Below are 72,089 nucleotides of genomic sequence, written 5' to 3'. Positions count from 1 at the left end.
GTGAGAGCACTCCGGTTCTACGTGTCTCGCACGGCGCCCCTGCGCCGTTCAGACGCGCTTTTTGTCCTTGTCGCTGGCCAGCGTAAGGGCTCTCAGGCCTCCAAGTCAACCTTGGCTCGGTGGATCAAGGAACCGATTCTCGAGGCCTACCGTTCTTCTGGGCTTCCACTTCCTTCAGGGTTGAAAGCCCATTCTACCAGAGCCGTAGGTGCGTCCTGGGCTTTGCGGCACCGGACGACGGCTCAGCAGGTGTGTCAGGCAGCTACGTGGTCTAGTCTGCACACTTTCACGAAGCACTATCAAGTGCATGCCTATGCTTCGGCAGACGCCAGTCTAGGTAGGAGAGTCCTCCAGGCGGCAGTTGCCCACTTGTAAGAGGGGGCCGTTTTCGGCTCCTTTTTATTGAGGTATTCTTTTACCCACCCAGGGACTGCTCTTGGACGTCCCAATTGTCTGGGTCTCCCAATGGAGCGACAAAGAAAAAGGGAATTTTGTTTACTTACCGTAAATTCCTTTTCTTCTAGCTCCTATTGGGAGACCCAGCACCCACCCCTGTGCCCTTCGGGCTGGTTGTTCTTTTGTGTACACATGTTGTTGATGTTGATTTGTTCTTATGGTTCATGGTCTTCAGTTCTCCGAACATCCTTCGGATTGAATTTACCCTAGACCAATTTATAAGTTTTCTCCTTCCTGCTTTTGCACCAAAACTGAGGAGCCTGTGATCCACGGGAGGGTGTATAGGCAGAGGGGAGGGGTTACACTTTTTTAAAAGTGTAATACTTTGTGTGGCCTCCGGAGGCAGAAGCTATACACCCAATTGTCTGGGTCTCCCAATAGGAGCTAGAAGAAAAGGAATTTACGGTAAGTAAACAAAATTCCCTTTTTTATTGCTATTAAAAGCTTGATTATTCTGTCCCCCAATAATGGACTCCATATACATTAGGTGGTCAGTTCGATGAATTAAAGTCATCGGGATTAGTCGACTTCAATCAAATGTATATGGAGGCATTAGGCTCCATTGACACGTTGAGTATTTGGTCATTTTTTTTTACCTCCGTATCTGTAAGGGAAAACCAGGAGTGGTACAATCAGAGGGAAAGTATAATAGAAACACGGGCACCACTTCTGTATTTATTACCCACTCCTGGTTTTGTGAGTTTTTACCTCAGCATTTGTAAGCTAAAACCAGGAGTGGGACAATCAGAGGAAAAGTATAATAGAGACACGGGCACCACTCCTGTATTTATCACCCACTCCTGGTTTTGGCTTACAGATACTGAGGTAAAAAACTGACCAAATACTCAATGTGCCCGTGGTCTTGGGGTATGTGTACATGAAGATTTTTAAGAATTTTTGCTTTTTTTGGGAGCATTACCACTTAAAAAAACACAAAGGACTTTTCTTATTTGATTTTATTATAAAATCACTTTGTTATTCTTGTGTGATATATTCAGTCAAAATATATCAAAACTGCCTCAGGAAACGAAAAACTCCCCAAAAAAGAAAAGTTCTTTCAAGTGTTTTCCACTCAATACTTGTCATTTTTGACTATTTGGTGAAAAATAACTTCCATGTAAACCTACTAAAGCCACATTTACACATCTGTGTGAATTTTTATATTTGTGTGAAACGGATGTTTTTTTTCCTCCAAAGTTTCATCTGTTTTTTTTCCCCCACCCATTGAACTAAAAACAATCTTTCACACTTACGTTGAACGGCATCCGTTGCATTGCGTTGTGTGATGCATGTGACCGATGCCTTGCAAATAGTATGATATAACGGCAACGGATTCCTGGGAAATAACGCATTGCGTTAAGTTTGCTAGCTGCGAGAGAGAGAGAGCCCATCATCACCGCACACGTAGGCACTACCGCACTCATCATCATCATCACACACACCCCGGCACTACCGCCCCCATCATCATCACCGCACACGCAGGCACTACCGAACTCATCATCATCACCGCACACACCTCAGCACTACCACACTCATAATCATCCGCACTCGCAGGCACTACCGCACCCATCATCACCGCACTCGCAGGCACTACCGCACCCATCATCCCCGCACACACGCAGGCACTACTGCACCCATCATCCCCGCACACGCAGGCATTACCTCAGTGACGTTCCCGCTGACAGCGCGACTCCCTTCAGTTTCTGAGCGGAGCTCACAGGAGCGGCGGTGTTCTACTGCCGCTCCTGTCAGCTTCATGTAGCAGAGCTGGATGCATCGAGGGACGTCATGTGGATTACGCCGGACCTGGAGGGGTATTTGGGGATTTTAATAAAGTGGTGAAAGAGGGTGTTTTTTTGTCTTTTATTCCAAATAAAGTATTTTTTGTGGTGTATGTGTTTACTTTCACCTTACTTCACACAGGTTAATCATGGCATGTGTCTCATAGACGCCTGCCATGATTATCCTAGGACTTAGTGGCAGCTAGCTGCCATTAACTCCTTATTACCTCGATTGCCACCGCACCAGGGCAATTTGGGATGAGCCGGGTAGAGTCCCGGGACTGTCGCATCTAATGGATGTGGCAATTCCGGGCGGCTGCTGACTGATATTTGTAGGCTGGGGGGCTCCCCATAAGGTGGGGCTCCCCATCCTGAGAATACCAGCCTTCAGCCGTGTGGCTTTACCTTGGCTGGTATCAAAATTGGGGAGGACTGCATGTCATTTTTTTTAAATTATTTATTTATTTGACTGCACGATATAAACCCGCCCACCGGCAGCTGTGATTGGTTGCAGTGAGACAGCTGTCACTCAGCGTGGGGGCGTGTCTTGATTGCAACCAATCATAGGCACCGGTGGGCGTGGAAAGCAGTGAATACTAGATGGAATAATGAGCGGCCGGCATTTCAAAAGCAGGAGAAGCCGCCAGAGGAGTGTGACAGCCGTGCAGCGCCGCTCCGGTGATCTGTGAGTATGTGAAGAGGGAGAGAGACCAGGAGTGATTTTAAACCATTTAGATCGTTCTGCTGGACATGCTGAGCATGCGCAGTAGAACGTGATGGAATCAGTCAGCGGATTCCGCCACTTGGTGCATTGCGGCAGATTCCGCCCCCATAGACAATCATTACACACCTTGATTCTAACGACCTAAAAAAACGCTACATGCAGCATTCCCTCCGCTTGACGCTGCTTCAAAATAACGATGCAACGTCGTCCAGCGGATGCAACGCAGACACTTTCGTTCCGGTGCGTCGTCAATACAAGTCTATGGAGAATAGCGCAGTGCATTAACGGACTGCGCTATTCTCCATAGCAGCGGATTGCGCTGAACGCAAGTGTGAAAGTAGCCTAAATGAAAGTTCAGACAGATAAGCAATACATCTGTAAAAAAAAATGGATGAAACACTTTGTGTAACCTTCATAAACCAAGAGTACATATGATAGTAAGCATCTTTCTTTATCGTTCCTATGGGAGACCCAGACATTGGGTGTATAGCTTCTGCCTCCGGAGGACACACAAAGTACTACACTCAAAAGTGTAGCTCCTCCCTCTGAGCTTATACACCCCCTGGAGAAACCAGATCTAGCCAGTTCATTGCTTTGTGTTCAGGAGGCATACATCTACACATGCATTCTCATCTGATTTTTCATTTTTTTGGAAAGAGTTTGAAGAAAAGCGGGTCCAAGTCTGGACCCCCGGCATGTCCCTTCTCACCCCACTGTGTCGGCGGTGCTGTTAAGGTTGATTCCAAGGCTGGAGCCTTACATGCCGCGCTCCTTCACCATCCCTCGGGCTCTGGCTTGAAGTGGGAGCCAGCACGGTTCTCCATGCTTTGCAGGAGACCGGTCTCCATCCGCAGCCCTTCAGGACCCTGCTGGATGGAGCACTCATCCCCAGGGACTTGGAACCCTGCATCTCAGCAAGCTAAGTACCTGAGACGTTTATATTCGGGGGGTCCCTGTACTTTATTATGGTGGGAGAGTGTGCTGAGTGAGTTTTCTGACATTTCCGGCCGGTTCTCTGGCTGTCACCTGAGAACCGCGCCGATGGTGCCTGCGCGCCGGCCGCACCGCTCAAATTTAGGCCCCGGCTTCGCCGGAGGCCTACTTTCGATTTCACTGCCCTCGCATGTCATTCATGCAGAGGGACAGTGCGGCTCCGCCCAGCGGCTGGTTTGCACAGGGGAGAGACACTCCTCACTGAGTACATGTCTCCTCCCCTGTAAGTCTATTTGGCCCTCCAGTTCCCGCTCTGAGTGGTCCCGCCCCCTCTCCTCGCTCCGGCGCCATTTTATCAGCGTTTGCTCTGCGATCATCGCTGGCTGCAGCACCCCTGCTGAGGTGCTTGGGGGTCCGGGCTTTGGGATCTGGAGGGCACACAACACCGCTCCAGCGGTCTGGTAAGCCACAACCTCTGGTTGTGGGCCTCTGTATATACTCTCTGGGGGTCACTCTAGCAGAGCCCCCACTCCAGCAGCATGTCACACACGAGGAGCAAGGCTCCAAAGCTGTATTCAGTATGCACTGCATGTAAGCTCATACTGCCTGAACCAAGCACCTATCCACATTGTGATGCCTGCTCTTACCTGACAATGCCTCAGCCTGGAATCGCACCCACAGTGGTCTCTCAGGCTGCTCCGGCTCCTGTGGCTGAACCCCCGGCTTGGGTAGAATCCTTAACCAGGTCTATCTCCCAGTCTTTTGCCGACTCCATGGGACAGCTGTCCCGGACTTTGCTGAACATGCATCAGCCCCCTTCACAGGGTGCCTCTGCTGCTAGGGCTCTCTCAGCGGAGCTCACAGAGGATTCCTCATCTGGTCCCAGACCCCGTCCTCCTAAGAGGAGACGTAGGGCTCCCTCCCCTTCCTCGTCCCGCGGCTCTGTTTCAGAGGCTGACTCGCAGGACGAGGAGGATGCCTTTACAGGGGGCTCGGAGGCTACCTCCATGTGCCCCATTGATCTGTCCGAAAGTGACTCAGATGTTAGTGATTTGATTGCGTCCATTAATTCTGTACTGGACCTCAATCCGCCAGTATCAGAGGAGCAACCCTCTCTGGCAGAAAAGCACCAGTTTACCTTGCCTAAGAGGACAAAGAGTGTGTTCTTTAACCACTCCAGTTTTCAGGCCGCTGTGACCAAGCCTAGGGCCTGTCCTGACAAACTCTTCCCAAAGCGTGGCTCTGATGACCGTTTTCCCTTTCCACCAGAGGTGGTCAAGGAGTGGGCTCATTCACCAAAGGTAGACCCCCCGGTGTCTAGAATCTCAGCCCGGACCGTGGTATCAGTGGCTGATGGCACCTCTCTTAAGGATTCCACTGACCGCCAGGTTGACCTTCTGGCCAAATCTGTATATGAGGCGGCAGGGGCCTCGTTCTCCCCATCTTTTGCAGCAGTGTGGGCTCTCAAAGCCATATCTGCTTCCTTGGAGGAGATGCATTCCCTCGCCAGGGAATCTATGCCCGAAATGGTTGCCTTAACTTCCCAAGCTTCCGCTTTTTCATCCTATGCCATGTCTGCCATGCTGGAGGCTTCTCACCGCACTGCGGTGGCTTCGGCTAATTCCCTCGCTATCCGCAGGATCTTGTGGCTTAGAGAGTGGAAGGCAGATGCTTCTTCAAAGAAGTACCTGGCTGGGCTCCCTTTTGCTGGGTCCAGGCTATTCGGTGAACTACTGGATGAAATTATTAAGGAAGCTACTGGCGGGAAGAGTACTTCCATGCCACAAACCAAAACCAGGAAACCTGTCCAGGGTAAGAACCAGTCGAGGTTTCGTTCCTTTCGTTCCTCCAACTGGTCGTCCTCTAAGCCCTCGGCCTCGTCCTCTAACTCAGCCAAGGACCAAAAATCCAACTGGCGCACAAAGACGCGTCCACAGAAGACCGCAGGAGCTGCTGCCACCAAGGCAGCCTCCTCTTGACTATCTGTCCGCGCCAGCAACGTCCTTAGTCGGTGGCAGGCTCTCCCACTTTGGCGACGCGTGGTTTCAACACGTCTCCGATCAGTGGGTGCGGGATATCATCTCCCACGGCTACAGGATAGAATTCTCTTCCAGCCCGCCAAACAGATTTTTTCTGTCAACTCCCCCCTGTTCCAAGGCCGCCGCCTTCTCTCAGGCCGTGGCATCCTTGCAGGCCAACGGAGTAATTGTACCGGTTCCCGCCCGGGAACGGTTCAGAGGTTTCTACTCAAATCTCTTCCTAGTCCCCAAAAAGGACGGTTCCTTCCGGCCCATCCTGGATCTCAAGCTTCTCAACAAGCATGTTCAGGTGCGGCATTTTCGCATGGAATCTCTGCGGTCAGTCATTGCCTCAATGACCCAAGGGGATTTCCTGGTATCCATCGACATCAGAGATGCCTATCTGCATGTGCCAATTGCAGTTTCTCACCAGCGTTGGCTACGTTTTGCAATCGGAGAGGAACATTTCCAATTCGTGGCTCTTCCCTTCGGGTTAGCCACGGCCCCTCGGGTATTCACCAAAGTCATGGCAGCAGTGATTGCGGTTCTGCACCTCCAGGGGTTGGCAGTGATCCCTTACCTGGACGACCTTCTAGTCAAGGCTTCATCCAGTGCAGACTGTCAGCGGAGTGTCTCGCTCACTCTCGCCACTCTAGCCCAATTCGGGTGGCTGGTCAATCTGCCCAAATCCACTCTGACTCCGACCCAGAGTCTCACGTACCTAGGGATGCAGTTCGAGACTCTTCCGGCACTTGTGAAGTTGCCCTTGATCAAACAGCAATCCCTCCAACTGGCGGTGCGCTCTCTGCTGAGGCCACGCCGTTATTCCATCAGGCACCTGATGCAGGTGCTGGGTCAGATGGTGGCGTCAATGGAGGCTGTTCCCTTTGCCCAGTTCCATCTGCGTCCTCTACAGCTGGAAATTCTCCGCTGTTGGGACAAGCGGCCTTCCTCCTTGCACAGGTTAGTGGCCCTGTCGCCACAGACCAGGAGCTCTCTTCAGTGGTGGCTTCGGCCCCTCTCTCTGTCTCAGGGACGCTCCTTCCTGGCTCCGTCCTGGGTGGTCCTCACCACGGATGCCAGTCTATCCGGCTGGGGAGCGGTATGTCTCCACCACCAAGCACAGGGCACTTGGACTCCGTCCGAGTCAGCCCTCTCGATCAATGTGCTGGAAACCAGAGCCGTGCTCCTGGCTCTCCTAGCTTTTCACCACCTATTGGCGGGCAAGCACATCCGAGTCCAGACAGACAACGCGACAGCGGTTGCCTACATCAATCACCAAGGCGGGACACGCAGCCGCCTGACATTGTTGGAGGTACAACGTATCCTTCAATGAACGGAGGACTCAAAGTCCACCATATCCGCAGTCCACATCCCAGGCGTGGAAAACTGGGAGGCAGATTATCTCAGCCGTCAAACCGTGGACAGCGGCGAGTGGTCCCTGCATCCGGCAGTGTTTCAGTCAATCTGCCGCAAGTGGGGCACTCCGGACGTGGACCTAATGGCATCCCGTCACAACAACAAGGTTCCCATTTACGTGGCTCGCTCCCGCGATCCTCAGGCCTTCGCAGCGGACGCTCTGGTTCAAGACTGGTCCCAGTTTCGTTTGTCCTACATGTTTCCCCCTCTAGCTCTCTTGCCCAGAGTCCTGCGCAAGATCAGAATGGAGGGCCGTCGGGTCATCCTCATTGCTCCGGACTGGCCCAGGCAAGCTTGGTACCCAGACCTGCTCCATCTGTCCGTAGAGGTGCCGTGGCATCTTCCGGACCGTCCAGACCTTCTCTCACAAGGTCCGTTTTTCCGCCAGAATTCTGCGGCTCTCAGATTGACGGTGTGGCTCTTGAGTCCTGGATCTTGACGACTTCTGGTATTCCGCCTGAAGTCATTTCCACTATGACTCGGGCTCGGAAGTCTTCCTCGGCCAAGATCTATCACAGCACTTGGAAGATTTTCCTGTCCTGGTGTCGCTCTTCCGGCCATGCTCCTTGGCCTTTTTCCTTGCCGACCCTTCTGTCCTTTTTACAGTCCGGTCTGCAGCTAGGACTGTCCCTCAATTCTCTCAAGGGACAAGTCTTGGCTCTGTCAGTGTTTTTCCAGCGGCGTATCGCCCGGCTGGCTCAGGTCCGCACCTTCATGCAGGGTGCGTCTCACATCATTCCGCCTTACCGGCGCCCCCTGGATCCCTGGGACCTCAATTTGGTCCTCACGGCCTTGCAGAAACCCCCCTTTGAGCCTCTTACTGAGGTTCCTTTGTTTCGTCTTTCACAGAAAGTGGTCTTTCTAGTGGCCATAACTTCCCTCAGGAGAGTCTCTGATTTGGCTGCGCTCTCTTCGGAGTCACCTTTTTTGTTTTTTTCATCAAGACAAGGTGGTTCTCCATCTGACCCCGGACTTTCTCTCTAAGGTGGTTTCTTCTTTCCACCTTAACCAGGACATTACCCTGCCTTCCTTTTGTCCGGCTCCTGTTCATCGCTTTGAAAAAGTGTTGCATACTCTGGATCTGGTGCGGGCGCTCCGGATCTAGGTGTCTCGCACCGCTGCTCTTAGGCGGTGCACCACTCTTTTTGTGCTAATCACAGGTCGGCATAAGGGCCTCTCTGCTTCTAAGCCGACCTTAGCCCGTTGGATTAGGTCGACCATTTCAGAGGCCTACCAGTGTTCTCAGGTGCCTCCCCCGCCGGGGATCAAGGCACACTCGACCAGAGCTGTCGGTGCCTCTTGGGCTTTCAGGCACCAGGCTACGGCTCAGCAAGTATGTCAGGCTGCCACTTGGACTAGCCTGCATACCTTTTCAAAGCACTACCAAGTGCATGCTCATGCTTCGGCAGATGCGAGCTTGGGCAGACGCATCCTTCAGGCGGCTGTCGCCCATTTGTGAAGTAAGGCTCTGCCTACTTTTCAGTTTTTTCTGTTTATTCCCACCCATGGACTGCTTTGAGACGTCCCAATGTCTGGGTCTCCCATAGGAACGATAAAGAAAAAGAGAATTTTGTTTACTTACCGTAAAAAATTTTTCTTATAGTTCCGTATTGGGAGACCCAGCTCCCTTCCTGTTGCCTGTTGGCAGTTTCTTGTTCCGCGTGTTATCACCGGCTGTTGTCGTAGACAGAGGCTCCGGTTGTTCCGGTTCTTGCTCTGTTTTTACTTGTGGGTGGCTATTCTCCTTCAGCTTTTGCACTAAACTGGCTAGATCTGGTTTCTCCAGGGGGTGTATAAGCTCAGAGGGAGGAGCTACACTTTTGAGTGTAGTACTTTGTGTGTCCTCCGGAGGCAGAAGCTATACACCCAATGTCTGGGTCTCCCAATACGGAACTATAAGAAAAAGAATCTACGGTAAGTAAACAAAATTCTCTTTTTTTAATATTACTTATCAGACAAATCTGCTTCTTTCTCTGCCAGAATTGATCAGTCACTATGAAAATTCTCAATTCTGAGTTAAAATCTGTATTCAGTTAAGGCTTTCCCATTACTGAGATAGGAGATGGCAGCTGTTACTGAGGAGATTCTATATTGATAAAAGAAGGTGGGGGAGGGTGGAGCTCGGCCTCTATCTCCTCCCTCGGCCTCTAGGTCCTCCCTCGGCCTCTAGGTCCTCCCTCGGCCTCTAGGTCCTCCCTCTTCTACCTTTTCTATCTACGTAGAATCTTTTCTGTAACAACGGTCATCTCCTATCTCAGTAAAGGGAAAGTCTTCACTGAATACAGATTTTACCTCAGAAGTGAGAATATTAATAATGACAGCAAATTTGGCAGCGAAATAAGCAGATTTGTCTTATAATATACTGTATAGTACAAAGTTGCTTATTTTCATGTGTACTATTAATTTATGAAATGAAAATTAAAACAATGGTCACGCTTTAAGTTAAAAAGATGTCTTTTGTTTTTCATTAATCTTTAATGGATTCCCATAGACTTGAATGGATGGCTCTGATCCAAATTGGGCTATGTGCTCACGGTGTGTTATTTGGTGCAGATTGTGGGCCAAATCTGTATGCCTTTCTTTATGCCAGCAAAATCAGTGAGAATTTGTAAGTGCTGTGCACATATTGCTTATTTTTAGCTGCATATGTGGTGCATTAAATTATCTGCAGCATGTCAATTGTTGGCACTTTTTATTTTCCTGCATTTTTTGGCTCTTCCACCACTTGACTTCATTTTAAAAATGCATGGAACAAAAAAACACAAACAAATGCGTTTTTTTGTTGCGTTTTTCTGCCAGAAGGAACAGATTTCAAGCAGAAAATTTCAAGAATTACAAGAAGGTTCCCCTAAAGTTGCAAGGTCCTGCAACCCTCTAGCGATCAACTACGACACCCCAGTCCTCCCATAGTCTCATTTCAACCTATCATATCTGTTTCTGCCCCTGATCCCCAGAATCATGAAGAAGATCTAGTCGGAAAGAGTACCGGTCAACATTGTGGCACAAGACTGGCCCAAAAGAGAGTGGTACGCAGAAGTAATCAACCTTCTTGCGGATCCCCAAGGAAGCTTCTGGACTGTTCAAACCTCTTGTCCCAATGTCCCTTTTTCCTTCAGAATTCAGTCTCTCAATTTAACAGCATGGATGTTGAAGCTGCAGTCCTAAGAGACATGGGTTTTTCACACAAGGACATCCAGACCATGATTAAGGTGAAAAACCCTCTTCCTGCGTTTATCACCGAACTTAGAAGGCCAATTATCTCCCATGTCCTTCCCCTTTCCTTCTCTCTTGACGTTTTTGTAGGCTGGCCTTGAGTACTTTCTGTCCCTCAGTTTTCCTCAAGGGACTAGTTTCAACTCATTACATCCTGTTTTAGAAGAATCTGGTCTTCTGTTCTTCAGTGAAGACGTTCATGCAAGGGGTCACCCATTCTGTTCATCATTAACAGCCTCCCGTGGACCCCAGAGTTCTCAATATGGTCTTGAATGTCCTGCAGTGTCTCCCCTCACCCCCGTCCCTTAGCGGCTATCCAGGACATTGCCTTTTCCTTCCTCTCCTGGAAATTTGCCTTTCCTATGGGAGACCCAGACCATGGGTGTTTAGCTTCTGCCTCCGGAGGACAGACAAAGTACTACACTTAAAAGTGTAGCTCCTCCCTCTGAGCTTATACACCCCCTGGAGAACCAGATCTAGCCAGTTTATCGCTTTGTGTTCAGGAGGCATACATCCACACATGCATTCTCATCTGATTTGTTTGATTTTTTGAAAGAGTTTGAAGAAAAGCGGGTCCAAGTCTGGACTCCCGGCATGTCCCTTCTCACCCCACTGTGTCGGCGGTGTTGTTAAGGTTGATTTCCAAGGCTGGAGCCTTACATGCCGCGCTCCTTCACCATCCCTCCTGGGCTCTGGCTTGAAGTGGGAGCCAGCACGGTCTCCATGCCTGGCAGGAGTCCGGTCTCCATCCACAGCCCCTTGAGGATCCTGTTGGACCGGAGCACTCATCCCCAGGAACCTGGCCCTGCGTCTCAGCAGCTAAGTACCTGATACGTTTATGTGTTGGGGGTCCCGGTTCTTTATTGTATGGGGAGAGTATGCTGTATATGATTATTTTGCCTTTTCCAGCGGGTTCTCTAGCTTTTGCCTGAGAAGCGCGCCGATGGTGCCTGCTTGTCGGCCTCGCCGCTTAAATTTAGGCCCCGGCTTCGCCGGAGGCCTAGTTTCGTTTTTCTGCCCTCGCATGTCACTCATGCAGAGGGACAGGCTCGGCTCCTCCCGGCGGCCGTTCTACACAGGGGAGGGACACTCCCCACTGCTGGGGCGTCCCTCCTCCCCTGCAGGTCTCTATAGCCCTCCAGTTCCCGCTCTCCTATAGGAACGCCCCCTAGTCCCGCCCCCTCTCCTCGCTCCGGCGGCCATTTCTCACGCAGAGTTCACTCTGCTCTGGGACATTCTGCACTCTGCATCTCTGCTGAGGTGCTGTGCACTGGGGGACCGGGCTTCGGGATCTGGAGGGCACACAACACCGCGCCCAGTGGTCTGGTAAGCCACAGCCGGTTTCCGGTTGTGGACCTCTGTATATTCTCCCTGGGGTTCATTCTCTGCAAAGCCCCCACTCCAGTAGCATGTCTCACACAAGGAGCAAGGCTCCAAAGCTTTATTCAGTATGCACTGCATGTAAGCTCCTGCTGCCTGAGCCGAGCACTTATCCACACTGTGATGGTTGCTCTAACTTGGCGGTGACACAGCCTGGAGTCTCACCCCCAGTGGTCTCTCAGGCTGCTGCTGCACCTGTGGCTGAACCCCCGGCCTGGGTAGAGTGCTTTTCTAGGTCCATATCCCAGTCATTTGCTGAGTCCATTGGACTTTTGTCTAGGACTTTGATGAATATGCATCAGCCCTCCTCACAGGGTGCCTCTAATACTCTTGACAGAGGATTCCTATCCTCTGACCTCCATCAATCAGAGCTCACAGAGGATTTATCATCAGGTCCCAGACCCCGTCCTTCTAAGAGAAGGCGCAAGGTTTCCTCCCCCTCCTCATCCCACGGCTCTGTCTCAAGAGCTGACTCGCAAGATGAGGAGGATGCCCTCACGGGTGGCTCGGAGGCTATGTATCCCATCGATTTCTCTGAGGGTGACTCAGATCTTAGTGACTTGATTGTTTCTATTAATTCTGTGCCGGATCTCAATCCGCCAGTCTCAGAGGAGCAACCCTCTTTGGCAGAAAAACATCAGTTTACCTCGCCTAAGAGAGTGAAGAGTGTGTTCTTTAACCACTCCAGTTTTCAGACCGCTGTGACCAAGCCCAGGGCCTGCCCTGAAAAATGCTTTCCAAAGCGTGGTTCTGATGATCGGTTTCCATTTCCACCTGAGGTGGGCAAGGAGTGGTCTCACTCCCCAAAGGTAGACCCTCCGGTGTCTAGGCTCTCAGCCCGGACCGTTGTGTCGGTGGCTGACGGCACCTCACTTAAGGATTCCACTGACCGTCAGATTGACCTTTTGGCCAAATCTGTGTATGAAGCTGCGGGGGCCGCGTTTTCCCCAACTTTTGCAGCAGTGTGGGCTCTCAAAGCCATCTCTGCTTCTCTGGAGGAGATGCATTCCCTCACCAAGGAATCTATGCCTGAGATGGTTACCTTAACCTCTCAGGCTTCAGCTTTTTCATCTTATGCCATGTCTGCAATGCTAGAGGCTGCTCACCGCACTGCGGTGGCTTCAGCTAATTCTCTTGCTATCCGCAGGATTTTGTGGCTTCGAGAGTGGAAGGCAGATTCTTCTTCCAAGAAGTTTCTTGCTGGGCTCCCTTTTGCTGGTTCACGGCTGTTTGGTGAACAGCTGGATGAAATCATTAAGGAAGCTACTGGCGGGAAGAGTACTTCCATGCCACAAACCAAGACCAGGAAACCCGCCCAGGGTAGGAATCAATCGAGGTTTCGTTCCTTTCGTTCCTCCAACTGGTCATCCTCTAAGCCTTCCGCCTCGTCCGATAACTCAGCCAAGGATCAAAAATCCAACTGGCGCACAAAAGCGCGTCCGCAGAAGTCCGCAGGAGGTTCTGCCACTAAGGCAGCCTCCTCATGACTCTCGGCCCGCTCCAGCCACATCCTCAGTCGGTGGCAGGCTCTCCCACTTTGGCGACGCTTGGTTAAAGCAAGTCTCCGATCAGTGGGTGAGAGACATCATATCTCACGGCTACAGGATAGAATTCTATTCCAGCCCGCCAAACAGATTTTTTCTCTCAACTCCCCCCTGCTCCAAGGCAAACGGTGTGATTGTACCAGTTCCTGCTCGAGAACGGTTCAGAGGTTTTTACTCAAACCTCTTCCTAGTTCCAAAAAAGGACGGTACCTTCCGGCCCATCCTGGATCTTAAGCTTCTCAACAAGCATGTCCGGGTGCGGCATTTTTGCATGGAGTCTCTGCGATCAGTCATTGCCTCTATGACCCAAGGGGATTTCCTGGCGTCCTTCGACATCAGAGATGCCTATCTACATGTGCCAATCGCAGTGTCACACCAGCGTTGGTTACGTTTTGCGATAGGAGAGGATCATTTCCAATTCGTGGCTCTCCCCTTCGGGTTAGCCACGGCCCCTCGGGTATTCACCAAGGTCATGGCGGCAGTGATTGCGGTCCTGCACCTCCAGGGGTTGGCAGTGCTTCCTTATCTGGACGACCTTCTGGTCAAGGCTCCATCCAGCGCAGACTGTCAGCGGAGTGTCTCGCTCACTCTCGCCACTCTAGCCCAATTCGGGTGGCTTGTCAATCTTCCCAAGTCCACTCTGACTCCGACCCAGAGTCTCACGTACCTAGGGATGCAGTTCGAGACTTTGCCAGCACTTGTGAAGTTGCCCTTAGTCAAACAGCAGTCTCTCCGGCTAGCGGTGCGCTCTCTGCTGCGGCCCCGCCGTTATACCCTCAGGCGCCTGATGCAGGTGCTGGGTCAAATGGTGGCGTCAATGGAGGCGGTTCCCTTTGCCCAGTCCCATCTGCGCCCCCTGCAGCTGGACATTCTCCGCTGTTGGGGCAAGCGGCCTTCCTCCTTACACAGGTTAGTGGCTCTGTCGCCACGGACCAGGAGCTCTCTTCAGTGGTGGCTTCGACCCCTCTCCCTGTCCCAAGGGCGCTCCTTTCTGACTCAGTCCTGGGTGATTCTCACCACGGATGCCAGCCTTTCCGGCTGGAGAGCGGTATATCTCCACCACAGAGCACAGGGCACTTAGACTCCGTCCGAGTCAGCCCTTTCAATCAATGTGCTGGAAACCAGAGCTGTGCTTCTAGCTCTCCTAGCCTTTCACCACCTGTTGGCGGGCAGGCACATTCGAGTCCAGTCAGACAACGCGACAGCGGTTGCCTACATCAATCACCAAGGCGGGACACGCAGCCGCCTGGCAATGTTGGAGGTCCAACGCATTCTTCAATGGGCGGAGGACTCCAAGTCCACCATATCCGCAGTCCACATCCCAGGCGTAGAAAACTGGGAGGCAGATTATCTCAGCCGTCAATCCGTGGACGGTGGCGAGTGGTCCCTGCACCCGGCAGTGTTTCAGTCAATCTGCCGCAAGTGGGGCACTCCGGACGTAGACCTAATGGCATCCCGTCTCAACAACAAGGTTCCGGTTTACGTGGCTCGCTCCCACGATCCTCAGGCCTTCGCCGCGGACGCTCTGGTTCAGGATTGGTCCCAGTTTCGTCTGTCCTACGTGTTTCCCCCTCTAGCTCTCTTGCCCAGAGTCCTGCGCAAGATCAGAATGGAGGGCCGTCGAGTCATCCTCATTGCACCGGACTGGCCCAGGCGAGCTTGGTATCCGGACCTGCTCCAACTGTCCGTAGAGATGCCGTGGCATCTTCCGGATCGTCCAGACCTACTCTCGTAAGGTCCGTTTTTCCGCCCGAATTCTGCGGCACTCAATTTGATGGCGTGGCTCTTGAGTCCTGGATTTTGACGGCTTCTGGTATTCCTCCTGAAGTCAGCTCCACTATGACTCGGGCCCGTAAGTCTTCCTCCGTCAAGATCTATCACAGGACTTGGAAAATTTTCCTGTCCTGGTGTCACTCTTCCGGCCATCCTCCTTGGCCATTCTCGTTGCCGACCCTTCTGTCTTTTTTACAGTCCGGTCTGCAGCTAGGACTGTCCCTCAACTCTCTCAAGGGACAAGTCTCAGCTCTATCAGTGCTGTTCCAGCGGCGTCTCGCCCGGCTGGCTCAGGTCCGCACCTTCATGCAAGGCGCGTCTCACATCATTCCGCCTTATCGGCGGCCCTTGGATCCCTGGGACCTTAACTTGGTCCTCACGGTATTGCAGAAACCCCCTTTTGAGCCCCTTAGGGAGGTTTCTTTGTATCGTCTTTCTCAAAGGGTGGCCTTTCTAGTTGCCATAACTTCTCTCAGGAGAGTCTCTGATTTGGCTGCGCTCTCCTCGGAGTCACCTTTTTTTGTTTTTTCACCAAGACAAGGTAGTTCTCCGTCCGACTCCGGACTTTCTTCCTAAGGTGGTCTCTCCCTTCCACCTTAACCAGGACATTTCCTTGCCTTCCTTCTGTCCGGCCCCTGTTCATCGCTTTGAGAAAGCGCTGCATTCTCTGGATCTGGTGCGTGCTCTCCGGATTTATGTGTCTCGCACCGCTGCGCTTAGGCGGTGCACCTCTCAAGCTTTTCAAAGCACACTCGACCAGAGCTGTCGGTGCCTCTTGGGCTTTTAGGCACCAGGCTACGGCTCAACAAGTCTGTCAGGCTGCCACTTGGACTAGCCTGCATACCTTTTCGAAGCACTACCAAGTGCATGCTCATGCTTCGGCAGATGCGAGGTTGGGCAGACGCATCCTTCAGGCGGCTGTCGGCCACTTGTGAAGTTAGGCTCCGCCTACTTCTTAGTTTTTTCTGTTTATTCCCACCCAGGGACAGCTTTGGAATGTCCCATGGTCTGGGTCTCCCATAGGAACGATAAAGAAAAAGAGAATTTTGTTTACTTACCGTAAATTCTTTTTCTTATAGTTCCGTATTGGGAGACCCAGCTCCCTCCCTGTTGCCTGTTGGCAATTTTCTTGTTCCGTGTGTTATCACCGGCTGTTGTCGTGGACAGAGTCTCCGGTTGTTCCGGTTCTTGCTCGGTTCTACTTGTGGGTGGCTATTCTCCTTCAGCTTTTGCACTAAACTGGCTAGATCTGGTTCTCCAGGGGGTGTATAAGCTCAGAGGGAGGAGCTACACTTTTAAGTGTAGTACTTTGTGTGTCCTCCGGAGGCAGAAGCTAAACACCCATGGTCTGGGTCTCCCAATACGGAACTATAAGAAAAAGAATTTACGGTAAGTAAACAAAATTCTCTTTTTCTGTAACCAATCGCGTCCATCAGGCGTGTTTCAGAGCTGGAGGCTCTCTCCTTTCCTGGTCTTCTATCAAGTCAAGGTGGTTCTTCACCCAATTCCCTCTTTTCTTCCAAAGGTGGACTCAGTCTTACACTTCAATGAGGACATTGTCTTTCTGTCCTTTCCTTTTTCATCCTCGGGAACAATCCCTCCACAGGTTGGATCTTGTCAGAGCACTGCATCTCCTTGTTCTTGATTCAGGAAGGTCAATGCAGAAGACTCCCAGCTTCCAAAGTCACTGGATCCGGTCTGCCATGCTGGAAGTATATGGTGCAAAGGATCCTCCGTGTCACAGTTTTCCAAAGCTACTTTGCTCATCTGTTAATGCTTTCTCCAACTTCTAGCAAGTGCAGACCTACACCTCGGCAGATGCAGTTTTAGGTAGGAAAGTTCCGCAGGCGGAAGTGGCCTGGACCTCGACCTGATCCGAGCACTCTTCTCTTTTTATCCCACTTTTGTGACTGCTTTTGGACATCCAATGGTCTCCTGTGTTGCCCAATGATGTAAAATCCCTTTCTCGAAAAACATTCTTTGGGGGACATCCAGTCAGTGGGTGTACCCTGCTGAGGAGGAGCTAACTTTTTTTTTATTGCTTAGTGTAAGCCTTCTAGTGGCGCAAACATAAACTCATGATCCCCCAATGAAGGCTCAGAGAAAATGATTTTACAGTGAGTATCCAAAATTCTTTTAATAACTGATTATATTGGCTTTATAGAAGATAACTTAGACAATTTTTTTAATAGCCTATGTTAACCAACATAAAGTAAAGGATAAGATTATACAATCACTGGACGCTGATGAAAATATGGAATCGTGAATAATATTAAAAAACTAGTTTACTGCCTTTCCTCAGGCATTTATGACTACCTCGATTTACATGATTGCAGCAATGCAGTTTTTTGTTTATTTTTTTTGTTTTGAATGTGGTAGAACAGCAACATTTTTTTCCTCAATTACAGAAAATAAAGCAAAAAAAAAAACACATTGTTGGGAAAAACTTGTAAGGCCCCAATACAGATTAGATAGTTATGTGATTGTAACAAATAGGTGGCTTTGGGTAAACGTTACAGTATAGCACCCCACATACGGAACACTCAGCCCGTCCAGTGTGCTCTAAAAGAGCCACTGCAAAAAAGAGGGTCAGCCTTTGAAATTCAACAGTCCAGATCCTTCTCTTCCCCTCCAATATCATCTGTCTGGAGAGAGCCAGGAGGCCTCCACACACATTAGATGATCGGATGCCCTGGACGACTTTTATTCAATCTGTATGGTGCCTTTACAGTGGTTGACAGTCTATTTGTTGGCAAAGTCATTGAGCTAAAATTAAATATTTGTTTTCTGTGGTCCAATGGCATTAATTAGCAACTTTTAATTAGCCCTCTGACTCACTAATGCCTCATTCAGACATCCGTGTTGTACGTACATGTTGTAGACATTTTTTAATCACAGATACAACATGTACCCATTATAATCTATGGGGCTATTCACATGTCAATGTTGTTCAAAGTCCGTGCGTCCATACAAAACTCACGCACTCATGCCTGTTTTTTTCAGCAGCACGGATGACAAGTGCCAATACAAGTCTATTGGTCCGTGAAAAACGCGTACAACACTTGGGTGGCATACGAATGTGCTGTATATGTTTAAGGCCTCCTTCACATGTAGATTTTGCATGGTTCGTGCTGAAGGTGCGTATGTGTGTGATTTTGTCATTGTGGGTTCTACGTGTGCTGTCCCTGTACTATCTGTTTGACATCTGGATAGCACACGGACCGCATGGGCTGCTTTACAGTACTTGCCCGTCTCTGGCACTGCTGTCTCTGCCTCTGTTGTTAAATCCAGATCCGCGGTGAGTGCAGTGAATATATATGACGTAATGAGCGGGCATGGAAGTAACAGCAGAGGTAGAGACAGCAGCGTCGGAGACAGGTAAGTATAAAAATTCTTTATTTTTATGTAAGCTGTAATTTTCTCCTTTATGTGTCACACGGATCACATCAGTGTGCGGTCCCTGTGACACCCATGCTGCCGGCAGAAAACTGACATGTTGCTGTGTGGAGCATACGCACACGCATGTGCTCCACATGGATACACGGCCCGTGTGAAAACACTGATGTGTGACCAAGCCCATTGATTTTAATGGGTCTACATGTGTCTGTGTCTCCTGTACGTGTGGAAACAAACGTCACACATACCTCAGACCTGTCAGCAGGTTTCTGAAATGTAATCTGAATACAGCATGCTGTAAGAGTTGAAGCAGATATTTCAGCCTTGTGTCTCTTATCTCAATGTCTGTCTGCTTTTGTTTACTTGCTTATGTTGGTTTAAGCCTCTTATCTTTATCATTAGTGAGTCAGAGTAGCTTGAGAGCTGTACTCCTAATCTGCCCCGCATTCTGACTATGGATATGTACAACGAAAGTATGGTATGGGCTTGGACAGCTCTCCTAGCTCTGCTACATGCAAAATCTCAAATCTCTCCCTATGTCAGAATGGCTGCACACCATAATCTAAGTGATTCATCGTTGAGCTCAGGGCCTCTTTGCCTACGGCCTAAAACACACTTCCGCAAAAAAAAGTACGTGTCTCACGGTCCGTTTTTCGGGTCCGTGTTCCGTTTTTTAGGGGAGTTTCTCCGGTACGTATGGCCTCCGTGTGATGGCGTATGCGAGCCGTGTGTGCGTGTGGAATGTCCGTATTGACATAAAATACATACGTGTGCTGTCCGTGTGCTGTCCGTTTTTAAAGGCCCGCATTCTTGCCCAATAAACGATTTTAATCATTCACCATGAGATCCTGGTGTTGTTGTTTGCTTTCAATTGTCCTGATAGATTGGAAACAAGTGTTTCAGATTTCGTGATGAAAAACTGACACGGACGATACGTGCTGAACACGGACATACTCCGTGTGCGGTCCGTGCAGGCACGGACCCATAGACTAAAGCGGGTCCGTGCCTGCGTGCTGCCGGCCAAAAACGGACATGTCGTCCGTGTAGAAAAGCGCACACACGTACTTACGACACGGACACACGTTCCATGTGATTTTACGTGTGTGTGCCATCTACCACTGAATAACATGGGTCTCCGTGTGTACATGTCTCCGGTACGTGCAAATACGTACCGCACACGTACAAAAAAAACGGATGTGTGTTGCGGGTCTACATGATGCTGCTCTCAGATGAGGTAGCAAAAACCTGCTGACAGATGCTTTAATTTTGCAAAGTATAGGAGAAGTTTTGTAATTTATTTATCCATCCGTGAAAACACTGATTACACACTGATGCTAAAACTGACACACGGACTGTACACTAATGGCACACTGACCATACTTTCATGACACCAGGACCATTTTTTCTTGTACACTTTAAACACGGAAGTCTGAATGTGGCATAAGAAGAATGATCACTCCACACTCACAGTGATCACTCTTCTTCTGACGCTTGGCAATCCATTCCCACTTCACTTGCACCTTCGAAAATATAGTTTGTGCACGCCAAACTTTTTCTGTTGAGTGATGCCAACAGAAGTGTTTGCACGTAGCATAAACGCAGGGGCGGTTGTTACTTTATGCCTATTTTCTGCAGTAACAATCTTCTCTGAATATTGCGATTTTGCTGTGCTTTCATGTGTTTTTCATTGTATTTGATGCAGATTTGAAGAAGAGTATTTTTTGTGCTTTTTTATATAGAAAACCTTTGATTCTGCACTTCTACGTAACCATAGTTTTGCATATGGTTTTTTCAAGCTCCAACACAGCTTTTAAACACGGTATAGTTCATATACACAGCAGGGAAAAAGCAGCATTTATTTTACATGGGACTATGACCCTATAGGTCACAGCAAAATGAAAGTGTTTTCAAAATGGACAATTGAAAGTAAAAAGTTTACCAGTTTTTATGTTTTGATATAAAAATGGACCCAAGGCTGCAGGACTGGCAGCAGCCAAAAACTCATACATTGTAAAATGTTGCACGAGTTGTGCATCACCAGAGTACACGCAACCAGTGCACCCTGTTAAAGCACCGCCACCAAGAGAGGCCGGGTGCAGGAAAGGTCCGGGACAGAGATGGTCCGGACCTGGTCACCAGCGGAACCTGTGACCTGCCTCATTTGTGGGTTCTGGGACCAGGACCTTTGGGTGGTGGGTGCAGGGAGGGGTACTCCAGTTAAAGTAACGTTAAAGCCTGAACCTCCACTGCGTGGGAAGACCTGTTATGTTTAAGTTGTCATGTAAAATAAAAAGTGTAACCAGTTTCACTTGCAGCCCGAGGACATGCTGGAATTAACCAAGGGGGAATGTAGCACCCCTGAAGCTATCAGGGAGCTACAAGGATGCAGGACCTATCCCCTAGGGCCCCGGAATAACTGGACAAAAGGAGCTGATCTGCAAGTAAAGGGAGCTATGCTGTTCCATACACGGTGTACATCCGTGCACTGCCCAGAGCTGCTGACAGCTGATCAGTAGAGATGCTGGATCCATACTGTTATGATATTGATGACCTAGGCCATGGATAATGTACAGTATAATGAGTTGAAGCTTGGAAAAAACAGATGCCTCACTAGTGGCAAAAACAGACATCACAGATGGATGAAAATTGGTACCATTACACACGTAGAATTATGATAGTTTTTTTTCTTGTTAAAAATAAGACGAGGGAATGCGGCCTAAGGCTACATTCACGTCTGAGATTTGCAATCTAGGTATAGCCTCAAATACCATAAAGCTGTTAAAGAGGATATTTAGGCTTGGGAAGAAGTCTGCAGTCAATCTATGTGACTGCAGATTCTGAATCTTTACAGTGTCAGGTGATGAAGCTTGCTCCTTCTCTAGCAGAGAAGGTGATGCGACCGCTTCTGGTCTGGCCGGGGAAGATGGTGCCACTTTGCCCTTCTCCAGCGGAGAAGGTGATGCGAACGCTTCTGGTCACGCTGGCTCTGGCGCTGATGCGGCCTGGTCGAGGATGGATCCCAGAGTTCGGATTGGTGCAGCCTGGAAGAGCGGCGCTCCACTCTCTTGAGCCCGCAGCGTTGCCACCACTCATATCGTCTCCGCTTTCCACTCCTCGATGCTCTGCAGATGTTCCGCCCGCAGAGTCCAGCACAGCCGCTGGACTTCTGCCTCTAGCCTGTCCGCGGTCCAGGTCCCTCGGTGACCTACTGCGCTGGCACGCTCTCCCAGTGCAGACATGTTGTTGGTAACAGTCCTGGAGGCATTCTGGTGCAGGGCCTCCGAGCTCCCTGCTTCTGGTTTCGTTTTACATTGTGGACACTCCCCGGGGGCAGGGCTTTATTTTCGCGCCTTTCTCACTGCTGTGGCGCGGTTACTTTTCACAGCAAAATGAAAGTGTTTTCAAAATGGACAATTGAAAGTAAAAAGTTTACCAGTTTTCATGTTTTGATATAAAAATGGACCCAAGGCTGCAGGACTGGCAGCAGCCAAAAACTCATACATTGTAAAATGTTGCACGAGTTGTGCATCACCAGAGTACACCCAACCAGTGCACCCTGTTAAAGCACCGCCACCAAGAGAGGCCGGGTGCAGGAAAGGTCCGGGACAGAGATGGTCCGGACCTGGTCACCAGCGGAACCTGTGACCTGCCTCATTTGTGGGTTCTGGGACCAGGACCTTTGGGTGGTGGGTGCAGGGAGGGGTACTCCAGTTAAAGTAACGTTAAAGCCTGAACCTCCACTGCGTGGGAAGACCTGTTATGTTTAAGTTGTCATGTAAAATAAAAAGTGTAACCAGTTTCACTTGCAGCCCGAGGACATGCTGGAATTAACCAAGGGGGAATGTAGCACCCCTGAAGCTATCAGGGAGCTACAAGGATGCAGGACCTATCCCCTAGGGCCCCGGAAGACCAGTGCCGGTCACACACAAACACTTCACAAAATCCCAGTTTTTCCCGAACAATCCCCCATAGAATGGTACACAGTTAGGGTTGGACCAATGGATGGCCGCCTAGAGGTGGAGCCAGTCCACTAGTTGACCAGGTGGGAGGGGCAGACAGTGGACAGTCACAGAGTAGTCAGAGTAGTGAGTCGGAGGAGACAGTGAAGGTGGACGTGAGGAGACGCACTGACTTGGAGTGAACAGTAACCTGGTGCCCAGGAGGGTAGTTGCCGGTGCAGTACTCTCGGAACTACGCACCAACGGGGTACAGGACCCTAGGTCAGGCAGAAGCTCCAGGCAGGCCTGATAACACCTGCACAGTGAGGGGACCATCAAGGACCTTGCTGACTTTAAAAATCCAAGACTCAGTAGCAAAGGGAGAACCAGAGACAGAACCAGTGATTCCAACCTCACAGGGTTCACGCTACCGTCATACGGACTGCAGTGGAAAGCCACCGGACGGGTACCCCCAGTCGCTCTACGCCACGGAGACCCACCAACCAGAGACAGGTGCAGGGGAAGAAGGCATCAGATTACTAAACTGGCACTGGGACAAAGGGGACCTGAAGGTGAAACCAGCCGGCCTCGAGTGACCAGTTACCACCAGAAAGTGAGTAAAGTACCAGTTGCACTGAACCCCTTGTGTGGACTACCTTCTTCCGACACCCGTCACATCACCTTCCCTCTGGGTCCCGGCCCTGCTTGCGGATGGCCTACCATCCAGGCTGCCATTAACACCAGCCCCAGTAGTGGACATTGTGCAGCGGCAGCTCCATCTACATAGCTGCAACTCTGCAAGTGGCGTCACGTGTAAACACTATTCTAATCCCCTGTAAATATGTCCCCTTTCTAGAAAGGGCCCAGGGCACGGAACCGGGCAACGGCCACCAAAGTGATAATTCCCCAGTTATACATCACCCGGGACCGAGTACCCCATAACCCTGGGTGACACACGAGCGCCTATATTTGCTTTGTACAGTCATCGTGTGCTGACAGTCCCTTTAAAAAGGGAAAGGGTTGGACACAATTTGAATGGACATCTATTGTGATCAATAAATTAATTGTATTCTGAAATACTTTCTTTAATCAATTTTGGCACTGAGTGGCGCTATCCCTTTAGGGCCAAGTTTTTTGGGGCCTGAAACGCATTGACGTGGTCCACTATTATTGCAATATGTTTTTATATGCATGTTTTTTGCAATAAAGAAGGGGTTTTTTTGGATCTTCTAAGTAGATGCTGGTTTTTCCTCTACTCATTGTGCATGCTTTTTGGCAGGATCTGACCTGTCTTGGAACTGTGCATCTAATCTTTTCATCACATGAATTGCAAGGTCTAGGTGAGCTGTTGGATTTTTTTTTAATTCTTTTTCCTCTGTTTAACAGCATTGGGAGGGCACACGGCACGGGGGGGGGTGGGGGGCTGCACAGCACTGGGGGTACTGCACACAGCACTTGCAGAGCCCTGACATCACTGGGGGGACACAAACCTGGGATGATACGCAGCATGGGTGAGGGGGAGTGGACATAGCACAGAGTGTTGCACACAACTCTGGGGGGTAATACACAGAATTGAAAGGCCTCAATGTACTGGACGGGGCACAGAGGGCAGGCGCCGAATTGCAGGCGCCGGACACACAGCGCCGGAAGAAAGAGTAGCGGGCACACTGCTCCGAAGGCAGAGGGGCAGGCACACCGCTCCGGAGAGCAGAGGGGCGGGCACACACCACTGAGCACGCTGACACTGGACAGCAGCGCATGTGGTGATTTAAAGGGCCGGCAGCCTACAAGACCGCAGCGGCGGCCCTAGCAAAGCAGCCCCCAAGAATCTGCCCGGGGGCCGCATAAAAAGTTCCCGCAGGGCGGAGGTTCCTCACCCCTGAGCTAGAGGAAGGAGGGGAGGGAGGGGTTTGGTGGCATTTTGGGTAGGTGTGAAAGGTACTGCCTTACAGGCCAATGCAATGCATGATGGAACTATGTGCTGCTAGAGCATGATAAAAGGTAATATTGCTAAAATAAGATAATGGATGTTTTGAGAGGCACATAATAGCAAGATATATGAAGAAGAAAAAAAAACAGTTATGGTACTGGACAACCTCTTTACTAGCCACTGTCAGGAGGTATTGCAACCTACAGATACCTAGGCATCAGTTCATCATGATCAAGACGTAAAAAAGTATGAAAAGGGTGCTGTATAGCTTTTCTGTATTGGCATGTATAGGAAGGAAACAGGCCTAAATTAAAGTTGATGAGCAAAACGGAACGGTAAAGTTCACGGTTCATACCAGATACCTAGTGGTGTCCGGGGCTCGAATGGGAAAAAAAAAAAAAAGTCCATGTTAAGGTGCTGTACGTATACTAATAAAGTTTACTAAAAGGCTTCAAGCACAGCTGATCAAGTAGCTTTATTGCATGCGGAAGATGCCTGTTCATTGCTGTGACAATAAAAAAAAAAAAGACTTGGGGTCTCGCCTATTTTCGAAAACCAGAGCAGGCAAAGGAGACACCTGTGGGCTGCAATCCTCAGTTTTACCTTGGCTGGTTATCAAAAATAGAGGGGATCCCACACCATATGGTTAAAAAATTATTTAAATAATTGTTAAAAATCTCTTTGGGTCCCCCTATTTTTGATAACCAGCCAAGGTAAAGCAGACAGCTGAAGGTTCATGGTTACTTGGCCCTTCCCAGCCCAAAAATACCAGCCCGCAATTATCCTAGAAGTGGTGTATCCAATAGATGCGTCAATTTTGGCGCTTTGCTCGGCTCTTCCTGATTTCCCCGGTTCGGTGGCAATCAGAGTAATACTTTTGTGGCATGAAGCCCAGCGGTTAGTAATGGAGAGACGTTTATCAGACACACATTACTAGCCCGGCAAGCGTAAAGTTAAAACCCACACACACACACACACACACACTGTAACAAATTGTTTACTTGAATGAGGACTCCCTCGTTCACTGGTTATCAAAAATAGGGGGACGCCATGTAATTTTGTTTTTCTATTTATTCTCTATCCAGAATTGGCAGTTCAATTGTCCCAGTTTTGCTTGCTTTTGCAGCCCCCTAGCCCTTACTATGACCATTTTATAGCACAGACGTTATGGTCCCATTGACTTATATGGGGTTTGGGGCTATGTTCGGGTCCCGGACTGAACTTTTAACTAAAGTCCGGCCAAACCCGAACTCCCATGGGTTTGCTCGTCCCTACAAAAGAACACAGTCAATGGGATATGTCAGTAAAAGTTCTAGATGAATACCTTTGGTTAGGTGCACAGATGCAGCTCCAAATAAGGCTACTTTCACACATCCGACTTGAGCCCTGCGGCTCAATCCGGCTGTGCAAGCTATGCAACGGATGCGGTGAAAACACCGCATCCTTTGCATAAGTTTTTCCCATGCGGCCCGCCCGGTTTATGCCGCTTGCGGCATGCTACTGAGCATGCGCAGTGGCAAAAACCGCATGCGGCGGCCGAATGCGGTATTTGCCGCATCGCGCCGCATCCGGCCGCCATAGGCATGCATTGAGAGATGCGCCGCATCGGCCGAATGCGGCGCGATGCGGTTTTTTTTGCCGCACGAAAAAACGTGCCAGGCAACGTTCCATCCGGCCGCCGCATCGGCTAAATATGCCGCATGCGGCAAAAACCGGACGGAACGCAAGGCCATGCGGCACAATGCGGCACTAATTAAAGTCTATGCAGGAAAATCGCAACCGGCAGCAAAAAAAACCGGTTGCGATTTTCCTGCAAAGTGCTGGATTGTGCTGCAGAAGAAAAACCGGAGGTGTGAAAGTACCCTAAAGGCTACTTTCACACATCGTTTTTTTGGCATCAGGCACAATGTGGCGTGTGCCTGATACAACGGATCCAGCGCAGAATATGAAAAAAACGGATGCACAGGATCCTTTTTTTTGACGGATCCGGTATACCTGATCCATCAAAAAACGGATCCGGCGCATCCGTTTTTTTGCCACATTACGCCGGATCCGGTGTCCATAGGCTTCCATTGTAAATCACGTCGTATCGCGCCGGATCCGGAGCAATGCGTTTTTTTTTGTCAGAGACAAAAAACGTTACAAGAGACGTTACATCCGGCCACCGCATTAGCCAATTACGACGGATCTGGCAAAAGCCGGATGCAACGCAAGACCATCAGGCACAATCCGGCGCTAATTCAAATCAATGGGGATAAAACGGATCCAGCGCCGGATCTGTTTTATCCGTTTTTTCCCAGATTGTGCCTGATGGAAATAAACTGATGTGTGAAAGTAGCCTAAGGCTGTGTCCGCACTTTGCTTTTTTACCTGCTTTTTCACTGCTTTTTCAACTGCAGCGAAAATCCAAAATTCCCATAGACTTTGCTTGAAAAGCAGAACGCATGCATTTTGGCATTAAAACGCTGCAGTTGAAAAGCAGCGGAAAAGCAGGTAAAAAAGCAAAGTGCAAACACAGCCTAAGGCCTCATGTGCTAGGCAGTGCCATAAGAATGACCCTATGAATGAGTATGAATGGCCTCCGATCCTTTTAGACCAGGTTCTCCGGATCGATGAGGATCCCAGCAACCTCAATGATCAGGATGCGCCATATACCACATAGAGGGGATACTTGAGAACCCCTTTACGGATAGCTTGCAGAGATCTAGACCAGCTGTTCAGTGCAAGTCACAGACTCCCATCTATCACACTGTAGGGACATTAGTCCTGTACCACACACACAGCTCTGCTACATGCACGGCACATAAGCGGGCTCTGCTGCTCTCTGACACACACAGCTCTGCTACATGCACGGCACATAAGGAGAAGCGGGCTCTGCTGCTCTCTGACACACACAGCTCTGCTACATGCACGACACATAAGCAGAAGCGGGCTCTGCTGCTCTCTGACACACACAGCTCTGCTACATGCACGGCACATAAGCAGAAGCGGGCTCTGCTGCTCTCTGACACACACAGCTCTGCTACATGCACGGCACATAAGCAGAAGAGGGCTCTGTTGCTCTCTGACACACACAGCTCTGCTACATGCACGGCACATAAGCAGAAGCGGGCTCTGCTGCTCTCAGACACACACAGCTCTGCTACATGCACGGCACATAAGCAGAAGAGGGCTCTGCTGCTCTCTGACACACACAGCTCTGCTACATGCACGGCACATAAGCAGAAGCGGGCTCTGCTGCTCTCTGACACACACAGCTCTGCTACATGCACGGCACATAGCAGAAGCGGGCTCTGCTGCTCTCTGACACACAGCTCTGCTACATGCACGGCACATAAGCAGAAGGCTCTGCTGCTCTCTGACACACACAGCTCTGCTACATGAACGGCACATAAGCAGAAGCGGGCTCTGCTGCTCTCTGACACACACAGCTCTGCTACATGCACGGCACATAAGCAGAAGGCTCTGCTGCTCTCTGACACACACAGCTCTGCTACATGCACGGCACATAAGCAGAAGCGGGCTCTGCTGCTCTCTGACACACACAGCTCTGCTACATGCATGGCACATAAGCAGAAGAGGGCTCTGCTGCTCTCTGACACACACAGCTCTGCTACATGCACGGCACATAAGCAGAAGCGGGCTCTGCTGCTCTCTGACACACACAGCTCTGCTACATGCACGGCACATAGCAGAAGCGGGCTCTGCTGCTCTCTGACACACACAGCTCTGCTACATGCACGGCACATAAGCAGAAGAGGGCTCTGCTGCTCTCTGACACACACAGCTCTGCTACATGCACGGCACATAAGCAGAAGAGGGCTCTGCTGCTCTCTGACACACACAGCTCTGCTACATGCACGGCACATAGCAGAAGAGGGCTCTGCTGCTCTCAGACACACACAGCTCTGCTACATGCACGGCACATAGCAGAAGCGGGCTCTGCTGCTCTCTGACACACACAGCTCTGCTACATGCACGGCACATAAGGAGAAGCGGGCTCTGCTGCTCTCTGACACACACAGCTCTGCTACATGCACGGCACATAAGCAGAAGCGGGCTCTGCTGCTCTCTGACACACACAGCTCTGCTACATGCACGGCACATAAGGAGAAGCGGGCTCTGCTGCTCTCTGACACACACAGCTCTGCTACATGCACGGCACATAAGCAGAAGCGGGCTCTGCTGCTCTCTGACACACACAGCTCTGCTACATGCACGGCACATAAGCAGAAGGCTCTGCTGCTCTCTGACACACACAGCTCTGCTACATGCACGGCACATAAGCAGAAGCGGGCTCTGCTGCTCTCTGACACACACAGCTCTGCTACATGCACGGCACATAAGCAGAAGAGGGCTCTGCTGCTCTCTGACACACACAGCTCTGCTACATGCACGGCACATAAGGAGAAGCGGGCTCTGCTGCTCTCTGACACACACAGCTCTGCTACATGCACGGCACATAAGCAGAAGCGGGCTCTGCTGCTCTCTGACACACACAGCTCTGCTACATGCACGGCACATAAGCAGAAGGCTCTGCTGCTCTCTGACACACACAGCTCTGCTACATGCACGGCACATAAGCAGAAGCGGGCTCTGCTGCTCTCTGACACACACAGCTCTGCTACATGCACGGCACATAAGCAGAAGAGGGCTCTGCTGCTCTCTGACACACACAGCTCTGCTACATGCACGGCACATAAGCAGAAGCGGGCTCTGCTGCTCTCTGACACACACAGCTCTGCTACATGCACGGCACATAGCAGAAGCGGGCTCTGCTGCTCTCTGACACACACAGCTCTGCTACATGCACGGCACATAAGCAGAAGAGGGCTCTGCTGCTCTCTGACACACACAGCTCTGCTACATGCACGGCACATAAGCAGAAGAGGGCTCTGCTGCTCTCTGACACACACAGCTCTGCTACATGCACGGCACATAGCAGAAGAGGGCTCTGCTGCTCTCAGACACACACAGCTCTGCTACATGCACGGCACATAGCAGAAGCGGGCTCTGCTGCTCTCTGACACACACAGCTCTGCTACATGCACGGCACATAAGGAGAAGCGGGCTCTGCTGCTCTCTGACACACACAGCTCTGCTACATGCACGGCACATAAGCAGAAGCGGGCTCTGCTGCTCTCTGACACACACAGCTCTGCTACATGCACGGCACATAAGGAGAAGCGGGCTCTGCTGCTCTCTGACACACACAGCTCTGCTACATGCATGGCACATAGCAGAAGCGGGCTCTGCTGCTCTCTGACACACACAGCTCTGCTACATGCACGGCACATAAGCAGAAGAGGGCTCTGCTGCTCTCTGACACACACAGCTCTGCTACATGCACGGCACATAAGCAGAAGGCTCTGCTGCTCTCTGACACACACAGCTCTGCTACATGCACGGCACATAAGCAGAAGCGGGCTCTGCTGCTCTCTGACACACACAGCTCTGCTACATGCACGGCACATAAGGAGAAGCGGGCTCTGCTGCTCTCTGACACACACAGCTCTGCTACATGCACGGCACATAAGCAGAAGCGGGCTCTGCTGCTCTCTGACACACACAGCTCTGCTACATGCACGGCACATAAGGAGAAGCGGGCTCTGCTGCTCTCTGACACACACAGCTCTGCTACATGCACGGCACATAGCAGAAGCGGGCTCTGCTGCTCTCTGACACACACAGCTCTGCTACATGCACGGCACATAAGCAGAAGAGGGCTCTGCTGCTCTCTGACACACACAGCTCTGCTACATGCACGGCACATAAGCAGAAGGCTCTGCTGCTCTCTGACACACACAGCTCTGCTACATGCACGGCACATAAGCAGAAGCGGGCTCTGCTGCTCTCTGACACACACAGCTCTGCTACATGCACGGCACATAAGCAGAAGAGGGCTCTGCTGCTCTCTGACACACACAGCTCTGCTACATGCACGGCACATAAGGAGAAGCGGGCTCTGCTGCTCTCTGACACACACAGCTCTGCTACATGCACGGCACATAAGCAGAAGCTGGCTCTGCTGCTCTCTGACACACAGCTCTGCTACATGCACGGCACATAAGCAGAAGGCTCTGCTGCTCTCTGACACACACAGCTCTGCTACATGCACGGCACATAAGCAGAAGCGGGCTCTGCTGCTCTCTGACACACACAGCTCTGCTACATGCACGGCACATAAGCAGAAGAGGGCTCTGCTGCTCTCTGACACACACAGCTCTGCTACATGCACGGCACATAAGCAGAAGCGGGCTCTGCTGCTCTCTGACACACACAGCTCTGCTACATGCACGGCACATAGCAGAAGCGGGCTCTGCTGCTCTCTGACACACACAGCTCTGCTACATGCACAGCACATAAGCAGAAGAGGGCTCTGCTGCTCTCTGACACACACAGCTCTGCTACATGCACGGCACATAAGCAGAAGAGGGCTCTGCTGCTCTCTGACACACACAGCTCTGCTACATGCACGGCACATAGCAGAAGAGGGCTCTGCTGCTCTCAGACACACACAGCACTGCTACATGCACGGCACATAGCAGAAGCGGGCTCTGCTGCTCTCTGACACACACAGCTCTGCTACATGCACGGCACATAAGGAGAAGCGGGCTCTGCTGCTCTCTGACACACACAGCTCTGCTACATGCACGGCACATAAGGAGAAGCGGGCTCTGCTGCTCTCTGACACACACAGCTCTGCTACATGCACGGCACATAAGCAGAAGCGGGCTCTGCTGCTCTCTGACACACACAGCTCTGCTACATGCACGGCACATAAGGAGAAGCGGGCTCTGCTGCTCTCTGACACACACAGCTCTGCTACATGCACGGCACATAAGGAGAAGCGGGCTCTGCTGCTCTCTGACACACACAGCTCTGCTACATGCACGGCACATAAGGAGAAGCGGGCTCTGCTGCTCTCTGACACACACAGCTCTGCTACATGCACGGCACATAAGCAGAAGCGGGCTCTGCTGCTCTCTGACACACACAGCTCTGCTACATGCACGGCACATAAGCAGAAGCTGGCTCTGCTGCTCTCTGACACACACAGCTCTGCTACATGCACGGCACATAAGCAGAAGCGGGCTCTGCTGCTCTCTGACACACACAGCTCTGCTACATGCACGGCACATAAGGAGAAGCGGGCTCTGCTGCTCTCTGACACACACAGCTCTGCTACATGCACGGCACATAAGCAGAAGCTGGCTCTGCTGCTCTCTGACACACACAGCTCTGCTACATGCACAGCACATAAGCAGAAGAGGGCTCTGCTGCTCTCTGACACACACAGCTCTGCTACATGCACGGCACATAAGCAGAAGAGGGCTCTGCTGCTCTCTGACACACACAGCTCTGCTACATGCACGGCACATAGCAGAAGAGGGCTCTGCTGCTCTCAGACACACACAGCACTGCTACATGCACGGCACATAGCAGAAGCGGGCTCTGCTGCTCTCTGACACACACAGCTCTGCTACATGCATGGCACATAAGCAGAAGCGGGCTCTGCTGCTCTCTGACACACACAGCTCTGCTACATGCACGGCACATAAGGAGAAGCGGGCTCTGCTGCTCTCTGACACACACAGCTCTGCTACATGCACGGCACATAAGGAGAAGCGGGCTCTGCTGCTCTCTGACACACACAGCTCTGCTACATGCACGGCACATAAGCAGAAGCGGGCTCTGCTGCTCTCTGACACACACAGCTCTGCTACATGCACGGCACATAAGGAGAAGCGGGCTCTGCTGCTCTCTGACACACACAGCTCTGCTACATGCACGGCACATAAGGAGAAGCGGGCTCTGCTGCTCTCTGACACACACAGCTCTGCTACATGCACGGCACATAAGGAGAAGCGGGCTCTGCTGCTCTCTGACACACACAGCTCTGCTACATGCACGGCACATAAGCAGAAGCGGGCTCTGCTGCTCTCTGACACACACAGCTCTGCTACATGCACGGCACATAAGGAGAAGCGGGCTCTGCTGCTCTCTGACACACACAGCTCTGCTACATGCACGGCACATAAGGAGAAGCGGGCTCTGCTGCTCTCTGACACACACAGCTCTGCTACATGCACGGCACATAAGGAGAAGCGGGCTCTGCTGCTCTCTGACACACACAGCTCTGCTACATGCACGGCACATAAGGAGAAGCGGGCTCTGCTGCTCTCTGACACACACAGCTCTGCTACATGCACGGCACATAAGGAGAAGCGGGCTCTGCTGCTCTCTGACACACACAGCTCTGCTACATGCACGGCACATAAGCAGAAGCGGGCTCTGCTGCTCTCTGACACACACAGCTCTGCTACATGCACGGCACATAAGCAGAAGCTGGCTCTGCTGCTCTCTGACACACACAGCTCTGCTACATGCACGGCACATAAGCAGAAGCGGGCTCTGCTGCTCTCTGACACACACAGCTCTGCTACATGCACGGCACATAAGGAGAAGCGGGCTCTGCTGCTCTCTGACACACACAGCTCTGCTACATGCACGGCACATAAGCAGAAGCTGGCTCTGCTGCTCTCTGACACACACAGCTCTGCTACATGCACAGCACATAAGCAGAAGAGGGCTCTGCTGCTCTCTGACACACACAGCTCTGCTACATGCACGGCACATAAGCAGAAGAGGGCTCTGCTGCTCTCTGACACACACAGCTCTGCTACATGCACGGCACATAGCAGAAGAGGGCTCTGCTGCTCTCAGACACACACAGCACTGCTACATGCACGGCACATAGCAGAAGCGGGCTCTGCTGCTCTCTGACACACACAGCTCTGCTACATGCATGGCACATAAGCAGAAGCGGGCTCTGCTGCTCTCTGACACACACAGCTCTGCTACATGCACGGCACATAAGGAGAAGCGGGCTCTGCTGCTCTCTGACACACACAGCTCTGCTACATGCACGGCACATAAGGAGAAGCGGGCTCTGCTGCTCTCTGACACACACAGCTCTGCTACATGCACGGCACATAAGCAGAAGAGGGCTCTGCTGCTCTCTGACACACACAGCTCTGCTACATGCACGGCACATAAGCAGAAGAGGGCTCTGCTGCTCTCTGACACACACAGCTCTGCTACATGCACGGCACATAAGCAGAAGAGGGCTCTGCTGCTCTCTGACACACACAGCTCTGCTACATGCACGGCACATAAGCAGAAGGCTCTGCTGCTCTCTGACACACACAGCTCTGCTACATGCACGGCACATAAGCAGAAGCGGGCTCTGCTGCTCTCTGACACACACAGCTCTGCTACATGCACGGCACATAAGGAGAAGCGGGCTCTGCTGCTCTCTGACACACACAGCTCTGCTACATGCACGGCACATAAGCAGAAGCGGGCTCTGCTGCTCTCTGACACACACAGCTCTGCTACATGCACGGCACATAAGGAGAAGCGGGCTCTGCTGCTCTCTGACACACACAGCTCTGCTACATGCACGGCACATAAGCAGAAGCGGGCTCTGCTGCTCTCTGACACACACAGCTCTGCTACATGCACGGCACATAAGGAGAAGCGGGCTCTGCTGCTCTCTGACACACACAGCTCTGCTACATGCACGGCACATAAGGAGAAGCGGGCTCTGCTGCTCTCTGACACACACAGCTCTGCTACATGCACGGCACATAAGGAGAAGCGGGCTCTGCTGCTCTCTGACACACTTGTGCACATGTAGGACATTTGCTGCATCGTTTCTGCGGCTCATTCATTTGGACATAACACGGGAATGACTCCATTCACTTCTACAGCCCTGCCTTAGGAACTCCTCCCATCATGTGACGCGTCACGTGCTCATGACGTCATCACAGGTCCTTTTACCAACCCATAATATACCAAGGTTCTGTTGCGTCCCGCCTCAGTTGCCGCTGGAATGTAGCTCTCTGTAACCTCGAGGATGTCTGACTTCAGGAGCATGGGTCTGCCCGCAGCTCTGCTGGCTGCGACTGCAGGGGTGGCCCTGGTGACCTGGAGGTACCTGTCTACCAGGGGGCAAAATAGTGCAGGGCACAGTGAGGAGCAGGAGGAAAGAGTGCAGCCTGTATCCGCTCTGGAGGGAGAAATCCCAGACACTTCCAGAACAGGTGACCAGCCTAAGGGAGCAGAGCAAGTGATCCGAGCAGGTGAAGCTCCCGTACAGAGTGTAGAGAGCAGAACAGGCTCACACGGGAGTGACAGGAATGTACCCCCCGGCACCGCACCTGTATGTCAGGAGGAGAGGAGTAGAGCAGCAGCTGCAGTCACCGGTGTAATTCCGGGGGAGAAGAAGAGTGCAGCAGCTGCAGTCACCGGTGTAATACCGGGGGAGAAGAAGAGTGCAGCAGCTGCAGTCACCGGTGTAATTCCGGGGGAGAAGAAGAGTGCAGCAGCTGCAGTCACCGGTGTAATTCCGGGGGAGAAGAAGAGTGCAGCAGCTGCAGTCACAGGTGTAATACCGGGGGAGAAGGAGAGTGCAGAAGTCACCGGTGTAATACCGGGGGAGAAGAAGAGTGCAGAAGTCACCGGTGTAATACCGGGGGAGAAGAAGAGTGCAGAAGTCACCGGTGTAATACCGGGGGAGAAGAAGAGTGCAGAAGTCACCGGTGTAATACCGGGGGAGAAGAAGAGTGCAGAAGTCACCGGTGTAATACCGGGGGAGAAGAAGAGTGCAGAAGTCACCGGTGTAATACCGGGGGAGAAGAAGAGTGCAGAAGTCACCGGTGTAATACCGGGGGAGAAGAAGAGTGCAGAAGTCACCGGTGTAATACCGGGGGAGAAGAAGAGTGCAGAAGTCACCGGTGTAATACCGGGGGAGAAGAAGACTTCAGCAGCTGCAGTCACAGGTGTAATACCGGGGGAGAAGAAGAGTGCAGAAGTCACCGGTGTAATACCGGGGGAGAAGAAGAGTGCAGAAGTCACCGGTGTAATACCGGGGGAGAATAAGAGTGCAGAAGTCACCGGTGTAATACCGGGGGAGAAGAAGAGTGCAGAAGTCACCGGTGTAATACCGGGGGAGAAGAAGAGTGCAGAAGTCACCGGTGTAATACCGGGGGAGAAGAAGAGTGCAGAAGTCACCGATGTAATACCGGGGGAGAAGAAGAGTGCAGAAGTCACCGGTGTAATACCGGGGGAGAAGAAGAGTTCAGCAGCTGCAGTCACCGGTGTAATACCAGGGGAGAAGAAGAGTGCAGAAGTCACCGGTGTAATACCAGGGGAGAAGAAGAGTGCAGCAGCTGCAGTCACCGGTGTAATACCGGGGGAGAAGAAGAGTGCAGCAGCTGCAGTCACCGGTGTAATACCGGGGGAGAAGAAGAGTGCAGCAGCTGCAGTCACCGGTGTAATACCGGGGGAGAAGAAGAGTGCAGAAGTCACCGGTGTAATACCGGGGGAGAAGAAGAGTTCAGCAGCTGCAGTCACAGGTGTAATACCGGGGGAGAAGAAGAGTGCAGAAGTCACCGGTGTAATACCGGGGGAGAAGAAGAGTGCAGAAGTCACCGGTGTAATACCGGGGGAGAATAAGAGTGCAGAAGTCACCGGTGTAATACCGGGGGAGAAGAAGAGTGCAGAAGTCACCGGTGTAATACCGGGGGAGAAGAAGAGTGCAGAAGTCACCGGTGTAATACCGGGGGAGAAGAAGAGTGCAGAAGTCACCGATGTAATACCGGGGGAGAAGAAGAGTGCAGAAGTCACCGGTGTAATACCGGGGGAGAAGAAGAGTTCAGCAGCTGCAGTCACCGGTGTAATACCAGGGGAGAAGAAGAGTGCAGAAGTCACCGGTGTAATACCGGGGGAGAATAAGAGTGCAGTAGCTCCAGTACAGAAGGAAGAGGAGACGTCACAGTCTCCTAAATTACCTGTGGAAAAGGGATTCACAGACAGTGTGGCTTTGTCTGAAATCCAGCATAAGGTGAGAAGCCTACAATACACTGTTCCTTTCTAGTACTTACTATTTTAGGCCAGGGTTGCAACATGTCTTAGGCTGCTTTCACACATCCTTTTTTTGCCATCAAGCACAATCCGGCAAAAACATGAAAAAACGGATCCGGCTTCTGTTGCCGCCGGATCCTTTTTTCCCCCATAGACTTTTATTAGAGCCGGATTGTGCCGGATGGCCTTGCGATTTATCCGTTTTTTGCCAGATCCGTCAAAATTTACTTGTCTGGCGACCGGATGAAACGTTGAAGTGAACGTTTTTGTGTCCGGCAAAAAAAAACTACTGATCGCGCCGGATCCGACACCGTACGGCATGTTTTATAATGGAAGCCTATGGACGCTGGATCCGGCGTAATGCAGCAAAAAACTGATCCGGTCGCCGGATCAATTTTTTTGAACTGAGCATGCTCAGTATCACAGCGGATCTGTCAAAAAACTGAAGGAACTGATGGGAAAATCTGATGCAACTGATCAGTTTTTTCGCCGGATCCGTCGCATCAGTTTTTTTCGCCGGATCGTGCCTGATGCCAAAAAACTGCTGTGTGAAAGCAGCCTTAGGCCCGTTTCACGCGTCAGTGAAAAACACTGACGTTCTTCACTGACGTGTAAAACACGCACATGTCCCTCTGTGTTCCGTGATTCACGGTACACGTGGTTTGTCCATGTGCAATCCGTGATCAGTGATTGCACATGGACATTACTCACCTGCCTTCGTTCCTGCTGTCCATGGTGCTGAACTCCTCGGGTCTGCAGCGTCCGCCCACCGCTCTCTGCAGCTACTTCCTGGTCGGCTATTCCTGCTCTCATGAATATTCATGAGCCAGGCAGGAGCTGCTGAGAGCGGAGGCTGCACAGCGAGTCGCAGGCAAGGTAAGCTGAAAATATTTAATATGTCCGTGATTTTCTGGTACGTGTTTCACGGATCACACCATAGTGTGGTCTGTGGGTCATCAGTGATGCCAGAAAAAAACTGACTTGTCCCGTGCAGAATCACAGTCACGGGTGCACGCTGCACGGAGACACGTTCAGTGAAAAATTACTGATGTGTGAGCAGACCCATTCATTATAATGGGTCTGCGTATGTCAGTGATTCTGGTACGTACAAAAAAAAAGCACAAACGTACCAGAATCACTGACGTGTGAAGGGGCCTTAGTCTGTGGCTTCTGTCTGAATTCCTGAAAGAGGAGTTTCACACTTGCCCCAGCTGAACCATTGACTATAATTACACACATACAGACACACTCACCACATCTGGCTATACCGATTGCTTCCGGCTGGCAGAGGACCCTGGGATGCAGTACAGTGAAGCGTGAGGACCTGTGGTGGAACACAGAGGGCCTGCAGTAGAATGCATGGATGCGCTCCACCGCAGGTACTCCATGCATTTCACCACAGGTCCTCACGCTTCACTGTACTGCGTCCCCTGTTGTTTCCCTTGCCGGCCGGAAGCAATTGGTATAGCCAGATGTGAGTGTGTCCAATCTGATGTGTGATTGTGAGTGCGATCTGATGTGTGTGGGTGTGCGTTCCACCGCAGGTCGTTGATGTGTTCCACTGCAGGGCCAGGGCTGCAATGGCAGCAGAGAGGTGAGGGAGATCATCCTTTGACACTGCACATTCATTAGCATATTAGCACACCCACAGGGGTGTACTAACATGCTAATGGGGCCGATTAGCCAGAAGCAACGCCACCTTAGGACTAGTCCTTTCGCTCATTAGCATACGAAATAAGATCTTTAGAAATACTTTTTCTAAAGATCTCTTTATTTATGCTAGTGTATGCTTATTTTCAGGGTAGGTCTTATTTTCAGGGAGCTAAAATATGATCACTAGGGATCCCAACATTTATGAAAACAGCTGGGATTGTCAGCTTGCTCTATAGTGTATGTGTGTGCCCAGTGCAAGTTGCCAATGGAGATTGGGGGGGTGTTATCAGAGATCTCAGTGGGGTCCTGTACTTCTTTCTGTGTGATGCTGACAAATCATAAGCCGGAAAAAAGAACACACCCCCAACCATATTTTGGAGCAGGTGTCTTAAGGTACCGTCACACATAACGAGATCGCTAGTGGGATCGCAGCTGAGTCACGGTTTCTGTGACGCAGTAGCGATCCCGTTAGCGATCTTGTTTTGTGTGACACCTACCAGCGATCAGGCCCCTGCTGTGAGATCTCTAGTCGTTGCAGAATGGTCCAGGCCATTTTCTTCAAAGGCGATGTCTTGCTGGGCAGGACACATCGCTGTGTTTGACACTGTGTGACAGGGTCACAGTGACTGCTGAGATCGTTATACAGGTCACTACTGCCACCTGTATTGTTCCTGCATGGCTGGTAAGATCTGACTGTGTAACATATCATCTGCAATCTCCCAGCAACTTACCTGCGATCCCTATCAGGTCGCATCGTTTTCGGGATCGCTGGTAAGGTCTGACTGTGTGACATCTCACCTGCAATCTCCCAGCGACTTACCTGCGATCCTTATCAGGTCACATCGTTTTCGGGGTCGCTGGTAAGTCGTTGTGTGTGACTGGGCTTTAGTGTGTGAGATGTAAGGATACAGCTCTGATCTCCTGGTCTAACCTACTGCATGAGTCAGTGAGGGAAGGGGCATTGCAGCTGAGTTCACTTCACCGTGTGCAGAATTATTAGGCAAGTCGTTTTTTATAGGATTTTTTTCAGTACTGATCAACAACTATGTTCGGAATCAACCCTAAAGACTCATAAAGTGTAGGACTGCTTCAAATGAGATTTGCCGTGACGTGGCGAAGCAGCTCAAGAAATTGCAATTTTTTGCCAAAAATCTCAAAAAAATTTTTTTATAATGCAGTTTGGAATATTTGATGCCTTAGTGCACATTGGTGCTGGCTCTTTGTTGTTTCTCATAAATATCAAAGCCTAACGTTTTTGGCAGTTGGAGTGGGGTTTTTTTTTTTTAGATTTGGCTATCTTAGGAGGATATCGGTTTGTGCAGGTAACAATTACTGTGCAGAATTATTAGGCAACTTCATAAAAACCAAATATATTCCCATCTCACTTGTTTATTTTACCAGGTAAATAATATAACTGCACAACATTTAGAAATAAACATTTCTGACATGCAAAAACAAATCCCCAAAAAATTAGTGACCAACATAGCCACCTTTCTTTATGATGACACTCAACAGCCTACCATCCATAGATTCTGTCAGTTGCTTGATCTGTTTACGATCAACATTGCGTGCAGCAGCCACCACAGCCTCCCAGACACTGTTCCGAGAGGTGTACTGTTTTCCCTGACTGTAGATCTCACATTTTATGAGGGACAATAGGTTCTCTATGGGGTTCAGATCAGGTGAACAAGGGGGCCATGTCATTATTTTTTCATCTTTTAGACCTTTACTGGCCAGCCACGCTGTGGAGTAGTTGGATGCATGTGATTGAGCCTTGTCCTGCATGAAAATCATGTTTTTCTTCAACGATACTGACTTCTTCATGTACCACTGCTTGAAGAAGTTGTCTGCCAGAAACTGGCATTAGGACTGGGAGTTGAGCTTCACTCCATCCTCAACCCGAAAAGGTCCCACAAGTTCATCTTTGATACCAGCCCTTACCAGTACCTGACCTCCACCTTGCTGGCGTCTGAGTCGGAGTGGATTCTCTGCCCTTTACTGATCCAGCCTCTGGCCCATCCATCTGGCCCATCAAGAGTCACTGTCATTTCATCAGTCCATAAAACCTTTGAAAAATCAGTCTTAAGATATTTCTTGGCCCAGTCTTGACGTTTTATCTTATGTTTCTTGTTCAAAGGTGGTCGTTTTTCAGCCTTCCTTACCTTGGCCATGTCCCTGAGTATGGCACACCTTGTGCTTTTTGATACTCCAGTAACGTCTCAGCTCTGAAATATGGCCATTCTGGTGGCAAATGGCATCTTGGCAGCTTCACGCTTGATTTTCCTCAATTCATGGACAGTTAATTTGCGTCTTTTTTGCCCAACACGCTTCTTGTGACCCTGTTGGCTATTTGCCATGAAACGCTTGATTGTTCGGTGATCAAGCTTCAAAAGTTTCTCAATTTCAAGACTGCTGCATCCCTCTGCAAGACATCTCACAATTTTGGACTTTTCAGAGCCTGTCAAATCTCTCTTCTGACCCATTTTGCCAAAGGAAAGGAAGTTGCCTAATACAGTGGAACCTCACTTAACAAGTAACCCAGTTAAGGAGAATTTCACTTAACAAGCAAAGCTTTCTGTAAATTTTAACTCTGTTTACGAGAAAGCCTTGCTGTACGAGCAAAATACTCACCGCACACACTTCCGGTTCCGTACATCCACCGCGCTCTAACCCGCTCTTGCAGTCCACACAAACACACACAAGCATGCAGGAACACGCACACACATACAGTATTATGCTCAACTTACCTTCCGTTCCACCGCCGGCCTCATGGTTCTTGTAGTTCACCCGTACATCGTGACGAGGGAGGAATCCTCGCGGCGAACTACAAAACCCAGGAGGCCGGTGATGGAACGGAGGGTAAGGTGAGCATAATATGTATCAATTAAAGAAGAGAAAGGTATACCATACATGGGATCACCACAACTTTATGTTATGTAGAAAAGTTATTTTATTTGTACAAAAAACACACGTCTCCCACCAGGAGTATAGAACACACAAGAATTTGATTAAAAACACTTAAAAACGCCTATGGCAGGAAACCAGACCACATCGGGGACATAGATATCCATATAACACATTCAATACAAAAGGTTTCTCCTTATGTACAATAATAGCACCTGGACATTAGTGATGATACATTGGCCTTGTACTATTCATATATATATTTTAGGTAACACCGTCTGTTCCATTGCATTACCCACAAAATATAACCACCTTCTATGATCTGTATGAGGTGCTAATGCAGTTATACAATTTCCTGGTCTCCTGCTATACAGAAACCAGATCTCAGTGACAGACTCTCTGCACAGATTATATATTCAATGACCCGGTCCGTTCTATTGTACCATACACAGCATAAGACCACCCTCTGTGATCCATATGGGGTCCTAAAATAATTACCCAATTGCTTATTCTCGTGCTATACACAGACCCGGTTGAGTCAAAGGGTCCCCGTGCAGCACGACAAACCATATAAATCTGACTGTATCAGCACTGATTCTATACAGAAAATGATCCTAGATAGGCCAAAAAATACTGGACCTTCACTGAGCCTTCACTGAGCCTCAATATGGCCTTATCTATGTTCACTGCCCATAAATTACAGTCAGCAATATGTCAAGCTACATTCAAACACCCCATAATATAGGTAATTGCTGCGCCTGGATGAGCCAGTGTGAGGGCACATAGTCCCACCCAATCTGCCAGTTGTCACTCCGGACAGACCAGAGCCTAGTGCTAGTGCAGGATGCAAGGCCAAGCAGGTCTATACTCACTATCTGTCACCCATCATTTCAATGGAAGGATCAAACCAGTATAGGTGGCATAAGGATGCAAGGCCAAGCAGGTCTATACTCACTATCTGTCACCCATCATTTCAATGGAAGGATCAAACCAGTATAGGTGGCATAAGGAGAAAGATACCCCTGTGGTCTAACCCCACGCGTATCGCCACCTCTTAAGGGTGGCTTCCTCAGGGGAAAGTGTGAGCATAATATGTGTACCTTCCATTCCATCGCCGGCCTCCTGGGTCCTGTAGTTCGCCGGTACAGGCTGTGTATCGGCAGGCATCGCGACGAAGCAGGAACTTCCTCTGTCACCGCTACTCAAAAGCAGCGCGCTGACCAATCAGAGGCAAGCGGCTCCTGCCTTTGACGTCAGCGCTCTGGGTGCGGAAGTTCCTCCCTCGTTGTGATGGTAACCCGATACACAGCCTGTACCGGAGAACAGCAAGTCCCAGGAGACCGGCGATGGAACAGAAGGTAAGGTGAGCATAATATGTGCGTGCGTGCTTGTGTGTTTGTGTGAGTTTGTACATATTTGTGTGCGTTTGTGCATGTGTGGAATGACACAATAGGGGACCAGGATGGGACATTTAACAAGTTGTGGAACGAATTGTCTGAGCTTCCATTATTTCCTATGGGAAATCTTGCTTTGCTGAACGAGTAACTTGGTTAACAAGAACACTCCCAGAACGGATTGTTCTCGTTAACCAAGGTTCCACTATAATTAATCACCCCTTATATAGGGTGTTGGTGTTATTACACCACACCCCTCCTCATTACAGAGATGCACATCACCTGATTTACTTAATTGGTAGTTGGCTCTCAAGCCTATACAGCTTGGAGTAGGACAACATTTATAAAAGTTATCATGTGATCAAAATACTCATTTGCCTAATAATTCTGCACACGGTGTATGTCACATTGCAAACCCTTCTATCTGCTCACTAAAAGTGTTTATAGTCACATTTTTGTCTGCTGTGATAAGGCAGCTTGTAATCTCTCTGTAGTGGGATCAGAACTGTCATTATGGCTACACAGGAGCAGCCTGCTTGTTCTGAACTCCTCCTGTGTGATATGTGGTGATCGTTTTCATCTCACAGCACCGCTGCTGGGACTAGTCCCAAGAGCGTTATATCCCCCGATTAGGCCACCCTCTTAGCTTGGCAGCACGCCCACAGGGGTGTACTAACACTCTATTTAATTCAGCGTCACCAGCGTGCCGCGTATTTCTGTATTCGCTGTGACCGCGCTTCCGGACACTGGAAGTGCCAAGGCATTCAGAAGCGCGGTCACAGCGAACACAGGTACGTGCAGCACCACTGGTGACGCTGCATTGAATAGCATGTTAGTACACCCCTGTGGGCGTGCTGCCAAGCTAAGAGGGTGGACTAGTCAGGGGATATAACACCCTTGGGACTAGTTCCCAGTCGCTCCTAAATAAGTATTCTAAAGATCTCTTTATCTATGCTAGTGTATACAGGGTCGGTTAGGCAGGGATTAGCAATATACACCTAGAACTGATCGTGGTCCTGGGTGCATATTACACCTGACATGTTCCCTTTAATTTGGATCCTTTTATAAGTCTCTAAAGTGGTGACTTGGATTGAATCTGGTTTACTTCTCTTACTTCTCCATAGGAAGACGGAAGCACAGTACACACATGCATGCACACCTTTACCTAAGCCTGCATCATCCATCTATCCATTCTGTGTATATCTTCTACCTATTCTATCCATGCTTTCAGCTCTCTCTAACCTTTCTTTTTGATAATTTCACCATTCATGCCTTTCCATCTGTGTTTTGTTTTTGTTTCTGCTTACATGAGGCACAGTATATACCAAGGTATGTAAAGGTGTGCTTGCTTTTAGGTCAGAGCTGGATTAGATTTAACTGCATTAGGCAAATCTTATTAATGGCAGCTCCCACGCGTCACCACATTTGCATCATACCTCTTATTTTCACTTGTCATTGCCATCAGTAAGGAGCCATTTGGTTGTGAATGCACAAAGGAATGGAGAGAAGATGGGTAAAGTTGTGCTTCTTAGTAATATTGGTCTGCTTTATGTTCTGGAGGATTCTTCTACTGTATCCTTATACTTATGTATGCAAACCTTAGCCATATTGCACAGCAATTCCCTTTACAGAGTAAACCAATGACCACATTCTGGTTGTGTGAAGTAACTCCTGTACAAGGTTATTATTAGGCTATCTGCGCACAGTGCGTTTTTCGCAACATTTTTCGGGTGCATTTTTGGGCTCAAAACTGTATGACTGCTTCTCCAGCAAAGTCTGAGTTTTCATTTTTGCTGTCCGCACACAACTTTTTTTTTTTTTTTTTTGTTAAGCGTTTTTGAGCTTAAAAAAAATTGGACATGTCAATTCTTTCCTGCATTTTTCTGCGTTTTCCCCCCATGCAATGCATTGGAAAAACACAGAGATCAAAAACGCACCAAAACGTGGGAAAAACGCATGCGTTTTTATGGTGCGTTTTTTGCGCGTTTTTGCCTCTTGTGCGTTTTTAGCGGCCAAAAACGCAGCGTCAGAAAAACGCTGTGTGCACACATAGCCTTATGTTGATTCCACCGCTTATGACGCCATAACAGATTGGTATTCCTTTTATCTTCCTGACTGTTTTACATGCTGCAGTTACCGTATTTTTCGCTTTATAAGACGCACTTTTCCTCCCAAAAATTTGAGAGGAAAATGGGGGGTGCGTCTTATAAAGCGAATATAGCAGTACCTGGGGGTCCTGTCTGTGCGGTGATCAGGCGGCCGGGTGCCTGTGGCTGCGTGCAAGCGGCCGGGTACCTGTGCTTGCGTGCGGTGGCAGCCGGGTACCCGTGGCTGTGTGCGGACGGCAGTCGCGTGCTGTGTGCGGGCGGCGGGCGGCGTCTGTGTGCGGGCAGCGGCCGGGTGCTGTGTGTGGGCGGCGGCTGTGTGCAGGCGGCGGTCGGCGGCCGGGTGCTGTGTGTGGGCGGCGGCTGTGTGCAGGCGGCGGTCGGCGGCCGGGTGCTGTGTCCAGGCGGCGGCTGTGTCCAGGCGGCGGTCGGCGGCCGGGTGTTGTGTGCAGGCGGCGGCTGTGTCCAGGCGGCGGTCGGAGGCCTGGTGCTGTGTGCGGGCGGCGGCTGTGTCCAGGCGTCGGTCGGCGGCTGGGTGCTGTGTCCAGGCGGCGGTCGGCGACCGGGTGCTGTGTGCGGGCGGCGGCTGTGTCCAGGCGGCGGTCGGCGGCTGGGTGCTGTGTACAGTCGGCGGCCGGGTGCTGTGTCCAGGCGGCGGCTGTCTCCAGGCAGCGGTCGGCGGCCGGGTGCTGTGTGCGGGCGGCGGCTGTGTCCAGGCGGCGGTCGGAGGCCTGGTGCTGTGTGCGGGCGGCGGCTGTGTCCAGGCGTCGGTCGGCGGCTGGGTGCTGTGTACAGGCGGCGGCTGTGTCCAGGTGGCGGTCGGCGACCGGGTGCTGTGTGCGGGCGGCGGCTGTGTCCAGGCGGCGGTCGGCGGCTGGGTGCTGTGTACAGGCGGCGGTCGGCGGCCGGGTGCTGTGTCCAGGCGGCGGCTGTCTCCAGGCGGCGGTCGGCGGCCGGGTGCTGTGTGCGGGCGGCGGCTGTGTCCAGGTGTCGGTCGGCGGCCTGGTGCTGTGTGCGGGCGGCGGCTGTGTCCAGGCGGCGGTCGGCGGCTGGGTGCTGTGTACAGGCGGCGGTCGGCGGCCGGGTGCTGTGTCCAGGCGGCGGCTGTGTCCAGGCAGCGGTCGGCGGCCGGGTGATGTGTGCAGGCGGCGGCTGTGTCCAGGCGGCGGTCGGAGGCCTGGTGCTGTGTGCGGGCGGCGGCTGTGTCCAGGCGTCGGTCGGCGGCTGGGTGCTGTGTACAGGCGGCGGCTGTGTCCAGGCGGCGGTCGGCGACCGGGTGCTGTGTGCGGGCGGCGGCTGTGTCCAGGCGGCGGTCGGCGGCTGGGTGCTGTGTACAGGCGCCGGCTGTCTCCAGGCGGCGGTCGGCGGCCGGGTGCTGTGTGCGGGCGGCGGCTGTGTCCAGGTGGCGGTCGGCGGCCTGGTGCTGTGTGCGGGCGGCTGGATGCTGTGTCCAGGCGGCGGTCGGCGGCTGGATGCTGTGTCCAGGCGGCGGTCGGCGGCTGGATGCTGTGTCCAGGCGGCGGTCGGTGGCCGGGAGCTGTGTCCAGGCGGCGGCTGTGTCCAGGCAGCGGTCGGCGGCCGGGTGATGTGTGCAGGCGGCGGCTGTGTCCAGGCGGCGGTCGGCGGCCGGGTGATGTGTGCAGGCGGCGGCTGTGTCCAGGCGGCGGTCGGCGGCTGGGTGATGTGTGCAGGCGGCGGCTGTGTCCAGGCGGCGGTCGGCGGCTGTGTGCAGGCGGCGGTCGACGGCTGTGTGCGTGTAGCGGCCGGGTGTTGTGTGCGGGTAGCGGCCGGGTGTTGTGTGCCCCGCGGCTCCTACCACCATGGATCCCCCGGCTCCTGCCACCCCGGACGCCGCTGCCACTGACCCGCCGTGCCTGCCAGCAAATCCGCTGCCTCCTGTGACCCCGCTTCACCACCACTGCTGCCCCCCTCCGGTAAGAGAACACCGGATTATAAGATGGACCCCATTTTTCTTTTTTTACCTTTTTTTTATGTCTAAGTTTGGGGTGCGTCTTATAATCCGGTGCGTCTTATAAAGCGAAAAATACGGTATATACCCCCAAGTGTACGAGATGTTTTTTTATTTCTTCAGTGGATTTTTTTTTTATTTCTGTATTATTGGAAATTTTTTCTGAAATCCGTGACTTTGGAAAATAGCATATTTGTTACAGGCCTTTTCTAATGTCAGATGTGAAAGAGTGCAATAAATACGGTGATGTAGGTTTTAACAGACTCTGTCCTCTTCCCCCACCCCAAATTAAAAAATGGAAGGTCTGCTGTTCGGATCTTGCTTTGCAATGCACAGTTTGTACAGCAATTCCGTCACACTTTCCAAAATGGCGAAAATCTGCTGATTGACCCCATGACCATATTTCTAGATATTTTAGTATAAGAAGGGCACCACCACCTGTTTGGATCTCATGGTATACAAACAAAACTGAGTTATGTCAAGGAGAGGAAAGGGGTATACCCTGTGGGGATCACCGACAAATGAGAAATTGGAAAAATTGAAACATTTTATTACAAATAAGGTGCATCAGGTCATGGCTCAGAGAGCAAAGCTCAAACAAGGCAAACACACAGACACTTTCCCCTGATGAAGCCACAACCTGTAGTGGCGATACGCGTGGGGCTCGTATCCTGCTAACCCCTTTCTATTTGGTTTTCCCACATAATGAGATTACAGGGATTTTTTTTTCCCACTTTCCATGCTGGATTTCTCCATTCTCTGCTGCTTCAGGCTAGTTTCACACTTGCGTTGTGCGGCATCCGTTGCATTGCGTTGTGTGACGGATGTAACAGATGCGTTACATATATTGGCACTACTGATGTGACGGATCCTGCACAACAACGGAATCCGTTGTAGCTTTTTTTTCAGCAATTTACTCAATTGAGCATGCACAGTTGTGTAAAGACGGATCCGTCACAGGAATCCGTCCAATGATGGATTCCGACGGATTCCGCCACCATAGGCTTCCATTATAAAAATGACGGATGCCGACGGAATCCTGCACATTGCGTTTTTTTGACGCTCTGGCAGCACAGAAAAACGCTACATGCTGTGTTCTTTCCGCCCGGCGGATACAACGCAGCATCGCCCGGCGAATACAACGCAAGGCCATCAGTCGCAATGCGTCATCAATACAAGTCAATGGGAAACAGCGCACATCCGTTAAAGGATTGCGCTGTTTCCCAAAGCGGCGGATTGCGACGGCTACCAAACAACGCAAGTGTGAATGTACCCTTATTCTGAGCTGCAGTGAAACAGCCTTATGGGGCACATTGGGTATTTATACTTGGATTTAAATCTTAATCTAGTATCTATATGCATATCTTATCAATTTCTGCCTCACATCACTGTTAAGTTTAACCCTGTTTATTGATATGGGTGATGAAAAACTTATATTAGAGTATAGGCATTAGTTTAGTAGTTAATGGTGCAATATTGTGTTGCTTGATTATAGGTACTAATGGTGCAATTTTGTGGGTATTGACCTATCATTAGTTATATACTGGAGGTGGTGACACAAGTTAATATATACTGATTTGTGGATGGATTAGTATACATTTTATAACTATTTAGTGTCTGGATTGGGGACTAACGGATTAATTTCAACACTCTATGTGGGTTTTTTTGCCATAAATTGAGTGCTTGAGATTTTATTGGGGCACTCATTATGCTAAATCCTTCTACATTGCTCGCCCACATGCTATGTTAAAAAGTTCCCCTTCCATTCTGGATTTTCCCATCCTCTGCTGCTTTATATTTAGCAACTATAGAATACCAGACTTCAGGGCATAGTGTCTATCTATATGCGAATTTGAAACCTAATCTGAGATCAATGCGCACATAAGAAAATGTTTCATTTACATTGTCTTTCAGTTTAAACCCTGTGCACTATTACAAGTGAGGATAATTGGCTGTATGAATACATTGAAGATTACGCACAGTTTTTGGAATAGGGGTTAACATAGTATTATTTACATTTTAGGGGGGTTACGTCCAGGGCTGTGGAGTCGGTAAGCCAAACCTTCGACTCCGACTCCGACTCCTCAAATTCTCTTGCACCGACTCCGACTCCGGCTCCGACTCCGACTCCTACATATATTGCTTATAGTTAGGTGAAAAATTTATTGTAGTACATGAATATGTGTATGTGAACATCAGACATTTAATAATTTTTATGATACAATAATCAAGATATTTGGATAGAACATAAAATATATTTATTAGAATACAACTTTAGAACACAAAAAACTGTAATAAATTGTAAATATGTAATACACTATGTAATATACAGTAGATTACATATATATCTTGTGTGTGTATATACACTGTGTGTATATATATATATATATATATATATATATATATATATAATATATATATATATATATATTACATATTTACAATTTATTAGTTTTTTGTGTTCTAAAGTTGTATTCCAATAAATATTTTATGTTCTATCCAAATATCTTGATTATTGTATCATAAAAACAATTAAATGTCTGATGTTCACATTGTACTACAATAAATGTTTCACTTAAATATAAGCATTATACTAAATGTTATTATTTAGTAAAATATTCAGCACATTCTGCATTGCACTCCTGTCCCCAATTTATGATATATTTTAGGAGTCGGAGTCGGTGCATTTTATACCGACTCCGACTCCGACTCCACCAAAATGAGCTCCGACTCCGACTCCACGACTCCGACTCCGACTCCACAGCCCTGGTTACGTCATGTATTACTGATTGTGTAAGCAATTCTTGGGGTTGGCTTGTTATGCCTTGTAAGGCCTTTTAAATGTTTTTAAGTGTCCATGTGTTTGCCATGAGTGATGCCATGGCATTATGCACCTTATTTGTAATAAAGTTTTTCAATTTTTCCAATTTCTGATTTGTCGGTGATTCCTACAGGGTATACCCCTTTCCTCTCCTTGACATAACTCAATATTTCTGGATATGACATTTGCTGTATAAAAAAAAAAGTACATTATTTATATGCGTAGACCAAGTATATAATAGAAGTGACTTTCTCTTGCTAACTCTTTGGTGATTGCTTTGCTTCTTTAATAGGACAAACATGCCGCTTGCAAGCAGGTTTTAGTGCTCGGACTAGATGGATCTGGGAAGACAAGCATCTTGAACACCATTGCAGCCAATAAAGGAAAAGTTATCACAACACCTACGGAAGGAGTTAATGCAATGTGCATCAGCAATGGCAGTTCTAAAATGGAGATTTTGGAAAGTAAGTTTAAAGAGTTAACTAGTTCTGAAGCCGGAGCCACAACCAGATTTTCCTTTATCTAGGGCAAGGATTTACTGTGCTAGCCATCTATATAAATATCCTAGCCAAGGATTTCCTGTGCTAGCCATCTATATAAATATCCTAGCCAAGGATTTCCTGTGTTAGCCATCTATATAAATATCCTAGCCAAGGATTTCCTGTGCTAGCCATCTATATAAATATCCTAGCCAAGGATTTCCTGTGCTAGCCATCTATATAAATATCCTAGCCAAGGATTTCCTGTGCTAGCCATCTATATAAATATCCTAGCCAATTCAGGCTATCTACACTACAGGAACAGGGAGGGTTTGAAGATTAAGATGACCTATCACCTGATTCATGCTGCACAAACCACGGGCAGCATGAATCCAAGCCAACTGCATGAATACAGCCAGATATATTTCTCTATGAAAGGCTCCTGCGTTTTCCAAGGAAATATACTTCAAATATTCAGCCCAGAGCCCAGCTATGCTAGAGGTGATCTCCCATAGCAAGAGACCTCTGTCACCTGCAGCACCGATGGATAAAGCCAGCTGGACTAGTCTTTGCCTATAGTCCTCAGCCAGATGTTCTAACCATATTTTCTCCAAAACGCTGGGGCCTTTCAGAAAGTGATATCCCTCACTGCAATCATACAGCCAAGCTCTGATTCACGCTGCATTGTGTTTGAGTAGTGTGATTCAGATGACAGGTTCCTTTTATTTCTGTTCATCAACAGTTCCCAATTTCATAATGACAACAATGTGTCTCTCTTTGTAGATATTCTATATTTCGCTTTATTCCCGTTTCAAATCTAATGAAAAGGGAAAATCATTAGACTAAAGGGGGCTTTACACACAACGATATTGCTAACGATATATCGTCGGGGTCACGGTGTTCGTGACGCACATCCGGCGCCATTAGCAATATCGTTGTGTGTGACTAAAAGGAGTGACGATCAACGATCGCAAAAACGTCAATGATCGTTGACATGTCGCTCCTTTTCATAATATCGTTGGTGGTGCATGCCGCTGGTTGTTCGTCGTTCATGCGGCATCACACATCACTATGTGTGACACCGCAGGAATGACGAACATCATCTTACCTGCGTCCACCGGCAATGAGGAAGGAAGGAGGTGGGCGGGATGTTCTATTGGGCGGCTGTTTTGTGACGTCGCTGTGACGCCGAACGCACCTCCCCCTTGAAGGACGGATTGTTCGGCAGCAACAGCGACGTCGCTGAACAGGTATGTGCGTGTGACGCTGCCGTAGCGATATTGTTCGCAGCGATCAGCACATATCGCACGAACGACGGGGGCGCGTGCTATAGCTCGAGACATCGCTAGCAATCGCTAGCGATGTCGCAGCGTGTAAAGCACCCTTTAGGCTATGTGCCCACGGGGAAAGTGTCCTGCGGATATATCCGCAGGACATTTCGCAGGAGCTCCCAGAAATCTGCAGCACAACTTTGTCTGAGTTGTGCTGCATTTTTGGTGTGGAAGTCCAGCGGAATGTCCTTCGGATATGCTGCGGTCATTCTGCATTGAGGATACAGTACCATGGCTTGGGCACAGCATCCTCAATGCAGGACAAGTGCTGAGTGATCAGGGAGTTCATACTTACCTGTATCGCACAGCAATTTGGTTTCCGGCTGGCTCCTGGAGAAGATGGGTGGGGTCTGGACGAGCTCCGGCTGTCACATGACCGCAGCTCGTGCAGGCCCCGCCCACCTCCTGCAGCCCGCTCCTGGCTCCGCCCCGCTCTTCTACACCGAAGGAAGAGTCTCCGGTGTCTTCAATCACGGCAGGTAAGTATAGAGATTGCGCGGAACAATCCACAGGAATAATTGACATGCAGTTCTTTGCAGCTGTGGCAATTTCGCAGCATGTCCTGCAGGTGCCAAATCCACAGCATTGAAACAGCACTCCCCAAATCCCATAGGATAACATGGGCAGTGCTTATACTTGCGTAAACCTGCGAATTTGTCTGAAAAATCCAGAAAATGTGCAGGTTTTCCGCAGCAAAATCCGCAAGAATATTGTCCTGTGAGCACAGGGCAAAAATTTGATGAATCAGCTGAACTACTGCCCATTTTCTGTAACTGGGGCCTCCCGATTTCAATGGTATTTGTTTGGGGGAAAGAAGGATCAGGCAGGTAGAATTTAAACTGTCCTGTCCTATGCTCAGGGGAGAATCTGCTGCCAGCAGCTTTCTTCTCTCTCCCCATTGAAAACACATAAACACTTGACTGTGCTGAACATTAATGTCTATGAGGGAGTCTGGAGAGAGGTGTGTAATGACCGTTCTATTGACAGCTATCTCTTGTTTATGTGGATGAACGTTGTTTATATAGCACTAATATACAGTGTAAAATCTCTTACACACATCAGTATTTCTCCATTGGAAGCACAGTTCCTGTTTGGGGCAGTGCAGAATCGGGCTGTCATTGTATTGGATTCCCCGGGATACTGCCTTCACTAAAGCTGGTGTCACACACAGCGACAACGACAACGACGTCGCTGCTACGTCACCATTTTCTGTGACATTGCAGCGACGTCCCGTCGCTGTCGCTGTGTGTGACATCCAGCAACGACCTGGCCCCTGCTGTGAGGTCGCCGGTCGTTGCTGAATGTCCAGCTTCATTTTTTGGTCGTCGCTCTCCCGCTGTGAAGCACACATCGCTGTGTGTGACAGCGAGAGAGCGACGAAATGAAGCGAGCAGGAGCCGGCACTGGCAGCTGCGGTAAGCTGTAACCAGCGTAAACATCGGGTAACCAAGGGAAGCCCTTTCCCTGGTTACCCGATATTTACCTTCGTTACCAGCCTCCGCCCTTGCTGCCAGCGCCGGCTCCTGCTCTGTGCACATGTAGCTGCAGTACACATCGGGTAATTAACCCAATGTATACTGTAGCAAGGAGAGCAGGGAGCCAGCGCTAAGCAGTGTGCGCGGCTCCCTGCTCTCTGCACATGTAGCGACGTTATGATCGCTGTTGCGTCGCTGTGTTTAACAGCTAAGCAGCGATCATAACAGCGACTTACAAGGTCGCTGTTACGTCACAGAAAATGGTGACGTAACAGCGACGTCGTTGTCGCTGTCGCTTAGTGTGAACCCAGCTTAACACTGGCACTCTGAGCTAATCTGAAATTGTTGTTTTGACCCGCAGTTGGAGGGAGTGAGCAGCTTCGTCCTTACTGGAAAATGTATCTTTCTAGAGCATTTGCTGTCATTTTTGTGGTGGACTCTGCAGATCATAGTCGTCTTCCACTTGCCAAAAGCCATCTTCATCAGCTGATCCAGCAGAACACTGTCCTTCCTCTGATAGTACTTGCTAATAAACAGGTATTGCTTTCTATTCATTTAAAGAACCAATGTAGTTTGTTAAATGTACCAATTTATTTGAAACATTCCATATAGTCAAATAACATCATGGAGAAGTGGAAAGAATACTCAGCCCAATGGAATAGTGTGGATTAAAAAATTACCTCCATAGACCTCACATTTAGTGCATTATGCTATAATTCCAATAAGACAGTCCTGTGGTATATGTTGTGAAAGGTAACAGACTGAACCGCAGGTATGATTTTACCTGAAAATAAGGAGAACAGGAGGTATCTGGAAACCACTCCTCTCCTCCCTTTGTCTTTGTCTATCTTAAATGTTGCATAATTGATAACTAAAACTTATTAAAGGGGTGGTTCACCCATATTTTATTATTTGCTAGATTGATATTATGTTGAGAAACAATGTTTCTCTCAAATACCTTATGTTAGCAATACTGCCTGTGAGCGGCGCTATTGCAGACTGCTGTTCCCCATCGCGTGACTCCGGACTCCCTGACCTCAGGGATCCAGTGATGTCACGTCAAGTTCCGAATCACTTGACATCACCGCGGCCGGCCCCAGTCTTCTTGACTCACTGGGCTGTGGGCGGTGTTTCACCACTCGTCACAATCCTGCTTGCATCCCTTTGCTGTGAGGGAGCTGGTGGACTGTCATGCTGGACTGTGCTGAGCGGTGAAACGCCGTCCACAGCCAAGTCACTCACGGAGACTGGGGCCAGCCACAGTGATGTCACGTGATTCAGAACTTGACGTGACATCACCGGATCCCCAAGGTCAGGTAGCCCGGGGTCATGCGATGGGGAACAGCGGTCCGCAATAGCGCCTCTCACAGGCACTATTGCCAACATAAGGTATTTGAGAGAAACATTGTTTCTCAACATAATATCGATCTAGCAAATAAATATTGGTGAACCACGTCTTTCAGGTGTGTTTCCTTTTACTAGTGCAAAGAGCAGAGCCCCTAAAATTTTGTATGAACTCCTTTTATTTAGGCAATACAGCTGGTTCCAGAGCATAATAGACTGTACATGTGTATGTAATCAATAAAGGGGCTCATTCTACCTTGAAAGCTTTTGTGTGTTTTTAAAGCGGGCTTTACACGCTACAATATATCTTACGATGTGTTCGCGGGGTCACGTCGTAAGTGACGCACATCCGGCATCGTAAGTTATATAGTAGCGTGTGACAGCTACGTGCGATTGAGATTGAACGTTAAAACGTTCATCGCATGCACGCACGTCAATTCCTAAAAATTGAACGTGAGGTTGTTAAATGTTCTCGAGGCAGCACACATCGCAGTGTGTGATACCCCAGGAACGATGAACAGCAGCTTACCTGCTCCCGCCGGCAATTTGGAAGGAAGAAGGTGGGCGGGATGTTTACGTCCCGCTCATCTCCGCCCCTCCGCTTCTATTGGCCGGCTGCCGCGTGACATCACTGTGACGCCGAACGTCCCTCCCACTTCAGGAAGTGGATGGTCGCCGCCCACAGCGAGGTTGTATGGAAGGGTAAGTACGTGTGACAGCAAATAATCGTTTGTGCGACACGGTCAACAAATTGAACGTGCTGCACATACAATGGGGGCGGTTACGATCACATACAAAATCGTATGCTTAATCGTAACGTGTAAAGCAGGCTTTAGTCCTGCAGGATCTAGACTACAAGCCCAATTCATCCTTTGTTGGTGGGTTAACTAAAATTCTTAAAAAAAAATCCACTCATGGGTCCAGATTCCTCAAAGCAATTTTGCCAAACTTTTGCCCATAAATGTAACAACTTTTGACATTTTCACAACATTTTCTGGTCGGGATGGGGATGCAAACGCACCTAATTCATGACGAACTGTGTTGTTCCCTTGTTACTCCTACACCTCTCTTCATGAATCAGGAGCGTCTACCTCCAACACATATCCTCATCAAAGCCAGCAAAACAATTGCCGGTCTTGATGATGAATCGTTGCCATTGTTCTTTTGTACCCTTTTAGTGTGAAAAGTTCACATTTTTTGGTAAAATGTTTCCAAAATTCCAGACATGCATAAAATCACTCTAGGGGAATTGGAGTACATTCCCTGAAAAATTTATTGACATTTTAAAAGTTGCAATGGATGAATCTGTCAAAAAGCATTCGATACCCTAAAACCTGCCCACAATAGTGAACGTACAAAAATAACAGCTGAACAGCAGGCTTTCAGAAAGGCAAATTATATGAAGAATTTGGTGCAAATCAAAAACTAAATAGGCGTAAATTCAATAGTGAATTGGGCTCAACATGTTCTCATATCCTCTATATACAGTGGGTCCACCCATATCCTGGGTGGACACACTGGATATTCGTATTGAATTGATGATGCCCTACAATTTTTTTAATTCACTTTTTTTCTCTATCTCGTTCCGTTTTCGAAATAAAAATGTTAACTCCGTTGTTTTCCACCAGGTGGTGCTATAGGTGGTTTCATTGCGTAGCGCATGGCTACTTTACTATACCTAGACACCACTTCTATGCCTATAGCTGCCGCCGTTCTCAAGTTAATGGCGATGGACAGAATATGTATGGATGGACACACTGTATAGCCATATTCTTCTTCCATACATCTCATAATCTTGTTATATACTGATCCTATCCTTCCTACCCTTATGCTACGAATACGAGCACCACGTATCTTCAATACTAAGCAGAAATCAAGACTAGTCTCCGATACCACATAGTCTGTAGCGGGTTGTCACAGACTAAAATAGCTCAGCTTCTATCCTAAAATGGACATATTTTTATCCTGCCCAGATGCAAGACTAAAATGACTGAAAAACGATACTTCATTTTTGTACACGTTATTTTCCATTTCCTTTTTCAGGGTCAATTGTAAATTCAGATAAAATGAACAATGTGAATATTCCATACCAATTGTCTCCACACTTACTGTATGTTCGGCATGTTTATGTAGGAGCCAGGGCGAGTAGCAATCGTACTTTAGCTAATCTATTAAACTTGGCAGCTTTATAGCAGGGGTTGAGCTTCTTGTCACATATGTGATCAGATGCTAACAATACACTTATTTTTTTTTTACGTTTGCATGTAACAGACTTTGGCCTGGTCTGCATATTAAAGGAGTTATCCGCTTTCTGGAATGCCTCTTTTTAAATGAAATAGTATCCCCCTTGTATAATTAAAATTTAAAGGGGTTGTTCACCCATTTTTTTTTTTTTTTTATTCTATCAGTGTAACATACCATTTCAGTTGTCTTTTTAATTGCCTTCTATTTCCAGTTCTGGCACTGAGCGGCGCTCTCCTCCTTGCTCAGTGCCGGTCAAATGACCCCTGGGTGCTATGGCCTCTGGTGTCTGCTGATGTCACGTCAACTTCTGGGCTCTGAAAGTTGACATTACAGCAGCAGCAGGTGCCTTTGATCCTTAGTGACTGGGCTGTGGGCGGTGATCACCACACGTCACAGCCCAGCATGAGGAGAAGGAAAGGAGGGTTTACTTACCATCCTGCAGCTGTGTGCTGGCCAGTACCAGGAGGGAGAGGAGGGGGTCACGTCGGGTGAGTATGTTATCGCACGGGGGTGGGAGGATGAGCAGAGCGCAGGGTGCCACTGCAAAGGATTATGGAAGTTGTAGTAACTGAACCCAGGAAGTCAGGAGAGAGATTAACACCATCAGAGCTGGAGGCAGCAATGAGGATGTGCTGCTCGAGCACGATAAAAGGTAATATTGCTGAAATAACATAATAGATGTGTGGAGAGGCACATATTAGCAAGTTTTAGGAGAAAAAAAAATCAGTTTTGGTAACGACATCATCTTTAAGGTACTCTAATCCCCCACCGGCGCCATTCCAGGGATCTCATGACATTGGCTCACATGGCATAATGTGGCATAACAACCAGCGTCCGCTATTGGGTGACTGCGCACTCACTTCTTCTGCTTCTCCGACATTCATCCAAGGGAAGTAAAATGCTGCTGTTGTGCAGGGTCATCAAACCAGTAGAGGCGCTTTATTACCATCTCTACATCAGTGAGTGTTGTGTTTACAGTACACTTAGTGCAATGCATGTGTCGGCACGTACAAGGGAAAATTGTCATATAAAATAAATCATGATGAAGTTTACTGTAAATACATGTGATTTTGATTGCTACACTTTTTTCCTGACTACGTGTCCAAAAATATAAGCTAGAATTAAAAAAAAAAAATGAGCAAATGCCCTGCATGCGGTAAGTAAATACATAGTAGCAGAACATGTAAATAGCAGGGTACTAAGTTGACACTATTTTGATCAAAAAAGCGTAAAATCCACCCCACTGTGACAAGGTGTACCCCAATCAGGATGGTCTTATTTCTTCTATCAAGCACTTCACCCCCAGCATGTTTTCACTTTCATAATTAGACCACTTTTTCAATTCTGACCAGTGTCACTTTGAGGTTATAACTCTGGAACGCTTCAATATACTCCAGTGATTCTGAGATTGTTTTCTGGACATATTGTACTTTGTGATAGTGGTACATTTAGGATGATATTTTTTGCTATTTTTGAAAGGGGGGGTAATGCAAATTTGATTACAATTTTGTAGATTTCGCAATTTTACAACTTTTGACTTTTTATGCCTTTTAAATCAGAGAGTTATGTCACGCAAAATAGTTAAAGAAAATCTGTCACCAGGTTTTTGCCACCTAATCTGAGAGCAGCATGATGTAGAGACAGCAATCCTAATTCCAGCAATGTGTCACTTACTGGGCTGCTTAGGCTGCTTTCACACCTCCGGTTTTTGCTATGCGGCACAATCCGGCACTTTGCAGGAAAATCGCAACCGGTTTTTTTTGCTGCCGGTTGCGATTTTCCTGCATAGACTTTAATTAGTGCCGCATTGTGCCGCATGGCCTTGCGTTCCGTCCGGTTTTTGCCGCATGCGGCAGATTTAGCCGATGCGGTGGCCGGATGGAACGTTGCCTGGCACGTTTTTTCGTGCGGCAAAAAAAACCGCATCGCGCCGCATTCGGCCGATGCGGCACATTTTTCAATGCATGCCTATGGCGGCCGGATGCGGCAATAACCGCATCCGGCCGCCGCATGCGGTTTTTGCCACTGCGCATGCTCAGTAGCATGCCGCAAACGGCAAAAACCGGAACTGGCCGCAAAGGAAAAACTTATGCAAAGGATGCGGTGTTTTCACCGCATCCGTTGCATAGCTTGCACAGCCGAATTGAGCCGCAGAGCTCAAGCCGGATGTGTGAAAGTAGCCTTAGTGTAGTTTTGATAAAATCACTGATTAATCAGCAGTAGATTGTCATTAGAGGACTACTTGGTGTGCTGTTAGTTAGTCCAGCATATTCCTGAGCTCTGTATAAGGCTGGACTCACACGAGCGTATGGCATCCGATGCGAGAGCATCGGATGCGATATGCTAATGTCCCCCGGCTCAGGCTCTGCTGCGAGCGTGAGCCGGGTGTCATGCGACTGTAACCCGATCTTGCGATCGGGTCACAGCTGTGAAGCTGAGTGCAGGCGCTGCGGAGGAGAGGGAGGGGTTAATCCTCCCATCTCCTCCACTGTCAGCCTGTGCGTAGATCGCACTGCACTGGGATAACATCACTTGAATGGGTGCGAGAGATACGGCGGTAGCAGCAAAACACAGCATGCTGCCGCTTTTCTCGCATCCAGAATCTGGATGCGAGAAAAGCTGACCAACAGCTCAACCTCATTGCCTAACATTGGTCAGAGTGCAATGCGAGAATTACTTGCATTGCACTTGTCCGATTTTCACGCTCGTGTGAGCTTACCCTTACTGCTAGTTCTGCAGCAGAGAAAACATTGATTTTATCAATGACAGCAAACAGCTCAATAAGTGACACATCGCTGGAATCAGGGTCTCTGTCTCTACATTATGCTGCTGATGGGATGGCAAAAACCTGGTGACAGATTCCCTTTAATAAAAACCATTTGCCACATGTCTACTTTACATCAACGCAAATTTTGAAACATCTTTTTATTTTTCGTTAGGAAGTTAGCAGGGTTCAAAGTTTATCAGCAATTTCTCATTTTTCCAATAAAATTTACAAACCATTTTTTTAGGGACTACGTCACATTTGAAGTGACTTTTCACTTTAAGGCTATGTTCACAAACTGCATCTTTTATTGCATTTTTGTTGCATTTTTGAGATCACAAAGGTACATCTAAATGCATGCATTTCTTTTCCCTAGCAAAGCCTATGAGATTTCTTTTTTGCTGTCTACACACTGCATCTTTTTTTAGCTGCAGGATTTCCTACATCTCTGAAATACGAGATTCAGGTGAAACCCCCGATGGATCCATTCAGTATAATGAGACAGCAGAGTTACTCTGGAGTCCATTTAACCTTTGTTCAGCAGTGTCCGTCTTTTCAAAGGTGAAGAAAACTGTTATTGACCGCACTTTTGTGCACGCCTTAAAAGACACGTATAAAGATGGACACCGCCGGACCACAGGTGAGACGTGAGGTCAAAATGACTCACTCATTACAGTGAATTTTCGATTGGGAATTTTATCTGAATCACGATTTTCAGAGAACATGTCATCCCCGGTGTAAGCACTCAGCATAGAGAGCAGGATAAATGTGAGCCGCGCCGTACTGCGATCTGTGGGAGGCAGAATAAACAAATCAACAGCAGTTGACGAATTGGCTTTATTTATTATTTATGATGATCACCTTGTGGTACAAGTGATTAAGAGGCTTTATTCCTCCGGTCAGTACGAATACAGCAATACCAGATTTATATAGTTTGTTTGTTTATTTGTTTTTAGGTCTGGCTACTATCACATAAAAAATGCTTTTTTGCATCACTAAAATTTGAAGTCTTTAGTTTTTTTGCTGACAGTCATGTGAGGGCTTAGTTTTCGCGAGATGAGTTGGAGTTTTTTATTGATACTATTTTGCAGGGCTGTGGAGTCGGTAAGCCAAACCTTCGACTCCGACTCCGACTCCTCAAATTCTCTTGCACCGACTCCGACTCCGGCTCCGACTCCGACTCCGGCTCCGACTCCGACTCCTACATATATTGCTTAGTTAGGTGAAAAATTTATTGTAGTACATGAATATGTGTATGTGAACATCAGACATTTAATAATTTTTATGATACGATAATCAAGATATTTGGATAGAACATAAAATATATTTATTGGAATACAACTTTAGAACACAAAAAACTGTAATAAATTGTAAATATGTAATACACTATGTAATATACAGTAGATTACATATATATCTTGTGTGTGTATATACACTGTGTGTGTGTGTGTATATATATATATATATATATATATATATATATAATATATATATATATATATTACATATTTACAATTTATTAGTTTTTTGTGTTCTAAAGTTGTATTCCAATAAATATTTTATGTTCTATCCAAATATCTTGATTATTGTATCATAAAAACAATTAAATGTCTGATGTTCACATTGTACTACAATAAATTTTTCACTTAAATATAAGCATTATACTAAATGTTATTATTTAGTAAAATATTCAGCACATTCTGCATTGCACTCCTGTCCCCAATTTATTATATATTTTAGGAGTCGGAGTCGGTGCATTTTATACCGACTCCGACTCCGACTCCACCAAAATGAGCTCCGACTCCGACTCCACGACTCCGACTCCACAGCCCTGCTATTTTGGGCCACATAGTATTTTTGATCACTTTCTTTTCCGCTTCTTGTGAGCCAGAATCAAGAAGAAGCAGCAATTCTGGAATTGTTGTGTTTTGGGGGTTTACGTCGTTCACCATAGTTTTTTTATTTTTATGTTTTGCAATTTTTACCCCTTAAAAACTATTTTATAGGAAAAAAAATGTTTTTGCATTGCTGTATTCTGAGAGCTATAGCTTTTTTTATTCGCCAACGGAGCTGTATGGTGGCTTGTTTTTTGTGGGACAAGATGACATTTTTAGCGGTACCATTTTTATTTATATATGACTTTGTTCACGTTTTATGCAAAAAAATAAAGTCTGGCTCACTCTTAATGTTGGTGCCTCCGAGAAAATGACCAATATGGAAAGAATAAACTCTGGCACTCAAGGAAAATGAAAATCAGAGTCAAAGTGATGCTTGGAATTCAGTTTGTTTGTTTTTTATTGATGCAGAGGTCAAAAATAATTCTAACGTTTCGGCGCTAACATTCGGGCCTTCGTCAGAGGTATTCTATATGGTCAAAGGTAGAGAAGGCGCGTATTCACAAATGTGAAAAAATCCAGATAGATGAGTAATGAATAATGATAACCTTTGCTGTTCACCAATGTTGACAAAAAATGATGAATAATGAGTAGATCAGAATTTTCATTGAAAAAAACAGTAGTAGGTCTGAAGTACCAGAGTCCATTTCTATGTACTGGTTATAGGAATAAATAATGTCCTAGAAGTCCAGAAGGCAGCACATGCCGGATGTAGGGAACAAGTCTTTCACTATATGCAGATAAAGGAACGTGGGTAGAAGGTCAGAACAATGACCCATTTGAGTTGAGAAGTAGCTGTGGCTGTACCTTACTGTGCACCACAGAAGCCCACGTACAGACTGCACCTTGTCCATCCTAAAGGGATTTCTCCCACTTCCAGTACAGGAATGTGACTGACATCTCCTTACTCCACCAACTGCTCAGTAGTTATACTCAGTGCTCATGACAAGCACAGTAAGGTACAGTTACATAGAAGTGGACTCTGGTACTTCAGACCTACTACTGTTTTTTTCATTGAAAATTCTGATCTACTTATTATTCATAATTTTTTGTCAAAATTGGTGAACAGCAAAGTTTATCATTACTCATCTATCTGGATTTTTTCACATTTGTGAATACGCGCTTTCTCTACCTTTGACCATATAGAATACCTCTGACGAAGGCCCGAATGTTAGGGCCAAAACGTTACAATTATTTTTGACCTCTGCATCAATAAAAAACAAACAAACTGAATTCCAAGCATCACTTTGACTCTGATGTTCATTTTCCTTGAGTGCCCGAGTTTATTCTTTCCATATTTGTTCACGTTTTATACCACTTTGTCATTAGCTCACAGTTTTCTCTACTTTTTATTTTTTTTTTACAGTTTTCACTGAAGAGGTTAACTAGTGTGACCGCTTTATAGATCGCGATGTTACGGACCCGGCAATACCAAATATCTGTCCCTAATATTTTTTTGTGTTTTACATAATTATCCTAATTATACATATGTTATAGGAAATTATATATATATATATATATATATATATATATATATATATATATATATATATATATATATATATATATATAATATTTATTTATTTATTTATTTTTATTTTTTTTTTTTTCGTTATTTGCTGATTTTTTTTTTTTTAAATATTTATTTTTAACGTTTTTACTTCATGCCTATATGGGACATTACCTTTTATTGCCCTACTCATTTCTATGATGTATTTCTATGCACCAGCATATTGATTGCAGCATTTAGGGGGTTAAACAGCCAGGGATGGCACAGGCATCGTCACTTGCTGTGAGAGCCGGGGCTCGGCTGTCAGGAAAGCCGAAGTCCCAGTATTGATCTTGGGATTACAGCGTCTATGCCCCCGTGATTGCCATAACGTACCCAGTACATGATGAGTCGGGAACTCCTATCCCACCATGACATACTGGGTACGTTAAAGGTCGTGAAGGGGTTAAACCTTTCTAAGTTCCATCAGACCTCAAAATAGATGGGAGAAAATGATCATGGTTTTAAGGCACAAAGCAATATTTGCAGACATAATAAATTAGGAAACACATTTTCCTAACCAGGAACCAAAAAACACAGTATTTTTTAAATAAGACAACGAGTCTATAAATGACTACGGTAATTACTTAACGACCCACATGAATTCAGTGTCCTACATATAGAGATTCGGAGTTAAATAAAATGCCAGCATTGTTTTCCGTCTTTTTTTTTTTGTGAAAGATATTTTTTGAATTTTGCACCATTTTTCCTATATTGAACCTTCTTGAATTCAATCATGTCTGCTTTTTCCTTAGGACCTACAGAATGCACACCACATCCCCGAGATTCACGATGCCCTTGCACTGTCAGAGATCTGTAAAGATCGGAGGCTGTACTTGATTGGAACATACGTGACAAAGGATGGCTCTGAGGTTTCTTCTGGGATTCAAGACACAAAGGAATTTCTTGCACAACTGCTTTTAGAGAATTGTTGAAATCCTATATTTATGTGTGCACTATCTATTAATGTAAATTGGGGGTATTACTTTTTGGGTAACTTTTTAACTTTACTAGTCTTTGACAGAGATGGTCACCTGCGGTTCGCACAGAGGGACTATGTTTAATTAACAATATTGTAAAAATGGATTTTCCCTGCTCCAGTGCTGGAGGAAACATGAAGCATTACATTAAAACCAGCATCTATTAGGATCAGCAATCTTCCAGAACTCAGAGTAGCTCTGCTCTGAATTCTAGACAGGGTTGGACTGACCATTAAAGGGGTTGTCCAGGACTTTAATATTGATGACCTATCTTTAGGATAAAGTCTAACAAGAAAGTAGCACAACATATGCTGCACCACCCAGCTGCCATGCGTCTCACTCACCGCGATCCCAACTGCTCCACAAGACTTTCTGGCTGAGACTGGAGGTGCTCTGCTTGCCAAACCCAGAACTCGGTAATCCAAGTTCACAGAAGAACAGCGGCACACTTCAATCGTGAAAGTTTTTTTATTTTATTGATCCAGGTGTGTAAACACCAGCCACAGTGTTCATGGAAACAGGGGGAGATGGTGCAGACAGGAACACTGAGCCTGACGATGGCCATTTTGTGCTAATCGGCACTTCTACGGGTTGAAACGGCCGTCATCTGGCTCAGTGCTCCTGTCTGCACCCTCTCCCCCTGTTTCCACACACACTGTGGCTGCTGTCTTTACACACCTGGATCATTAAAAGAAGAAAACTTTCATGATTAAAGTGTGCTGCTGTTCTTCTGTGTACTATCTTTAGGGTACACTCACACGAGCGTGAAAATCAAACGAGTGCAATGCGAGAAAATCTCGCATTGCACTTGGACCTATGTTACTCAGTGAGGGAGAGCAGTTAGGCTATGTTCACACACTGCGTTTTTTACCTGCGTTTTTGGTCCGTTTTTGCTGCAGAAATTTCTTGAGAAATTCTTGTAACCTTTCTGCAGACATTCCCCAGCAAAACCTATGGCAAAAAAAATTAGCTGTGCGCACACTGCGTTTTTTTCTTAAGAAAATTCTTTCAGTAGATTTTCTTAAGAAAAAGAATGAGCATGTCACTTCTTTTCTGCAGCTAACTGCGTTAGTTACCATATATAATTGGCACAATAACGCAGGGACCAGCGGTAAAAACGCACCGAAAACGCGGCAAAAACGCAGGTGCGCTTTTGGTGCGTTTTTTAACACAGGTGCACTCTTAAGAAATTTCTTAAGAAAAATCATTTTTCTAGTGTGAACATAGCCTAAGTCAGCTTTTCTCGCATGCTGCGATTTTCTGTTAGAGCCGTATCCCTCGCACCCATTCAAGTGAATGGGTGTGAGAGATACATCAGACTGCACTCGGATGTTATCCCGGTGCAGTGCGATATATGCACAGGCTGACAATGGAGGAGATGGGGGGATTAACCCCCCCCCTCTCCTCTGCAGCGCCCGTCCTCCGCTTCATAGCTGTGACCTGATTGCAAGATCGGGTCACAGTCGCATGACACTCGGCTCACGCAGCAGAGCCTGAGTCGGGAGTCATTAGCATATTGCATCCGATGCTGTCGCATCGGATGCCATACGCTCATCTGAGTCCATCCTTAGGATAAGCCATGTTTGATTAGTTGGGATGCAAGACGCGGAACCTCCGCTGATCAGCTGTTGAAGGTGCCATCGCTTTGTGCCGCACCCCCACGGATCAGACATTCATGGCAAAAATAGGTCATCAATGTCAATGTCCCAAAAAAGTCCTTTAATGCCCAAGGTGAGGTTGATGCTTTACAATTTGAATGCATTAAATAGAGCCAAATTTACACTTGCTTCTGATTAATGCAACAGCGGCACCATAGACTTAGGCTCTGTGCGCACTAGACCTTTTTACCCGTGGATTTACCCGCGGATTTGCCGCGGAAATTTCTTGAGAAATGTCTGCAATTTTTGTGCAGACATTTCCCAGCAATTTCTATGAAAAAAAAAAATAGCTGTGCGCACTTGTGCGGATTTTTCTCAAGAAATTTCCTTGAGAAGAATTTCTCGAGAAAATTTCTTGAGAAAATGAACATGTCCATTATTTCCGCAGGTACCCTGCAGATTTCGGCAGTACAGCCTGCAAAAATCCGCAGGGAACCACCCGCGGGAAAATCGCGGCAAATCCGCATGCGGATTTGGTGCGGATTTTTTCCGGAGGTCCGGAAATCTTTCACTCCCAGAAGTTTCTCAAGAAATTTTCTTGAGAAACTTCACATTTCTAGTGCGCACATAGCCTAAAAAAGGTTATTTCTTGACGAACTAGCCTCTTTTAATCATGGCTCAGGCCATGATGCATAAATAAGTTTAATTTATAGGGTCAGCCAGAAATAATTGTTTAAACAAAGCAGAGTTGCTTGTTGCACCTTTGACTTGCCCAAATAGTTCTGTATACCTTCACCCCTATTTGGTTTCTATCTATCCTTGACCTCTTCTGTTTCCTGTAAATCCAGAGACCTCAATCAGAGGAGAGGAGAGTGGAGATGGATGGAATACAAGTAGAGTGGAAGGTGCACTCAACTCCTTGGCCCTGTCAAGATTGCACATATCACCTGTGCTTGGTTTGAACAGTCATTTTGTGCTGACAGACTTTCTTTTAAAATGAATTTGTCATCTGAAAATGACTTATTGTTTAAATCAGATTTTTTTTTTCTTAAATAATTATTTTACAAATGTTTTTATATATTATATTATAGATTCAGATATGAAAAATTTGAAAAAAAAGTGCAGTTTTTGCTCATGACTATTCAACTCAACACTGGACTCCCACTTCTTGTTCAGTATAAACGCCACATGGACATAGGTTGCCATTAACTGCTTTTGACTTTTTACAAGAGTTTTCTGGGCATGATCTGAATTGTTGCAATGATAACGAGACTTCTGTACAGAACAGGAAATTTGAGTCTAGTATTACTCTTAGTGGCCAATGTGAAAATTGCAATATTTCTTAAAGGGAACCTGTCATGTTGTAAGGGGTATCTGGTCTTCAAGTAGAATGATATAGAGCAGGAGGAGATTATCAGGCACAAATATATATTTATGCAAAAAGTTTCAGTAAGCCTTGCTGTCTGTTTTTTCTCTGGCAGCACGGGTGTCACACGGATCGCACACTGATGTAATCCGTGTGACATCAGTGGGACACGTACCAGAGAAAACACAGGTCTTATTAATAAAAATATTTTCTATATTTACCTCTCTCCAGCGGTGCTGTCTCCGGCTCTGCTGCCTCCCGCTCCTTATCGCAGCTCATTATACTCACTGAATATTCAGTGCCTTGTGGAGCTGGAAGCAGGGACCGCGTTGAGGACTTCAGTGCCGGGGACCGCATCGTGCGTGAGTATACAGCAGTGTGTGTGTGTGTGTGTGTTCAGTGTATACATGCATGTGCGCTATGTGTGTGTATGTGCTCGGTGTATCCATGTGTGTCTGCTTTGTGTGTATACATATGTGTGTTTATGTACTCAGCGTATACGTGTGTGTGTGTGTGTGTGTGTGTGTGTGTGTGTGTGTGTGTGTGTGGTGAGAACCAGGAAGCCGGAGCATCGCGGGGACAGCATTGATTGGGGACTCATCACAGTTCCCAGTGAACTCTGATGAACCCGTGAAGCTGTAGCATGAGTGTCGCGGTGGTCATCAGGATGTCATTAGAGTTCATTGGGAACTCCAATAACCTCCTGGATGTCACTGTGCTTGCAGAATACTCACCTGTCCCCGCGATACTGTACTCAGCAGTGCTGTACCCAGCGCTGTCCTGCGATACTCGGCTTCCAGGTCCTGAGTGCGGTGAATAATCAATGAATATAATGAGCGGTGATCAGGAGCGGGAGACAGCAGAGCCGAAGACAGCAGGTAAATATGGAAAATCTTTTTATTTCACAGACCCGTGTTTTCTCCGGTACCTGTCACACATATGCAAACACGGATGTCACACGTGTGACACACATATGTCACACATATGATACACGTATGACCATAACCATGGGTGTGACTGGTACCTGATTAAACACGGGCTTACCGTATAGTGAACACAGTGGCTTTTTCGACAGCTCTTGGAAGAAAGGGAGGAAAACCAGTTGTGAAGGGGTTAAATGTGATTGGCTCAGTCTGAACACAACCACATCCTCAATTATAAGAGGGTTTTCATAGTTACGCAACAACATTATATTAGTTTTATTATCCCCCTTAAGAAGATTACCGTATTTCTCAATGGATTTGTATAGATATCTGTAACAAAAAGAGCTGGAAAATGTTATGAAATGATTCTTCGTGGTATGATATTTTTATATGACAAAAACCTGGCCTTTTCACAGGGGTGTGTAGACTTTTTATTGTTCGGACTGCATGTGCAACGTGACAGGTTCCCTTTAACTTATATTGATCTGGAAAATTAGCATTTTGATGCATTCAGCAAAAATCCTACTTTAAGCAATGTACCGTATTTTTCGCTTTATAAGACGCACTTTTCCTCCTCAAATTTTGGGAGGAAAATGGGGGGGGTGCGTCTTATACAGCGGTAGCGGGGGGGGGGTCCTGTCTGAGGCGATCGGGCGGCCGGGTGCCTGTGGCTGCATGCAAGCGGCCGGGTACCTGTACTTGCGTGCAGCGGCAGCCGGGTACCCGTGGCTGTGTGCGGGCGGCAGCGGCTGCTGTGTGGGGTCGGCAGTCGGGTACCTGTGCTTGCATGCGGTGGCAGACGGGTACCCATGGCTGTGTGCGGGCGGCAGCCGGGTGCTGTGTGCGAGCGGCAGTCGGGTGCCCGTGCGGGCGGCAGCCGGCTGCCGCCCTCACACAGGTACCCGGCTGCCGCCCTCACACAGTCACCCAGCTGCCGCCTGCACACAGCCATAGGTACCCGGCGGCTTGTACGCAGGGTGGGCGGGCAGCCTGCTGGCTGCCACTCTGTGCATGCGGGGCGGGCGGCTGTGCAGCTTACCAGTTGTCTGCGGTCCCACTTTCAAATGATGGCGCCGGTGGAGCTCTTGGATGAGCGCTCCATCTGCGCACGCGCTGCTCCGGGAGTCAGCGCGTGCGCAGATGGAGCCCTTGGATGAGAGCTCCATCTGCGCATGCGTCGCTCCGGGCACCATTACTTGAATCGGGACCGCGGACACACTCCACCACTGAGCCGTCGCCGCCGCTCCCACCACTGAGCCGTCGCCGCCGCTGCCACCACTGAACCGGGACCGCGGACACACTCCACCACTGAGCAGTCCCTGCCGCTGCCACCACTGAGCAGTTGCCGCCGCTTCCACCACTGAGCCGTCGCCGCCACTCCCACCACTGAGCCGTCGCCGCCGCTGCCACCACTGAACCGGGACCGCGGACACACTCCACCACTGAGCAGTCCCTGCCACCACTGAGCAGTCACCGCCGCCGCTGCCACCACTGAACCGGGACCGCGGACACTCACTGCACCGGCCTGCTGCACGGCTCACCCGCCACGGCTGCTGCCGCCACCACGGACCCCACGGATCCTGCCACCGTGGACGCCACCGCGCCTGCAACCACGGACGCCACGGCACCTGCAACCACGGACCCCACTGCCACTGACCTGCCGCGCCTGCCAGCACAACCTGTGCCTCCTGTGACCCCGCTTCACCACCACTGCTGCCCCCCTCCGGTAAGAGAACACCGGAGTATAAGACGGACCCCATTTTTCTTTTTTTTACCTTTTTTTTATGTCTAAGTTTGGGGTGCGTCTTATATTCCGGTGCGTCTTATAAAGCGAAAAATACGGTAATTTTCTGGTGACAAATTCCCTTTAAAAATAAGGAGGGGGGTGGATGGTGTATGTTTATATTGACTTTGTATACAGTGCAGTATTTATAGAAGCGCTCCATAGGAATCGGTACATCACAGCATGTTCATGGAACATTTCTCAGAGTGCCTCAGTGATGTTAATGGTTTCCAGAGGATGAATAGGCTCTTCTCTGTATATTTAAACATGGCACTGGATTTTTCATGCCACAAATAATAGCCTGATGGAAGGATTGGGCATAAAAATCATATATTCTTTGCACATATTAATTTTACTTTAAGATTTGTTGTATTTTTAATAGGGAAGTTTCAGTTAAGCAATAGACTACTGCAATGTACAGCATAGTGTAAGATTTCAGTGGTGGTGGTGGCATGGGATATGGAGTGATTAAATCTATACTTTCTGCAGCACACGATGCCTAAACAAAAATCTGCTTTTTTTATAGAAACTTCACATGGCAGCAACTATAGTCTGTGGGAAGCACAGAATTGCTACCATGTATGTTAGATTACATTTATTGTTAGGTCATTGTCATGCTTTATTTTTCCTTACTTTAGTATTTGGTGAGTTCTTTACCTCAGTATCTATAAGCCAAAACCAGGAGTGGCGCAATCATAGGAAAGGTATAATAGAAACACATGCGCCACTTCTGCAAAAGAAAGTAGTGAAGCGGTGGCACTCCTCAATGATGATCAGTCTTTATTTCTTCACATAGTAAGAACAAAACCAGTAGAAGAGTGGCTTTGCGCAAAATGGCCATCGGCTGTTCGTGTCCCGCACCTACCCACCCTCTTATTCTTACTATGTGAAGAAATAAAGACTGATCATCATTGGTGAGTGCCACCACATCATACTTTCTTTGGGACTTCTGGTTTCTTCTTACATGCTGATATTTGAGCAACACCGGAGTCACTCGCGCTTCATAGTGAGTTCACCATCCTTCTTTGTCGGCTCAGTGATTGTTCAGTAGTGTCCGTCACTCTTGTATTTGAATGTTGTATTTCTACATTTTTTTACCCACTCCTGGTTTTGGCTTACAGATACTGAGGTAAAAAACACACAAAACCAGGAGTGGGTAATAAATACAGAAGTGGTGCCGTGTTTCTATTATACTTTTCCTCTGATTGTCCCACTCCTGGTTTTGGCTTACAGATACTGAGGTAAAAACTCACAAAACCAGGAGTGGGTAATAAATAACAGAAGTTGTGTCCATGTTTCTATTATACTTTTCCTCTGATTGCGCCACTCCTGGTTTTCCCTTTACAAATACTGAGGTAAAATCTCACAAAACCAGGAGTGGGTAATAAATACATGAGTAGTGCTCGTGTTTCTATTATACTTTTCCTCTGACTGTGCCACTCCTGGTTTTGGCTTACACATACTGAGGTAAAATCTCACAAAACCAGGAGTGGGTAATAAATAACAGAAGTGGTGCCGTGTTTCTATTATACTTTTCCTCTGACTGTGCCACTCCTGGTTTTCCCTTTTACAAATACTGAGGTAAAATCTCACAAAACCAGGAGTGGGTAATAAATACAGAAGTGGTGCCCGTGTTTCTATTATACTTTTCCTCTGACTGTAAGCCCAAACCAGGAGTGGAACAGATACTGAGGTAAAAACTCACAAAACCAGGAGTGGGTAATAAATACAGAAGTGGTGCCCGTGTTTCTATTATACTTTTCCTCTGATTGTGCCACTCCTGGTTTTGGCTTACAGATACTGAGGTAAAAACTCACAAAACCAGGAGTAGGTAATAAATACAGAAGTGGTCCCGTGTTTCCATTATATTTTAGGTCTAATTGTCCCACTCCTAGTTTTGGCTTTCAGATACTGAGGAAAAAACTCACCAACTACTCCGTGTGTGCATGTGACCCAAAACCTGGGAGTCCTGTGAAAAGTTAAACCTCTTGCACATGGCGGTATTATGGCTGTCGCAGCCTCCGGGTTGCACAATCCATATTATGGAGCTCCACTTCGCTAGACGCATGTTATACCGTGATTCAGTGCCACACAGCACATTATATTGTGGTATGTAGAAGCTTTATTCTATACCCATATGACCTATATAGCCAAGCCACCTCTGGATAACCCTGTGTATGCCTACCTTTAACAGTTCATTAGTAACGAACTGTGAATTTTAGATGCAGACTGTTCATTTATAACTCAGGGTCAGATATAAGATATGACATCACCAAAGAGACAGCTAAATGCACTGAAAGTAATAAAGTTGTACTTATTTCCTATCTGCTCAATAAAAGAATATTTTCTAGCCGGTTGCAGAGTATTGTTTAAGTATGGTTTATGTTTGAGGTGTATGTTATTGTATGATTGATGACCTCTAACTAAGGCGGGCTTTACACATTGCGACATCACTAGTGATGTCGAGCGCGATAGCACCCGCCCCCATCGTACATGCGATATTTGGTGCTTGGGCAGCTTCACACGCACATACCTGGTCGGCGACGTCGCTGTGACCGCCGAACAATCCCTCCTTCAACGGGGAGGTGCGTTCGGCGTCACCGCGACGTCACCAAGCGGCCGCCCAATAGAAGTGGAGGGGCGGAGATGAGCGGGACATAACATCCCGCCCACCTTCTTCCTTCCGCATTGACGGTGGACACAGGTAAGGAGATGTTTGTCGCTCCTGCGGTTTCACACACAGCGATGTGTGTTGCTGCAGGAACGACAAACAACATCGTACCGGCAGCAGTAACGACATTATAGAATTGAACGACGTGACACAGATCAGCGATTTTTTTTTTTATTTTTTTTTTATGCTTTTGCGCTCGTTCATCATCGCACTTAGCATTTACACATAGTGATGCATATCCGGCGCCGGTAGCGACATAGCAAACGACGTGACCTCGACGAGATATCGGTAGCGATGTTGCAACGTGTAAAGCCCGCCTTAGGCTCTCATCATATGTTTTATCTTTCTGTCGATATAAATTGGGCGTATGTGCATAGCTATTTAACCCCTTCCCTACATATGATG

General features: G+C 48.3%; 1 protein-coding gene across 1 annotated transcript; it reads left to right on the top strand.

The window, feature by feature from the left end:
* Nucleotides 1-34,355: 34,355 nt before the first annotated feature.
* Nucleotides 34,356-66,048, top strand: LOC142243538 (uncharacterized). The gene is made up of 4 exons (XM_075315574.1): nt 34,356-36,416; nt 49,575-49,746; nt 52,929-53,104; nt 63,119-66,048. Exons 1-4 carry the CDS (start codon nt 34,428-34,430, stop codon nt 63,296-63,298), a joined length of 2,517 nt encoding a protein of 838 aa, XP_075171689.1. The 5' UTR covers nt 34,356-34,427; the 3' UTR covers nt 63,299-66,048.
* Nucleotides 66,049-72,089: the final 6,041 nt, after the last annotated feature.

The sequence above is a fragment of the Anomaloglossus baeobatrachus genome, chromosome 1, assembly GCF_048569485.1.
Source record: "Anomaloglossus baeobatrachus isolate aAnoBae1 chromosome 1, aAnoBae1.hap1, whole genome shotgun sequence".
Lineage (NCBI taxonomy): Eukaryota > Metazoa > Chordata > Amphibia > Anura > Aromobatidae > Anomaloglossus > Anomaloglossus baeobatrachus.
This window is presented reverse-complemented; position numbering and strand designations above follow the sequence as displayed.

Coding starts and splice junctions, on each gene's coding strand:
- LOC142243538 (XM_075315574.1), top strand. CDS start 34,428: ATGTCTGACTTCAGGAGCATGGGTCTGCCCGCAGCTCTGCTGGCTGCG. Junction 36,417..49,574: donor TGTCTGAAATCCAGCATAAG/GTGAGAAGCCTA, acceptor CTTCTTTAATAG/GACAAACATGCCGCTTGCAA. Junction 49,747..52,928: donor TAAAATGGAGATTTTGGAAA/GTAAGTTTAAAG, acceptor TTTGACCCGCAG/TTGGAGGGAGTGAGCAGCTT.